The 72,089-nt window shown below is 45.4% G+C and overlaps 1 protein-coding gene across 3 annotated transcripts; it reads right to left on the bottom strand.

The window, feature by feature from the left end:
* Nucleotides 1–13,517: 13,517 nt before the first annotated feature.
* TMIGD1 (transmembrane and immunoglobulin domain containing 1) lies at nt 13,518–65,141 on the bottom strand. Of its 3 annotated transcripts, XM_086955077.1 has the most exons (7): nt 65,060–65,141; nt 38,463–38,546; nt 37,052–37,324; nt 35,335–35,613; nt 23,175–23,278; nt 14,688–14,716; nt 13,518–13,822 (listed from the first exon to the last, which is right to left on the bottom strand). In XM_086955077.1, exons 2-7 carry the CDS (start codon nt 38,539–38,541, stop codon nt 13,819–13,821), a joined length of 768 nt encoding a protein of 255 aa, XP_086811203.1. In that variant the 5' UTR covers nt 38,542–38,546; nt 65,060–65,141; the 3' UTR covers nt 13,518–13,818. The 3 variants fall into 3 exon arrangements, with proteins under 3 accessions (XP_086811203.1, XP_086811205.1, XP_086811204.1); XM_086955078.1 differs by lacking the exon at nt 13,518–13,822 and having other exon boundaries at nt 14,684–14,716; nt 65,060–65,131; XM_086955079.1 differs by lacking the exons at nt 38,463–38,546; nt 65,060–65,141 and having other exon boundaries at nt 13,681–13,822; nt 37,052–37,319.
* Between the last annotated feature and the right edge of the window lie 6,948 nt (nt 65,142–72,089).

The raw sequence follows: 72,089 nt of genomic DNA, 5'->3' as shown, positions 1-72,089 counted from the left end.
CTTTTTCTTTGAATTTTTCAGCCTAATCAAATCAGTTTTTGAAGTTTTATATATGGAAGATAGCCACTCCGAGTACGTGGGAGGTGCTGCTTCAACCCATTTCTTGCAAATTTCCCTTCTGGCCAGAAGCATTGCGTAGAATAGGAAGTCTCTATCTGGGCCACTGATGTCCCTCCAGATGCCAAAAATGATATTCCCTAGGGAGACCTGTATCGAGTAACCCAGAATCAATGCCAACGAGGCTTCAATTTTACTCCAAAATTCCCTCAATAGGGGACAGGTCCAAAACATGTGTGTCTGGAGTGCTCTCTAAGTTAATTTTTTGCACTTGGCCGAGGCGCCTTTGGACATTTTAGAGAGCCTTGCCGGGGAGAAGTATGCCCTATGTGATGTAAAAAAGTGGTTTCTCCTCAACCATGCTGTCTTTACGGTCGAAAAGAGGATGTTATATGAGGAACGCCAGAGGGACTCACAATCAGACCTCCCCCCATAATTGGTCAGCTAACTTAAATTCACCATCAATAGCCACTTCCATTACCCAATAGAACAAGCATTTGCAATGCAATAGGTCTCGCATTAGGAAGGTTTGAGGTATTGGTATTGTAAATGACGATTTTTTTAATTAATGTGTTTGTTTTGAAAATAGTCAAATTAATAGCTTTGTCATTTACAATGCCAATAGTTTTAACTTTTGCAAACGTGACAGCTATAGCACTTGTAATGCAATATGTGTTGTATTTACACGACTTAGATGTATTATTATTACAAATAACAATGGCTTTTATTTTTTTAAATAATTAATACAGAGTGGCAAAGCGTGCCCAGGGGCGGCACAGACCTGATCTTCGTCCCGGGGGGCGGCGCCCCCGCTCGCCTCGGACAGTCGGGCCGCCCCTGGGCACGCTTTGCCACCCGGCATCTCTGCCCGGAGCCCGCGCGCTCCGTGGATCAGACACACACAGCGCCTGGCCTGCAACACAAGCACATGGCAGGCAGCGCAGGGGCCGCTGGAAAGGGAGTGGCAGAGCAGCAATGGGGCAGGAGGAAACCCACAGAGAACGGACAGCGAAAGACCACTGCCCCCTCCCACGTCTGTCCTAGGCAATAACAAGGACAAATCTATTTAATACATCAGCCTTACTCCAACGTGGAAACAGCCTGCACCAACAATGAGGGGTAAATATACCACAATGTGGGGGAAAAGATGAGGACTAAATAATAAAAGACAGAACCACGCTGCTTAACCTACTAAAAAGACCTACAAAACGCTGTCAATGAATGTAGAAAAGGCGGTCAAATAAATTACTAGTGAAAGTAAACGATGTAAATATTTATCAATTAATAGCACGATTCTCCATAAAAACAGGGTAACAAAAATACTTTCAATATGTTTCTCTTGCAAAGAAACGGGTTCACAAAGCCAGCAGTGTGTCTGCGGTGCAAAGTGGGCTCAGCTCACCACAAGGCATCACTTCTGCAGCGACGTTCACGGTGACACATAAGGTCAGGCTTGAGGAAATGCCAGAGCCAGCAGTTTAGGAACTATAAAATATTACTCATGATGCTGCGAGAACAACTGATAGTTAAGAGGAGGCATTCATTTGAATAATGTATGTTGGGTGGAGGGGGGGGGGGCGGGGCAGTGGGGTTCAAATACCCTGTAAACCAGAGGCTGGACCAGTTATTAGCAGCTGACCCGGTTTCCTCTTTGCTAATTAGCACAACGGGATGAGTGACAGGGAGGGAAGAAACCATGGGAGGGACCCCCAGGGGTGAGGAGGAAAGCTTGTGATGCAAGGCAGGGGGTTGGGCCAGGGAAGTGATGTAATCAAGGGGTGGAGGGCTGTGACAAGCCTTGAACAAGTATTCTTCAGCTGGCCAAATAACAATGACCTTCAAGTCCTAGTCATTGAACCTGCACTACACCCGCCACGTAGAGAACCTTCCATCTGTTTACTACAACCATTAAACCGGTTACATACAGCACCGCCTCTCCAGTGACCCACTGTCAACACAACATGGGAAGGTATCACCGATTCGGGGCCTGGCATCCCACAGCGCTACGGTGCCTGGGAGTGGCCAAGAGTAGCCCAAGTGGACGAAAATCACCCCACACCCAATGGATCTCCAAACGTCAACTGCTGACCAGCGCCCAATCGCCCCTCAAAGCCTGCCCGGTACCCAGACCTTCATGCTGCGCTTCTCTCGACAGCCAGCCCCCCTAAAGCAGCGACCAACAGCTGGGTAGAATAGATGTCTAAAGGAGGCAGTGGGCGCAGTCTGTAACAGATCTTCGGTCATGAAGCCTGCCACTCCAGGACCAGAGAGATGGGCATGTATCTTCTAGAGCACACGTTAGTGGTCAGCCCCCAGAACCCTGAAAGGTCACTATTCTCTGTCCTTTCCTCGAGCAGCCATTAGAGGTGTCGCCCATGTAAAGTACAAACTCTGCAGTTTACCTGTGCGGTCGGTATGGACTAGAACCAGGAAAAATCGGTGCTGAACATCCCTGGTAAAAAGAACGCTTGCACGCCATTTCAGAGTACATCGAAAACACTACCAGAACTGCGGCGGGGAGCAATAATCACACGGAAAGGTGCCAGAAGCGTGGCAGGGGTTTAGTTTCACTTCCCAACAAAGCTTTAAAACGTCACGTTGAGAAGTCAATGGAAAGTAGGTGCACGCCGATTTAAACGAGTCATCATCTTGAAAATAAATAAAACACATCTACGCCTACGGAGCAGTGGATGAATCATTAAAGCGCTCTCCTTCAAACGTAGTTATTATGTCCCGGGCGGAAGTCAGGCAGGCCGGGGGTGGGACGTGAAGACACACCGGAAGCCCGGGCGGGCTCCCGTGAGGTGAGAGCCTCGCACGCACAGAAGGATGAGACCGCCGCCGCCTGCAACGAGCCCTCGCCTGGAGACGAGTACCGGTGAGTGGGGGCCTTTGCTGAGCTGCGAGGGCGGGGGGCATGTGTGTGTGCGTGGGGCGGCGGGGGGCTCTGTATGTGTGTGAGCGTGCGTGTGTGTATGTGTCTTGGAGTCTGTGTGTATGCGTGTGTGTATGCGTGTGTGGTGACTGCGGGGGGGGCGAGAGTGTGTGTGTGTGTGAGCGAGCGAGTGTCTGTCTGTGTGTATGCGCATGCATGTGTGTATGTGTGGTGATGTGCACGGTGAATGTGGACGGAGCCGACGTGCGCGTGCACGAGGTCAAATCCACAGGCTAAAGCGCGTGGCACCCTCTTGTCCTAATCCCCCCGAAGTCGATCACTATAGTTGTCGAACTGGACTGGAGCATCCTACGGATGCTAGTCCAGCTCGACCTAAAAAGGAGATTTCTTTCTTCTCTACTGGTTTAGTAACTAGATGGTCTTCCAGGGGGTCCCCTTTCCCTAATGGAACCTTCAAATTCTGCGACCAGCTCAGTAGCTGCAAGTATTTGAACCATGACTAACCCCCCACCAGCTTATTATTTAAAGTTGCCCAGGGCAATAGCGAACCACTAACCGCAAGGTCCCCCCAGACTACTACACCCGATGCTTTTAAAGGGGCTGCCAACTGGTCTTTCAAGCAGGTAGCTGTCCCACATAGATGCGAGCCTAGAGTAGTAATCGAGGCCTATTAGATGTTTTATCTTCGCCCAATTTTGGGCCATACCCCTTAGGACCTTCAGTCTGACCTTCTTTAAAAATTTCTTGTCTCCATATTTAAACATAAATCCTTCTCGAGGAAGCCCTGATTTTTCCAACATTGCCATAAACATTTTGCCTCTTCCTGATGCATCGGGAGTTTTTAGCAGCATTCTGGAGTATGTTATGTTATGTTATGTTATTTTAGTTTGTATAGCGCACAGATGCCGCAGCCAAGAGGCGTCCCGGCGCTTACCAGAGATGGTAGAACACAACACAACAGAAATAAACCATAACAAGTGAAACTAAACTGTGGAGAATAAGAAGGTTTTTAGTGCCTTCCTAAAAGGGAGCAGATCGGGGATGGAGCGGAGAGTAGCAGGTAAAGAATTCCAGAGAGCTGCCGCCAACACTGAGAAAGAGCGTCCACCCATTCTAGCTCTTTTAAAGCGTGGCACAATGGCAAGATTTAAGCCTGAGGATCGAAGGGCTCTGGAAGGGACATAGTGCTGGATTGTCTGCGATAAGATAGGAGGGGAGGCAGACTTAAGAATTTTAAAAGTTAAGCAAAGAGCTTTAAACTTAATTCTTTGCCCCACAGGCAACCAGTGGAGGTCTTGGATAGTACGACGGGCAGAAACAAACTTCGGGAGGCCGACCAGCATCCTGGCCGCCGCGTTTTGCACCCTCTGAAGGCGAGCTAATTCTGCCTGATTCACACCCGGGAACAGAGAGCTGGCATAGTCCAATCTGGTAAGAACCAGTGCTTGGACTATGATCTGTCTGGTATCCGCATCAAAAAACTTGAAAATGGGTCGGAGGCACTGCAGGGCACCAAAACATGTACCAGCTACACGTTTAGTGTGGGAGGTGAAAGAGAGTTTGTCGTCGAGCCACACCCCAAGATTTCTAACTTCGGCAACGGGGGTGGGAACAGGGCCCAATTCAGATGGCCACCATTGATCTCCCCAGAGTCCACTTTCCCTACCAAAAATAATGACCTCGGTCTTAGAGGCATTAAGTTGGAGTCGGTTATTCGCCATCCAGCCTGCCAGAGCTTTAAGGGCTGACTGAAAGGTAGGGGCATCCATATTGGAATCACCATTAAGTGCCACCGCCAGCTGCGTGTCATCGGCGTATGACACCATGGTGAGACCAAAACTATGGGCTACCTCCGCCAGCGGCTGAACATACAAATTGAAAAGGGTAGGGCTGAGGGCCGATCCCTGCGGGACACCCTGATGAATGGAGCGAGGGGCCGAGACAAAAGTAGGTGTGGATACTTTGAAGGTTCGATCCGTAAGAAAGGATCGGAACCACTCAAGTGCTAACTCTCCAACTCCGGCCTCCATGAGACGGTGCAGGAGGATCTGGTGGGAAACCGTATCAAAGGCGGCCCAATAGGATCAGTGCCGCCGTCTGACCCTGGTCCAACATCTTCCTGATATGTTCCACCAAGAGCGCAGTCTAGGTGCTGTGGCCCGCACGGAACCCATTCTGGGAATTGTCCAGAATATTAGCTTCCTGCAGATGAGAAGATAAAATATGATTAGCATGTGATTCTGCTAATTTAGCTAGCCAGGGAAGAAGGGAGATAGGCCGATAGTGTTCAGATTTGGTAGGGTCAAGGGCAGGCTTTTTGAGGATAGGAATGACAGTCGCCTGCTTCCATGCCCTGGGAACCCTGCCGGTATTAAAGGACAAATCCATCAAACTGTGCATGCAGGGTAGCAGCACTGGGCGAGTTCCCGGAATTGAATGGGTCTCATAGGATCATCCGGGGAGCCGGATTTGACTTTTGTCGTCAAAGCTTTGAACTCCTCCAGAGTAGGACTGGGGATGATAAGCAGTGGTTTAGAGACCGTAGATGCAATGATATTCTCCCTGATAGGGGACTGAGAGAATGACCTGTAAATGGCTTCCACCTTTTCAACAAAAAACGAGGCCAAATCCTCACAGTGAGCCAGCGAGGCTTCAAGAGTAGTGGTATCGGTCTTTTTACTTGTGAGGTCATTGCATACCCTGAAGATAACCTTGGTGGGATTAGTGCTGTTCTTAATCTCCAGAGAATAGAAGGCAGCCCTAGCTGAACAAATGGCCCGATGGTAGACTCTGGTGCAGGCCCTATAGGCCGACTTAAGGTCAGCATCATAATTTTTGCGCCATGCACGTTCCGCTTTTTTGCAGGAAGATTTGAGCTTTTTGAGGGATTCGTCGTACCAAGGACTAGAGGGACTTGATCTAGTCTTACTCCACCTGGCCGGTATAAGAATATCTAATGAGTGATTTAACCACTCACAAAAATTGTCATAGCCAAGGGAAACTTCTATAGGGGGTTGGGGATGATGTTTCATCAAAAGCTGGTGAAAATGCTCAAGATCTAAATTTCTCCAAGTATGATAACTGAAAGGTCCAAGCATAGTATTGAATATCTGGAAGAGCCAGACCTCCTTTTTCCCTCCTCCGTCTCAACTTTTTCCAAGATATTCTCACAGCCTTGGATGCCCAAACAAAAGAATTTATGGATTTCTGGAATTTATCAATTAATATTTTTTCAAACTTCATATGAATGGTATTAAATAAAAATTTAACTTTCGGCAAGATGGACATCTTTATAAGATTTACTCTGCCTAATATAGACAGAGGTAGATGTAGCCAAGTATTCATGAGATGTTGAGATTCCTTCAGGATTTTATTAGGGTTAATTTTAGGTATTTGTTCTATCTCTGGGACTATCCTTATTCCTAAATAACGTAGCTCCTTCCTGGTTTGTGTATCGGACCATGGCAGGTTCAACGACATCAACTCGGTCTTATCTTTGTTGACCTCATATCCCGATACCCGGCCAAACTCCCTAGCAAGTTCAATGACCCTGGGGAAAGAGGAATCCAGATCGGATGCCAAAATCAGGATGTCATCGGCATACAGGGCTACCTTCCTCTCCCATAAACCACACTTAAATGGTACGATAGCTGGCTCCTCTATAAGTCGCTGGGCAAATGGCTCTATATAGAGACCAGAGGGGGCAGCTCTGTCTCGTGCCCCTTTCGATTTTAAATGGTCTGATGGTTTTACCATTTAGCACCAGTCTGGCAGATGGTTCGCTATAGATAAGGCAGAAATGTGGCCCAAATTTTAGCTTTTCCGAAACTGTCCCCAAATACCTCCAATCCACTCTATCAAAAGCTTTAGTTGCATCTAATGTCATTGCTGCTGGGGGGAGCGAAAAGGTTGATGCAAAATCTATCGCTCCAATAAAGTCATGTGTGAGGTCGAAAAGATTTTGCCCCCTTATAAATCCCTTCTGGTCCGAATGAAGGACTTCCCCTGCTATATTCCCTAGTCTACCTGCCAAAATTTTTGAGAAAATTTTGTCGTCGGAATTTAGCAGGGATATCGGCCTGTATGAATTGCATTTTATGGAGGATTTCCCTGGTTTGAGAATTAAGATGATATTTGCTTCTCTCCAGATTGCCGGTGGATGGGCTCCTTCTAACAGGATTTTATTAAAAATTAACTACTTCACTCAAATCCTTATATAACTCAGCAGGAAGGCCATCCGGCCCTGCAGCCTTTCCCTTCCTACTATCCTGAAGAGCCTCCATTTACCTCTTGATGCGAAATTCCTGCCTCCATACTTTCCTGATGGATTACACTCAGTACGGGTAAGTTGATGGAAATTAACCAGTCTTGAGCCGATCTTAGATCTAAATCCCTATCATCTTTATACAACTTCTCAAAATAGGCATGAAATATCTCTCCCATCTCCTCTTCACTACTTGTTAGTACCTTGGAAGCTTCATCCTCAAGTTCTTTAATATGATTCTTAACTCTGTCCGTTCTGGCTTTCCAGGCTAATAACTTTCCTGCCCCCTCTCCATATTCAAAGTGGGCCAGCTTACTAACCTCCCATCTATCAGAGTTTCTTGTTTGAATTCTGTTTTCCAATTCAGCCTTTAGGGTCTCTAATTCTACACTTAAGTCTCTTGGAGTTCTTGTTCCTGCTCAGATACCCGATTAATATTTTCCTCCAATACCTTCATTTGGGACTTCACAGAGGTAATCTCTTGTCTATATGGTCTATTTTTATAGACCGTTTTGTTTGTAATCAGACCTCTCAAGAAAGAATTTAACCCCTTTACTGCTAAGGCATTACTCTTCTTTGTTATTTACTTTCCATTGAAATCAATGGAAAGTCCATGACGAGTTACCCTTGTCATTAGCGGCGAAGAGGTTATGGCATCCCATACCCCCATGATGTCAGTTGAGCCAATGTTAATATCTAAAAAGGCTTTTGCCTCTTGGATAAGAAAGCCAGTAACTGCTGCGTCTATTAGAAGTGTACGGTCAAACGTCCATACCCTTGGTTGTTGACGTCCATCTAGATTCAAGTCTATCCAGACAGCCGCGTCTGACAAGTGAGGAGTTATATAGTCAAAGTTCAATGTGCGGTCTCTCAAATCGTTACTAATCAGAATATAGTCTATTCGAGACCTATGACTATATTTTTTATTATAGAAAGATACCCCCAGCTTTGAACCTGATCTCTCTCTCCATATATCACTGAGATCATATTGTTCCATCATTCGTTTTAGGAAAACTCTACATTTTGAGGGGTCTATTGCCCTTCTCTTTGTTGATTTATCTAATTTTGGATTTAGAACAATATTAAAATCTCCAGCTAGAATAGTTGAATCTGGAAACTCCAAAAGATTCAAAAAAATGGTTTTAAGAGTTGATGGGTTGTCCTGATTGGGCCCGTAGTACCCAATAATTGTCAGGGGAACATCTTCTATCCGAATTTTCACTATGACCCACCTGCCACTCGAATCTGTTCTAGTTTCCTGAAGAATTACGTTGGCTTGGTTTTTTTTATAATAATGGCCACACCCCTAATATTAGCTGTCTGGCATGAACATACGCAGTGTTCCACCCACCTAAGCTTCCCACAAATATCCTCCATTTCCTTTTTTACTAGATGGGTTTCTTGAAGAATAAATATCTGTGCTGATGAGTCTTTTAAATATTGTAGAATTTTTTTCCCTCCTACTTTTGACTCGTAAACCGTTAATATTCCAAGATAGACATTTTAATGTTTTCATGGTAGATACATAAAGGGGTTGATGCCCCAGAACCCATTCGGACCTATCCTGATCCGACACCAAACCAAAAATGAACCATTAGACACTTTGACTAAATTGTGAGGCGAATGCTTTTTTTGAATATTTTTTCCCTTCTGCTCCCTCACCCATGTGTTCCCCCCTCTGCACCCTCCCCCCTCCCTGGAGAACCCCCCCTCATTTCCCTGGTAAAAAACAGGTTTGCCTGACTGCTGCTTTACTCGGGCTGCTCCATATATCAATCACTATCTCTACGTATCTCTAAATTTTAACCTACTCTTTTACTAGATTCCTCATTTTCCTGGTCTGCAAACTACTATCACTAGTATCATGAGCGGTAAATCAGATACAGTATAAATGAGCACAAAAAAAAAGGAAAAAGGAACTTGCTCCACCGGGGGAATAGAGGGCTATAGAGCTAGAGAGTTTTTTATACAAAAGCAATAAACTTAATATTTTAGATTCCCTAACATCTCGTCAGCTTCTTGCGGTGTTTTGATGAAGTGCATTTCATTATTTAACATAACTTTCAATTGAGCAGGGAACTTTAGTTGCACTGTTGCCCCCAGCTTTCTAAACTCATCCATTTTTTTTCCCCAGGTCCCATTACCTGTCTAAGGTCGAGCGAGAGAGGTCGGATCTGATTTCATACGAGAAGGAGGCGTCTCTTGCCTTCAAAGATTTCAGCTTGAGAGCCGCTGTTAAGATTTCTTCTTTAATAGAGAAGGTCAAAAAAATTAACCAGGACTTTCCTGGGCTTCGTTCTGTTAGGCTGTCTTCTAAACGGATCTCGATGGATTCTCTGAATATCTTTTTTGAGCTCTTCTTCTGTTACATCAATCTGTATTGAATCCTTAATGAGAGAGATAACATAGGATTTAAGTTCACCCCCTTCTCTTCCTTCCGGTATGTTTAGGAAACGAAGATTATTGCGTCTGGAGTGATTTTCCAATATTTCCATTCTCTCGCCAAGGGCGGCTTCTCCTCTCTTAAGTACCGAGATGTCCGATCTAACTTCACGCAGATCATCTTTTAGAGAACAGACCTCGCTTTCCAATGTGGTTGTTCTTCAGCTTATATTGTCAAGCTTTTTCTCCAGAGATTCACAAAAAACTCGAATCTCCCTCTGATTTACTTCTGAGATCGCGAAACCCTTTTTGATATCCATGGCAATTGTGGTAAAAAGACTTTCCCAGGAGGACCCTGATAGACCAGCTTCTTCCGGAGGTACCATTGAGCCCAGAGCATCCCTGCCAACTTTGAGCCTTTCTTCTCCTCCTATCTCCAACTCCCCGCTCCCTTTCTCACCCGTCACCTCCAAGTTAGAGGCTATTTGGTTGACTGCCGAGCTGGCCAATATGATTTTGGGTATAGTAGTATGTTCATCCCCTATATTTCCTTGATTAACTTGCACCTCACTGGTCTGTAACTCGGGTCCAACCGGATCTAAAGTCACCCCTGAAGGGAAATCTGCCCCTAAAGGGGGATCTGAAGTAGGGTTCAGCTGAGAAGGGACAAGAGGAGATGCTATTGTAGATAAAGATAGAGGAAGGCTTAACTCTATAGTAGAAGGTGCAGGCAAGTTTATTAGACCGGAGGACTCCATAACTGCTTCCAGACCCCTCTGCTTCTCTCCTCGCTTTCCAACCTCCAAAACCTGAGGGAGAACCTTAAAATAAGATCTCAATGAAGGAGTAATCCGAACTTTTAAATCTGCTAGGTTGCCTTTTTTCGCCTGCTTTTTTGTACCCTTCATTTTATATTCTCGTATAGGAGATTGGTCTTCCTTCGAACCTTTAGGCTCGGGGGGGGGGGGGGGGTCTTACCTCTATTTGCCACTGAATCGTCGTTAGTACCTTGAGGAATCTGTGTGACCAGATTGGAGTTTTTACCTGCCCCCCTTTTCCCAGTTTTCTTCCTAATACTCTTGCTGCCCAGTGATTTAACTAGTGCAATCTCTCGCTCACCCTCCCTACTACCTTTTTTCTGAGCTTCCCGAGAGCACTGAGACGGAAAGGCAAGCAGAGAGGGGGTCACAGAGCAAACAGGGCTAGCCGGGCCAGCAGGGCCAGGAACAGTTGAGGCCAAATTTCTATCTCCCTTCAAATTGCACACTGAATAGGGAAAATAAGGCTTACCTAGCCTGAGGGCCCTCTGCCCCCCTGATACCTCGTTACTAGGATCAGCCTCTGCAGCCTCTGCCACGGGGTCCGGAGTCACCTCCTCACTGACCCTTGCTTCTTTAATTTCTGCCTCTAAAGCTGCCATTACTCCGTCAGTTGCAGCATGCGACTTCACCTTCCGGTCTAACTCTCCAGTGGGTGGGGGTGTAAACCAGGTATGGTTTCGCTGTGGGGTGAGCGAGCCTCCATCACAAGTAAAAAGAGCAGGGATTTACATAGGAACGATTGTTCCTTTACCTCTCTAGGATAGGACCTTGGAATGCCCAGAAAGGTCAGAAGGACTAGGACAAAGGGCAAACCACGAGTTGACAAAAACTGATTGTTTATACATAATACATGGGACGGTATGGGGGTTGTAGGTAATCTGATATTTAGCTCATGATGTATGCGGAAAGAATTTGTTACAACCTTGTAATGATAAGTGACGTATTTTTATAACAAATTGCAAGTTTTTGTTACTGTAATCGATTTTGGTATGTCTCACCAAACGACAACACTGGGTCTCGGGCTGTCTTTTTTGAGTTTAGCAAGTTATGGCTTAAGGGGGTTGTGTCAGAGGGAGGTCATCGATGTGTACCCTCTATATGACATTTACACCTTACTATATAACGTCCCTTTTTTTTTCTTCAGTGAATTTCAAAGTAAGATATGATTACAATTGTAAATATATCATCCCTTTAACAATTGTTTTTTCTGTGAAGATATATTTATATATACACATACATATATACATTTACATACATACCAACATATATATGTAATCTATTTACAACATTAATGTTCTTTATATTCTTTACTGTAAACAGAGTTCCTGTCTTCAACAGAAATGTTCAGAACTTCTTGGAAGGAGGAAGCATCTCAGTGGACGAGATTATGGTCTCACCACAAGTGCAGGAAGTCTGGTAGTTACCAGTAAGTTGGGACCGACTGGGTAAATAGAGGTCAGATCTGCTTTCATCTCAATTGAGAGCCCCCTGTTGATGATTAATTCAGACACACCTCTTCCTCGTTCCATACTGACGTAGTTTGAAATCAGTTTATTGCCCCTGTAAATACTGCAGGTGATGGTCACCTAAGAGCCTAAATGCTGCAGCATAAATGAAAACGAATGTAATTACATTTGTTTTTCAAAGGGGCTGTTCCTCTCCAGTCTTTTCACTTTTTAGATTTCTTTGAAACTTCAACCGTGACAACGTTTCCTTCATCTCCGCTCAGACCAGGGAGTCTGTGGGGTTTCTCCAGCCTGCTGGTCATTGCAGCTGGACTGGAGAAACCTAAGTGCGCATATGAATGAATGAATGAATGAATTAAGTTATATTTGTATAGCGCGTTTCTACCCTGAGGCCTCGTAGCGTGTGTGTTTGACTGGCCTAAGACGGCCGGCCAACACACATCTGCGCACTTAGGGGGTACACATAGCAGTCATCCTCCTCCCTCCCATGCCTCAGCCCGCCCCTGCCTAGAGCACTGGATCGGAGCCGGCAAATGAAAAATAAAATGATGCTAGAACATAGTTTTGTTTTTGATTTGCTGGCTCTGGGTCAGGAAATGGGGCGTCGCTCCTCCATTATTGTAACTGTGGGCTCTCCGGCCATGGTGGATTTGTATAATATGCCCAAAGCAACTGGAGTGCCCTGCAGTGACACTGAACAGCGTCTGATGTCGCCATTCCAGGCTCTACCTAAGACAGCACACAGAGAATGGTGTCTTCCTACGTCCTGATTTGAAAAAGTACAATATAAGCATGGCCTTTGAGGTTAGATATATGTGGGATGCAGCAGAAGCATCCAAGCTCTACAGGGTGAGGCTGGAGGTACCTGGAGGTGCCCCTTCAGACACTTCTAGTAAGGTCCCTGTCAGCGACAGACCCCGAGGTTCTAGTGCTACCAAAACCCTGATGTTACACAGTGCAACAGTAAGTGTCTCAAAGTGATACTCTGTTGTTTTTTTTTTGATAAACCTGTCTTGGAAATAGACTTAGCACTGAGCGGAGGAGCGTCGCCCCGCAAGCCCCAAAACTGAAAAATAAAAGGGTAATAAACTTTGTTTATTACCCTTTCATTTTTCAGCAACCCAGGACAGGACAGGACAGGGCAGAGCCAGCACTGCTGAGTGGCAGCAGCGGGAAGCTGTGCGCTTTAAAATGTGCATGTCTGTTTGGCTGAACGTCTTGTGACAGCCAGCCAGACGTGCATTTTAAAGTTCTCTAACCTAGCTGTCTTAGACAGCTGGCTTAGAGGAAGCGCAGGCCTCGAGTACTCTTAGGAGCGTTGAGAGAGGTTACTCTATCCAATCCTGGTGCTGATTGCATGCTATGAAAGCAGCGCCAGGATTGGGTAGTGCATTTTCCTGCATCGGGAGCTTCCTGAACGACACCCGTGGGAGGAGGACGTCGATCTACGAAGGTAAGCTAATTTTGTTTTTTGTGCTCCCGCCCAACCACCCTCTGTACAAACCAGCCGCTACTGCTTAGCAGCAAAGAAATGCAACTTGTCAGTTAAGGATTCTCTGTCAGTGGGTAAGGAAGCTTTCACCACCCTCAAAGCTGCTAAATCGGACCAACCCACTAACTTGGAGTAAAACCTATTGGAATTTTGGTTATAACATTAACAAAATCAACAAGATAGTTTGGATTCAGGTAATTGTTTCTTCCTTTCCTTGAAGTTTGGAGTAGAAGTTATGGCTACAGTCTAATTTGCTCAGCATTGTTGGGCACAAGTTATCTTAAGTAAATCATAAGTCATTAGTAGAAGTACAATCTTTAATAGCAGTAGGATGAACTATGTAGTAAAGTTCACATGGTCATATGTTCTGAAAAGACACCAGCCACATGTCTCGCCTGGCCAGGGTAGCAACATTGACGTGATGGCCGCCAGTCCTGGTATCACCTGGAAAAAACATAAGCTACAAGTAAAAATACGTCTTCATCTTTGTTAAAGAAACAATGGTGGTAATTAATGGTTGGTGCAGGTGTGAGATTAAGGAGTGAGGCTATTGGGAACACATATTCATAGGAACCCCCATCTCTGGGTTTGGATGTTTAAGACTAGACTTCATGGACCCTGGACCACAGATGTATCCTGAGGATGAAACTCTATGCAATCGGAGACGCACTGCACAAACCAGACGTGCTCTGTCTCTGATGAACCATGTGATGAGGAACAGGTTTGATAGACCTGTGTCCTGTTACACCACGTGATGGGGCAGACTATATAGACAAGTGTCTTTTACACCATGTGACAGGACAGGACAGGACATGATGGATGGACTGGAAATCCCTTCTCTGTTACACTTTGTGAGGGGGACAGACTTGGTAGACCAGGATTCCGCCTGTACCTTTTACACCATGGGATAAGACAGACCGGAAGTAATATAAGTCCCTTTTATGTCTGTTGCATCATGTGATGCGCACAGGCCAAGGCGTCCTTTGTCCGAGTTACACCACACTGTGTCACAAGTGGTGAATTGGGTATTGTATGCTGACCTCTAAAGAATGTCTGACAGACGGGGCATTAAAGAACATTTAATGCCCCCTCTGGCAGGGGTGGTGGGAAATACTTGAGATCATACTAATGGCTCTCTCGTTTCTTTAAGTTTGATGAACCGATAGCCAGAGTCTTTCAAACCCCTAGTTTTCGGTATTGACACACCCACCTGACTGCAATTTGCTAATGGGATGGACATGCTTGTACCCTCTGTTCTGAAAATGGATTTGAATACTGTAGAATTTTGTTTGGAAGAGGACATACTTACAGTGCTGTTGAAACTGGCTTTTTGAAGCACTGTACAAAAAACAGAAGAAACAAATTTAAAGTCCGAAATGTCATTTACGCATTAACGACAACTTGTAACTTTGATGCTTAGACATGTGCTTCAGTGACTGAATCTCACATAAGGCGTAGACATACAGCTAAACGTTTGCAACACTTGTCTTGTCGCAGGATGACTAAACAACTTTTTGCATCGAAAACTCAAACCTTTCATGAAGCAATTGATTGAACTATATGGTCCTGAGTCACAAAGGTAAACTTACACTTTTGTGTAAGTTTATGATTGTTTGCTATTCACAAAGGTATTTACCAGTAGTACCTTTACGAGTACGGAGTCTCAGCACATAAAAAGACCTATCTTTTTTTGTGCGGAGACTACGCACAGGTAGAGATAGTACTCGGAAATCCCTTTGTGAATAGAAAATTATCATAATATTATAAGTAAGTGTAAGTTTACCTTTGGGAATCAGGCCTTATGAAATATTGCGCCAAAGTGAATGCATTGTAACTGGACTTTTGCGATGGATTTTAACCCGCCCATGCTATCCGCTGACATTGCTGTTGCACCCCTAAAGACTGCTTGCCCACACTAAAGCATCCCACCATTAGCCTCACTGATATCTCATAAATAAATAGGACTGTTTGAGGTGGGTTTTTTTTAAGACTTCAAAACGCAGATGCGAATCATATTTCAAATCTGCACCAATTCTGGCTACGGTGGGCTAATCAGCATTGCCAAAGCCAATCGGTTTGGTGGTGACTGCCAGCCTTTTGGCTTTAATAATGCTTGTTTTAGTTGTAAAACGTTATTGTTGGAGAAGTTGCTGGTGCCTCCTCCATCAAAAAAAGAAACGGCTAAATGCCAAAATATGTTTTGGTCTCAAAAAAGCACATATAGTCAAATAATCCCTATCAGTGAAAGGAACTACTTTGTGTGTAGATGTGCTCATAGTGAAAGGGCAGAATGCCATCAATCACAATGAAGTTAGCCAATGACTGAAGCGCACGGACCCATTGTCCCATGTTGTATAAAAAATAGTATGAATAACACAATAACAGTGGATGAAGAGAGCTGGATGAAAGCCCCTATAAATATATTGTACATACAATTTTACTAAAATAAAAAGGTATTGGCTAATGAGAGCCATAGTAAAGGAGGTGGATAATAGTTGGTAATTTCACAACTGTCCATGGATGGCTACAAAAATTATTCATGCGGCAATTTGCAAAGTTCCCTATATGAGTAAGTACCCCTACCAACTAAAAACCTGTGACTATCCAGTGGTGTTGGGGGGTTGGGGGTGGGGGGGAGCTGAGTGGCCGGTCTGCCCCGGGCGGCAATGCCCCTCCGCTCCTACCTGCGGCTGTGCTAGAGGCACCAGTCGCGGGACTTGCCACTTGCCAGACCCCCACCCCACCCACCACCCCACCGCTCTTCATGCGGCAAAACTAGTGCCAACACAAGACATCGTGGATGGCCTTTCTACATAATACCAGTCACCTAGCAGACATTTGACCACAGTTTAGCCTCTCACGAGGCGCTACTCACTGGGACTGTGCCAAGTGCTGTGACACAATGTCTGAGCCTCAGTAGCTCTGTTTACTGTACATCAATCAAGTCTTTTGTGTAATCTTGCCTTTGGCACTCTATGCACTTTTTGGACTTTACTTGGAGTTTTGTTCTAGTTTGGATGGTGGTGGCCGGGGATATTGACAAATCCTTCGCATAGGCTCTAGTCTACTGAGTTGCCCACCTTTGCACCAAGGGCCACTAGGAAAGTGCAGCAGGGGTCATCATTTCTGTCTGGCACCTCTGCTGCAATGCTGTCTTGTGGTAAGCAGACTGTGGTAAAACCGAGAACCCACAAAGTCTACCAATAAGTTGTGAAGTTTGGCCACTAAGATAACATGCCTACTGCCCACTGCTATACAAAATGTAGTACATGATTGCTACAGATTTCAGAGCACTGTACCGTAGCCCCAGAATTTGCTAGAATGTACTGTGGTTTTGTTTTCATATTTATTTATACTGCTCTATTTTACCTACTTGTAAATTAAGACGCTTCGTGGAGATGTAATGGATCTGACTGTATATTGAATGTTTGGTGTTATTTACTACATGTGCACCATCTGGGTTAGTTACTTCTCTCCAGCTGTTTGCCCTCTTGGCTTGAATGCCCTTCTGTGGGACCTCAAAGCCTCCTGTCAGAAGTGAGCTTACCCCTCCCCCTCAAGCCCACTGTCTGAAGTGGTTGTTTGTGGCAGGGAACTTTACTAGTGGCTGAGGTGGCTTGATGAACGAAACTTGTCGGGATGCTCAGGACTGCCGGTCTCATGGTGTATTGAATTTAGAAAGGTTGGGATTGTCCATATATCATTCTGAGGGTAGTTTGTAGCCCAGACAGATCCTTGGATCTGAAGAACTTCAGATCCCGGTATTAGTGCCTGCCTATTAGTGTCAGATCACAGAAACAGTGCTATGCATGAAAACTCATTTTCAGTGGTTTCCCTTACCCTTCTGCAGCCTCCAGCTTTGAACTGAGACTTGTTCCAGAACTGCATTCTTTTGCAGAGAAAATTAAACTTGGTTGTTTTTCAATTTTGTATAATTATATTTTTTGTGTCTGTCTGTAAATGTTGTTATGCATATTCTGTACAGCGCTCCTATACCCTCGGGTCAAGTTTGCGCTATGTAAAACATGAAAAAGAAATAATTAAGGAAATGCAGCTCCTGGGGCTGTCACCCACCAGGATTGTGCAGAATAAGTTTCCATTGCTCAACTTCGTTAACCATGGAGAGTCAGGCGCCCTAAGTGAGTCATTTTCTTACCAGAAGGAGTGGACCCATACTAGTGAATTCCACACAAGAGCGATAAATGCCAGTACCCACCATTAACATTACCCAGTACCTCGTGATAGCTCAAGGCTCAATATTAGGCCTCATACTTGGCCGTTACACATTTTTCACATGACATCAATGTACATACAAAGAATCCCTGGCACTAAATTGTAATCATTCACTCAGTCAGTGATATGCTGGCTTTGGCCCTTGTGGGCCGTCGTAGGACACTCCATGTCTAAATAGGAGTCTTTGAATGAGTGGACTTGTCACTACACTGACAACTCTCAGCCCATCTATAAGGCAAAGGAGGCCACTGCCAGATAAAGAGACCTCTTAGAGCCTCTTCATACATTGAGAATACATTCAAACTCCACCTCATCTCACATCTCCATGCACCCACTCCTCAGCCAGGGAGTGTCTTGAGGTTAAGAAGTTCACAGAGCCATACCATGCGCATCTGTTCAACCATTCATTCATACAGTAATTCAAAGTTCCAGGCAGCCGCCTGATTAAAGCAGACAAGCTCCAGGAAATTCCAGGCCACCCAAATGTCACTCAAAAGCCCTGGGCTGATACGGAATGTATGTTTTGCAAAACAAGAGGGTTTAGAATGGATTGCTTGCTTATATCTGAGCCACAGGCATTACACTGGGTTCGCATTCCAATTAATTGTTTTTTAGGTCTCGCCTTGTGAAAGCAGCGCATGGGCTGCTCTCATCAGAGAGGACCTTTTTGCAATCGATTCTGCCAAAGCTTACATGCATGCGTAGGGATGGACAAAGATTGCTGCTCTCACTATTTGTACAAACCTAACAGCATGCGCGTGCATGTAAGGACAGTGGACAGTCCACCGCCATCTTGTGCGTGCTTTCAAAGTGATAGAATGCTGCCATGCGCGCACGCGCATGCACCCTGCGCCAACCCGGCCGACCTCCCTTGTTCTATTTCTATCTCCTCCCCTTCCAACCGACCGCCCACCTGCATTTAAAAAAAAATGACAAGAGGGATGTGCGTTTAAATATGGACTATGTTTCATTTCCCTTCCTTGCTTTTACGTATTGCCGGGTCTGCCTTTCTCACGTTAGTAGAGGGGCTGCTGTGACTCGGCTCACCACCGCTCCTTCGGAGCTTCCCCTCTCCGCTGCCGTTCCCGGAAAACCCCTCTGCAAAGCCATGGCTTTTTTGCGGGCAGGTGTTTGACTAGTCTGTCATTGGAGAGGGTTCCTGGAGCAGAGCCAGATGTTGGGCAGGGAAGTAACCAGCCGCCTAGAGTCATGTGTTTCACACAACTTAAGATAGAGTTTGTCATGAGGCAGCTTGCACCGCAGCCTAAGTTGACTTGACGTCCATCCTGCGCATCCGCAGTTTCCACCATTTGTCGAATGATTGGCAAACGCCTTGATTTTAAATAGCACATTACCCCGAACTACACTCTTTGCACAGAGAGGCATCTTGTGCACACGCTAAGTGACTTGCACTGGGCTAGTTAGGGAATGAGGGCGCTCTTTGGGGAAGTAAAAAGCAGGACAAGACAGTCCCAGTCTGCCCCAGGGCAGTGTTTGAGGAACCTGGGACGTTCAGGCTGCATAGCAGTGTTTACTTGAACCCCTTCCCACAGACATGACCAACGGGGAATTACAAGGTGGGGGAGCTACTGTACTCAACCAGGAAATTACTGGATTGTGTGACAATTCAACGTATTCTGATGTCAATAGCAAGTGGGCCATTTACTGGTTCCCATGTGAAGTGCTCTGATTCCTTCGGGTCTAGTTCGCACTGTATAACTCCCCTCCCCACCCCCAATAATAATAAGAAAAAGAACACAGGCATGGTATAAGAGAACAGATATAGGGATATTTTCAGCAGGTCACCCACAATGTGTGTCTTGCCCATTTCATTTTCTGCCACTCTTAACCTGAGTGAACTCACCCATGTGACCTTCTTCAGCAACTGTATGCCCCCTTCGCCCACTCTTGTGGCTCTCGCATATAAATGTTATAACAAGTGTCTTCATCAACTCACTTCTCATGCTGGACATACTGTACGGGCTTTTTTTTTTTACTTTTACAATATGCGACTTGCATGTGGTCCTTTGTAACCTGTTAGAAATTCGTGAGTAAAAGTGCCAAAATTTAAAAAAGAAAACCCTGGACTGGCGGAACTGTTCACATTTAAGTGTGGATAATCCAGAGCGCCTTACTGGGTGACTATTGTGGTGGTCCGAAAAAAAAACCAAAGCCGTAATTCGGACATAAACGAGAGATGAGCCCTTCACCATACTTTTAGATCGTCCTTGAAAACGCTGCTTCCTGTAACGTGTCTCTACTAATGCTTTAAAAGACATATAGGGTGGGCCTTGGTTCCACCGAAAGAAATCTTACATTGTGACCTCATGCTATTTGTTTCACCATTTCACCGTCCAGGAAATACTTACATTTGAATGAATTAATGAGGAATTATACATCTGAAAAGTAGACTCTATTGTCATATTGTTTGTCACATTCAGTTCTTTGTCTTCTATATGCGTCCTAGACACAAATAACTCCCTCTCCCTTCCCACTCCCCCTCTCTCCTCTGTCTTAACGACCAGGTAATGTCCAGGGCCAGCTTCTTGATTTAGTTTCTGTTATTCCAGTGATTATAATTCTTTTATATCTGGTTCAAAGTACTTGTGTCAAGAGGTAATGCTCCTGTGAACAGAAAAAGGGCACCAAGCAAAAAAAGCATTTGCAATGCAATAGGTCTCGCATTTACGTAAGTTTAAGCAATTGGCATTGTAAATTACAATGCCTTTTATTTATGTTTTAAATATGAAAACAAAAATAAAAGGCATTGTTATTTGCAATGTCAATAGCTCAAACACACGTAAATGCGAGAAATATAGCATTGCAAATGCTTGTTACTTCTTTTGCTCACTGTGCCCTTGCAGAGAGGGACTAAAAAATGCTAATCAGTTTGGACTTTCTCCTACTGGAGCAGTCCAGCCAGAACTGCTCAACACCCCCCACTCTGGGCGGGCGCAGAAGCAGCCCAAAGCCAGTTGAAGGCTGGCCATGCCTTTTCACTTAGTTGAAGATTAGATCTTAGGAAGCAGAGAAGACAGGACCCTCGCCTCTGCATACTTCTTGCACTTCCAGCTTCTCACTGAGTAAAACAAAAGGGCGACTCGTGGAGAGGTTGCATTCATCTCAGCCAGGACAAAGTTTATTAACAATAAAAAAAAAGCAATCTTTATTGATTGGTAAATCCCTCAATGGTGCTGCGAGGTGTTGCCTGCCCCCTCCACTGCCCCCACGGACTCAGACTCAAGGGCTCTGGGTCTTGGCCATACCAGAGCAGAGGAGGAAGGCATCTCAGGAGCTATGTGCCTGTCAGCGGCAGGCCTTGGCTTGTGGCGATATAGGACATAACATATACTTTGCTATGCATGGGTGTTTTTGAACCCAGAAAAGTATCTGCACTTTTTCCCCGCGCAGAAGGGCAGGGCAGGCGCATTTTGCACCACAGAGAGGGCCATTACATAAGAGGGCAGTGTGGGTTTGGCACTGAGACCACAGAAGCGCCGTGGAAAAGAGTGAAGCTTGGAAAAACCTATACACTGTGGGAGGCTGCCTCTGTAGAGTGAAAGGAGGAGAGGGGGAGTAGCTGCAAGGACCATCCACGCACCCAACCGTCGAACCAACGCACCCCACCGCCACCCTCCACACCTGGACCACGGTAACCACCGAAGACACAGCGCACACGATGAACACCATCCACTCCGGATCTCCAACCGACCCATGCCCCCACCACGTCTTCAACAAGGCTGACTCCACCATCGCACCCCAACTCCGAGACGTCATCAACACCTCCTTCAACACCGCCAACTTCCCAGAGAGCTGGAAGCATGCCGAGCTCAGCGCACTACTGAAGAAACCTACTGCGGACCCCACCGACCTCAAAAACTTCCGCCCCATCTCGCTCCTTCCTTTTCCTGCCAAAGTCATCGAGAAGATCGTCAACAGACAGCTTGCCGCCTTCCTCGAGACGAACGGCTCCCTCGACCCCTCGCAATCCGGTTTCAGAGCTAACCACAGCACTGAGACCGCCCTCATCGCAGCCACCGACGACATCCGAGCCCTGCTCGACAACGGCGAAACAGCGGCACTCATCCTCCTGGACCTCTCTGCAGCATTCAACACTGTCTGCCACCACACCCTAATCCAACGCCTCAGCAACACCGGCATCCAAGAGAAGGCACTGGAGTGGATCATCTCGTTCCTCGCCGGAAGAACACAGAGAGCCCGCCTCCCCCCGTTTCGTTCCGAGGCCGCCGAAGTCATCTGCGGCGTCCCGCAAGGATCGTCACTCAGCCCCACCCTCTTCAACGTCTACAGGAGACCCCTTGCTGCCATCGCACGCCAACACAACCTCAACATCATCTCTTACGCCGACGACACCCAGCTGATCCTCTCCCTCACCAGAGACCCCAACACAGCCAGAACCAGCCTACACGCATGAAAGACGTCGCCGAATGGATGAAGAACAGCCGTCTGAAACTGAACTCAGACAAGATGGAAGTCCTCATCCTGGGACCATCGCCCTCTGCATGGGACGACTCCTGGTGGCCCCCAGCCCTGGGCACCGCTCCCAAGCCAACAGACCACGCACGCAACCTGGGCTTCATCCTGGACTCCTCCATCTCGATGACCAGACAAGTCAACGCCGTCTCCTCATCATGCTTTCACAACCTTCGCATGCTTCGCAAGATCTTCCGATGGATCCCGACCGAAACCAGGAAGACGGTCACCCAGGCCCTCGTCACCAGCCGTCTGGACTACGGAAACACCCTCTACGCCGGGACCACAGCCAAGCTACAGAAAAGACTCCAACGAATCCAGAACGCCTCCGCCCGACTCATCCTGGACATCCCCCGACGCAGCCACATCTCCAGTGACCTGAGGGACCTGCACTGGCTCCCCGTCAACAAGAGGATCACAGTTCAGGCTCCTCACCCACGCACACAAGTCTCTCCACGACCTGGGCCCCAAGTACCTCAACGACCGCCTGACCTTCTACACGCCCATCCGCCAGCTACAATCTACTAGCCTCGCCCTTCTCCTACCTGGCAGCCAAGACATGGAACTCCCTACCCATCCACCTTCGGCTGACCCAGGACCACCTCGCCTTCAGGAGACAACTCAAGACCTGGCTGTTCGAGCAGTAGCGGACCCCCTCCCCCAAGCGCCTTGAGACCCTTCCGGGTGAGTAGCGCGCTATACAAGTATTATGATTAATTGATTGATTGATTGATTGAAGGAGTATAGTTACTGGGTGAGGGTCACATCTGGCTCCTCTCTAGACCACTGGGGAGGCTGATGACAGCAACTGTTGTGTACCCTCTTTGCAAACCCTTTACACCTTTTATCTGACTCTTTCCCCCCTGCTTAAGCCTCGCTCCAATTGTTTTCTGAACTTGTCCCTGGTTCCCCGTGGGGCTTTGTTCCACACCCCACCCTCAACTGCCCCAGGGGGCTTCTCTGCTTTCTCCTTTGCCCCCATACCCCCTCCCTCACGCTAGTTTGATACCTTATTGATCATTGACGAGGCGTACTGTATCCCAAACTCATTGCTTTTTTTTTAACTTACTTTAAATATTTTCTCTCTCCGTGCGAATATCCCAAAGGCAATGGTCAGCACCACGACCACCACAGCGGCGATGATGGCTTCAAAGGGGAAGCCCGGCTTCTTATCTGCGGAGAAAGAGGGAGCCAAGCAGAGGTTAGACTGGAAGATGACTGCAGAAGATAGATATCTGCTACCTCTCCAGCTCATGGAGAGAGGGGGAGATGAGGCGACAACCAAGGCCAAGAGAGAACGGTTACGGAGACAGGAAGTAAATAACAAAGACACCGTGGCATAGCAATGGGAGATGGGTGGGAGGGTCTGCCACGGGCGGTGGACACCCCTACTTTCCCCCGCCCTTACCTGAGGCTGTCGCGGGGCGGCAAACGCAGGGACCGCCCCAACCCACTTCACCTGCGGCCCCAATCCGCCACGGACGTCAAAGGGTCTAGCTACGCCCCTGGCTCAGAGACAAGAGGTAGGTAGTACCAGAGAAGTAGAGCGAAAGGTAGGGTTTTAGAGTGAGTTGGAGAAATTTGGAGGCAGGGAGGAGAAAATATAGGAAGAGCGCAAGGGATGGGGTGCACAGAGGGGTGACGCGTAGAGAGAGATAAGGTAGAAAGAAAGGTGTGTTAGTGAGAGGTAGAGATATACAGCTAGAGAGATCAGAGAGTGTAAGAAGTATAGAGAGATGCCAGCAATAGAGTGGTGAGGTATAAAGGGGCAAAGACAGTCAGGTATAAAGTGTAGTGAGGCAGGGCAAAAGGAAAAAAGAAGCTGGTGATGGCAAAAAGAGAAGCATAGAGGTGAGCTAGAGAAAGGTGAGGCAGATACAGAGTGAGAGAGAGTGAAGCAGTGTGAGTGAGAGAGAGAGAGAGAGAGAGAGAGAGAGAGAGAGAGAAAGAGAGAGAGAGAGAGAGAGAGACAGCTGATGTATAAAGGGAGGGATATGTAGAGAGACAAGGTAGAGGATGAGCTTAATAAACAGAAGGAGGCACAGTGAAATATGAGAGAGATAAAGGAGGTAATAAGAGAAAAAGAGGTAAAGGTAAAATGCAGAAAGGAAGGAGTATGTTAGTCAGAGAAGAGAGATAGGAGCAACATAGGCAGAAAGAGACAGTGGATGTGGAGGGGTGAGGCCGAGAACACATGGTGAGGTAAAACGATAGGTTATGTAGAGAGAGAGATGGGGGTTAGGGTGACCAACCGTCCGTAAATTTCACGGACAGTCCGTAATTTCGGCCGTCTGTCCGTTGTCCGTGAAGGAATCTTTAACGGACGCCATTTGTTCGTCATTTTAACAGGGCACCGGTTGCTCCACCCTAAAGCCGGCACAGCTTGCCCCCACCTCTTTTCTTCACTCCGATGCTGCACCAAAGCTCCTCAGATGCCCCGCAGCATTGGAGAGGCACAGCGGGATGGCAACCCTCACACCTCCAGCCCTTGATGACCTGTTAAGAGGTGCTCGAAGGTGACCGAGAGGGAGGGGCTGCCGGTTCAGGAGCAGCGACATCTATTCACATGCAAACAGCCCTGAATGTGTCATGTGTCTGCTATTTAGAGGGGGGATCACACATTCCATTTCTACCCAGGGCCCCAAACATCCGAGACTCGGCCAGATTACACCCCTGATTACACCAAGGCAGCACGTGGTTCTCTTCACAGAGCTTAATTACTGTCACTAAATTGTAAGTAAACCTCGGTTCTTCAAACATGCAGTCTATAATGTAAGAAAATAAAGAAATGGCACAATCGCACCCACACTGATTAACAAAGTATGGAGGACAATCAGTTCAATCAGTTCTCTTAGAGTATCTCCTGTAAGTACAGTACATCACAGTGGGGGATGGCATTTTGGACAGAGAGCCTGTCTTCTCGTTGTCTTGTGCAGGAGAGGAGCCCAAGATGATACTAAAATACTGCATGCCCACCCCTGTGTTCCCTCTCCTGTGATGGCTCCTGCCCTCCCCTCAGTGATGGCACCTGTCCCCCCATGTGGTGGCTCCAGTCCACCCCACTCCTGGGATGGCTCCTGTTCCCCCATTTTGTGGCTCCAGTCCACCCCCACCTGTGGTGGCTATTTCCCCCCCCTGTGGTGGATCCTGTCTCCTCCCTGGGTGGCTTCTGTCCCAGTCCTGGAACGGCCCCTGCAGCGAGGGTGAAGTTCTTGATGGGCCTCTTCTCAAAAGGGCTCAGCTCAAAATTAATATGGAAAGGTCGGCGAGTAAGTAAGTGAAGGGATGGGTGAATGGCTGGATGAATTAGTGAAAGGGTGAATGGATGAATGAAAGATTGAATAAATGGCTAATGAGAGAGGATGGATGGATTGATGAGTGAGGGGAAGGATGGAGAGAAAATGTAAATGGCTGGATGTATGGGTGGAAGGGTAGCTGGATGAAGGATGAGGGGATAGATGGATGAGGGGAAGGATGATGGATGAGGAGAAGGATGGATGGAGGGGAAGGATGGATGGATGGAGGGGAAGGATGGATGGATGAGGGGAAGGATGGATGGATGGATGGAGTGGATGGATGGAGGGGAAGGATGGATGGATCAGAAGATGGATGGATGGATAAGGGGAAGGATAAATGGGTGGGATGGGTGGATGCGTGAGGGGAAGGATGGATGGATGATGGATGAAAGGAAGGATGGATGAGGGGAAGGAAGGATGGATGAGGGGAAGGATGGATGGATGAGGGGAAGGACGGATGGATGAGGGGAAGGACGGATGGATGAGGGGAAGGATGGATGGATGAGGGGAAGGATGGATGGATGAGGGGAAGGATGGATGAATGAGGGGATGGATGGATGAGGGGAAGGATGGATGGGTGAGGGGATGGATGGATGGATGAGGGGATGGATGAGGGGATGGATGGATGAGGGGATGGATGGATGAGGGGATGGATGGATGGAGGAGGGGATGGATAGAGGGGAAGGATGGATGGATGGGTGGGTGAAAGGATGGATGGATGGATGGATGATGAGGGGAAGGATGGATGATGAGGGGAAGGGTGGATGGATGATGAGGGGAAGGGTGGATGGATGGATGATGAGGGGGTGCGTGAAAGGATGGATGGATGGATGATGAGGGGGTGCGTGAAAGGATGGATGGATGGATGATTAGGGAATGGATGGATGATGAGGGGGGGTAAAAGGACGGATGGATGATGAGGGGAAGGATGGATGGATGATGAGGGGAAGGATGGATGGATAATGAGTGGGTGGGTAGAAGGGTAGAAGGATGGATGGTTGGATGATGAGGGAAAAGGATGGATGGATGATGAGGTGAAGGATGGATGATGAGGGGAAGGACGGATGGATGAATGGATGATGGGTGGGTGAAAGGATGGATGGATGGAGAGTCGGTGGGTGAAAGGATGGATGGATGATGAGTGGGTGGGTGAAAGGATGGATGGATGATGAGTGGGTGGGTGAAAGGATGGATGGATGGATGAGTGGGTGGGTGAAAGGATGAATGGATGGATGAGTGGGTGGGTGGATAGTGGGTGGGTGAAAGGATGGATCAGTGGATTGGATGGTGGGTGGGTGAAAGGATGGATGAGTGGGTGGGTGGATGGTGGGTGGGTGGATGGTTGGGTGGATGATGGGTGGGTAGGTGGATGAGTGAAATGATGGATGGATTGATGGATTGATAAGTGCAAGGGTGAATGAATGGACGTATGAGTGAAAGGGTGGATGTAAGGATGGATGAGTGAGTGAAAGGGAGGGTAGATGGACAAAAGGATGAATAGATGTGTGAAGGAGTGAAATGATAGATGGATGAGTGATAGGATCAATGGATGGATTCATGACTGGATGAGTGGATGGATGGATGGATGGGCGGGTGGATGGATGGATGGAAGGAAGGATGGCTAAGTGAAAGGGTCGATGGAGAGAGAAAGGGAGGATGGATGGATGACTAAAATAGTGGATGGGTGGAAGGATTAGTAAGTGAAAGGATGGCTGGATTGGTGAAAGGGTAAATGGCTGAATGGATGAGTGAATGGATGGATGGGATAAAGAGTGGATGGATAAGTGTACAGGAAGGATACATGATGGATAGGTTTGCAAACGGTTGAATATGTTTGGAAATGGCTGGGCTTACTTATATACTATTGCGCGACCTCTGATGTGTCTGTAAAACGTACATATTGTCCTGAAGTTTTGTCCTGAATTTTGACCTCCTGTCCTGAATTTGTGTCCTGAATTTTGACCCTTTGTCCTGAATTTTTACACTCACCGTCCTGAATTTGCACCAATGCCAGTTGGTCACCCTAATGGGGGTGGGGGTAGAGAGAGACGGTTTAGAAATAGATTAGAGGCACAGAAATTAAAGGTGCGCGGTAGAGAGAAGTTCAGTAACAAGGAGCCATAGAGAGATGAGGTGAAAAAAGGGTGAGGGGGAAAGAGAAGTGATGTGGATGGAAGTGCGATTCATGGAGATGTGCAAAGGGCGTTGATTTGCAGAGAGAGGGGAGAGGTAAAGAGAAAGCGAAGGCAGAGAGAGGAGGATAGACTCAGAGGACAGCGATTTCAGACAAGTCTCTGTAAGTGCATTAACCATGTGAGCTATGTTACCAACATGCAAACCTGAGGACTGCTGAGTCACTGCAGCAGACACTTAACCAAATGAACCACCTGCCACAGATACAGATGGTAGAACAGCCGAGTGAGTTAATATTGTCACTGCCCTGGTCTACAAACATCCAAAAGGTCACAAGCTCCATCTGATTGTGTCTAGTTCAGCCTTTCATCCTTCTAAGGCTGATAAACGTATTGCTGAGAAGGTTGGTAACACCAATCATGTACAGTACTAGAGAAGAGCACGAGACAGAGCCACAGAGAATGGAAGCAGGAGAAGTGAGGTAGTGGGAGGAAAGGCAAGTGAGTTGTAATGAGAGACAGCGGAGAGACAGACATAAGGGAGGCAGAGAGAGTTGATGGTGAGAGGAGGAGGAACATAGAAATGGTGGGCTAAGTGGTGAGAGAGGGAGGTAGAAAGAGAGTTATGAGTGAGAAGAAGTGTGGTGAGAAAGACATATTCTTTTTTTTTTAAGTCAACTTTCACTAACTACCTCAGACAGTGCCAGGGTTAATGCTGGCTCGGCCAGACATGATTATAAAGCTTCTGTGGCGGTGCACACCCCGCTAATACATTTAAAAAAGAGTGTGTTTGTTAAGCATACATTTGTCTGTGACTGCCCCATTCACTTTCCCAGAGGTGCCCTTGAAAGGTGGAGGCCCTAGGCAATTGCCAACTTTGCCTTAACCCGCCTCTGTCTCCGGCTCGTGGTTGCATCCCAGGGGGCACCAGCTCTCTGCAGCCTGGAGCAGAACTGTAAGTGCCATGTAAACCGACAGGGGGCCCAAAAGTGTGACAATTAAATATGTATTGGGGTGTAGCCTAAAGTGAGCTGGAGGGCCTCAAAGGAATATATGACTAAGGAGTCACTATAATACAATGTGTATTCATGCCCAGGACATATTTTCGTATATCTACAAGGGCTGGCTCAAGATTTTATTCTACTGAGGGTGATAAGATGATAGATAATTCAGTGACATTAAGAGGGTTAGTAAAATTTTGATGCAATTATCAACCATGATAGTTGGAACAGGGCATTTCAGGGTATGTTTTATTATTGCTGAGGGTGTTCTGGTGGAAATTAACTTTGACCTCACCCATTTTATAAATAGATAAAATGAGTACCATGAGCTGGGTAGTAATTATATGTGTATCAATATAGTTTGTGTTGTGTGTATATGTACTATCATTGTGAATAGTATAATTTTTCACCTATATCTACAGTACACTATGCATTGAGAAGACTTTATGAGCTTTGCCTATCCCAACCATAGGATGAATCACATTTTCAACCATTTCTGCTATTTCTGTTTGCACTATACACATGTTTATTTTAATGTGAGGAATCGTTTCCCCTTTCAGAGAGCTAAAAAAAAGTATATTGCTTTTATAATACATGGGGTACTGCAATCCCTGTATAAAACCCTGTCCCTAATTTCTTTATTGCATGTAATTTGTTACACAACTACTCGCCTGTAATAAAAAAAAAAATAGAGCTGCTCAACTGTAGTAAACTATTACAATTCAGTTCTGACATCACAAAGCCTGCTTCCAGAGCTAGCAGCCAAGACTATGATTAAAACTGCAGTTTAAAAAAAAAGAAAACATAAAGAAATGTGGCATTATCTTTTGCTGCTCGGTAGTTCTAGTTGATCAGTGATAACCAGGAAGGATATATTTATGTCACCATGTAAATGTTTCCATGCTTTAGGTAATTACAGAAAATATAGGATCTTACTGCATGTTTCTACACATTATGAGCTGCCTATTTTTTATTTGTTATTTTTAAATCTAACCTCTGATAAACTGAATCTAATAACTTCTTTGCTACAAATATCTAGCTGTTTTTTGGTGTATTTACTTTTGCATTAGAAATTGTACTTTTATTCTTCATATTTACAAACATGCTATTTCTAGCAAATGAAGGAACAACACATCAATGATTTAAGTGGTTTGTGGGAAAGGTGAAAGTGTGACCATGTATTATAAGGAATAAAGTATTATGTCCATACATTATAAGGATATTGCAAGTCTCCTCTGAATTCCATGACAATATAAAGGAACTCGGCGTTCTTCTTCCGCTATATGGTCATGACCCGCTGAAGTGACTTGCAATATTCCTATAATGTATGGCAGGGGGTACTTTATTCCATATATATCTCTGTTCGTCTATTAATCAACTTGTAAACTAAGACAGTGTATCGTGAGTGCAGTGTAACAGCATCCAGCTATGTTCCAGTGTCTCTGACCTCCCACGGCTATGCCCCACCTGAAAAGTTAAATTGGCAAATGTTGCTAATTAACTCATCCACTAGGAATCTAACCAGAGGCTGTAAAGCTTCAGCGGTTAATCCGTGAGCCGTGCCCCAAACACATGGGAAAAGGTGCACAACGTCTGTGCATTTCTCTGCGTCCCATTCGCCTTTTCCACACCTTGTGTCCTTCAAATCAAAATTAAGAGGAAGAATATTAATAGTCTGATTTAACATGTAGAACCTTCTAGAAATGTCTTTTAATCCACTCCAAGCGTTTGCCTTTTGGAGAGTAGCTAAAAAGAATACTTTCTTATATGATTTTCACACGCCTGTAGCCGCTTAGTTCTTTCTATCTCTCTGCTTCTAGGTTATGACCCTAGGAGTTGCTAGCTTGTTGCTTGCTCTTGGAATTCCAACCTTATTTATGTCCAGCAGTTTCTGCTTGGAATCAGATACCTGGTCCAGGACCTACTGTTATTCTACAGTTCATATCCCGCTCCTGAATTATTGGCTGATTTACTTCCACTAAAGTTTTTTTCTGGGATCCAGTGTTTTGTCCACTAAAGGTTCTGGGTTTTCTCAATTTGAATCTCACTCCTGCCCTACCTCCTTAACAATCTGCTGCCAGGAGTAGGAGAAAGAAGTTGGCAATGGGGATGTATTCCCAAATTACTGGTGCATTCAGGGCGCTAAAAAAGCCTTTTGCAATGGAGTATGCTTGTTCCCTAGCACTGTCAGAATTACCATTTCCAAATTGTAGGCTACTGTTTTATCTCGCTTTGCAAATACCCTGAGTGTTAGGACTGTCTGCTGCCGTGCAAGCTACATCACATTCCAACCCCCTCACCACTGCGCACTCGCCAATATCTGTGAGGTCTAAGAGCCCTGCTTGTGGATGGTGAATGAGGCTATGGCCTCAGTGGCAGGCAACTACTGACATGACCATCGAGGGCAGAGGAGGCCGCCATGACAGAGAAGGCTAGACCAAGGTCGCCTCAGGAAACAGCATCATGGTTGACACCTACAACTAGGAGAGAATTGCCTGAGCTCTCCTAGACCTGCCTGCTGTCAGGCCCCACCTCCTGTCAGGCTCTACCTCCAGTCAGACCCCACCTTCAGTCAGGCCCTACCTCCAGTCAGGCCCTACCTCCAGCCAGGCCCTACCTCCAGTTAGGTCCCACCTCCAAGCAGGCCCTACCTTCAGTCAGGCCCTACCTCCAGTCAGGCCATACCTCCAGTCAGGCCCCACCTTCAGTCAGCCCTACCTCCAGTCAGGCCATATCTCCTGTCAGGCCCTACCTCCAGTCAGGCCCTACCTCCAGTTAGGTCCCACCTCCAAGCAGGCCCTACCTTCAGTCAGGCCCTACCTCCAATCAGGCCCTACCTCCAGTCAGGCCCCACCTCCAGTCAGCCCTACCTCCAGTCAGCCCTACCTCCAGTCAGGCCCAACCTTCAGTCAGCCCTACCTCCAGTCAGGCCCTACCTCCAGTCAGGCCCTACCTCCAGTCAGGCCCCACCTCCTGTCAGGCCCTACCTCCAGTCAGGCCCTACCTCCAGTCAGGCCCCACCTCCAGTCAGTACTACCTGCAGTCAGGCCATACCTCCTGTCAGGCCCTACCTCCAGTCAGGCCCTACCTCCAGTCAGGCTCTACCTCCAGTCAGGCCCTACCTCCAGTCAGGCCCCACCTCCAATCAGCTCTACCTCCAGTTAGTCCCTACCTCCAGTCAGGCCCCACCTCCAGTCAGCCCTACCTCCAGTCAGGCCCCACCTCCAGTCAGCCCTACCTTTAGTCAGGCCATACCTCCTGTCAGGCTCTACCTCCAGTCAGGCCCTACCTCCAGTCAGGCCCTACCTCCCATCAGACCCTACCTCCCATCAGGCCCTACCTCCCGCCAGGCCCTACCTCCAGTCAGCCCTACCTCTGGACAGGCCCTACGTCCTGTCAGGGGAAACAGCGTTTATAACGTGCTCAATACCACGCGGGTAGGTAACAACGCGGACATTACATCGTCTGCATTGTTACAATGCATGGCATTACATCGCAAGTTGTTTCTACGACTTGCGCTAGATGAGAATCGACTTGCCCTAGATGGTGCTCAACACCAAGGAATGTGTTGGATTTTAAATCCAACACATTCCCTACTGTTGCGCTAACTGGAGTAGGAATAGTAATTTATACTATTCCTAAGTCCAGCGCACCATCTAGTGCAAGTCGTAAAAACGAATTGCGATGCAAAGCCATGCGTGGTAACAACGCGTACGATGTAACGTCCGCGTTGTAACCCACTGCGTGGTAATGTATGTCATAGTAACGTCATACATTCTCCTGTCAGGCCCTACCTCCTTAACAATCTGCTGACAGGAGTAGGAGAAAGAAGCGGCAGACCTTATCTTTGTCAGAAGAAATTACGCCCAAAGGTGTCCAGAAAATATGCCATTGCCACTCAAAGAGAGTGATTTTCGGCTGAGTTTTGGATGGCGTCTCTCCCACAAGCAGGAGGGGTGCTAATTATATAAGAACCTCTGCTGTATGCTTCATTTCATTTTGTCCGCCGAAATGCATCAGAAATGGTAGAGATATAATAAGGCACACATTTTTTGACGAGAAATCATGGACCTAACTTTGGACTTCAACAATTTCCATTAGATAGATTTGTCAGTCTAGTGTATGACATGATAATAATAATGCTTATGTGTTGAATTCCTCCAGTAGCACATCAATACCTTCTGATTGTGTCAATATTTACTTAAATGGAATTATCCATAGAAGCTTTTAAATTTGACCAAAACCTCTACTTCTCGGGAAGAGTAAACCATGTCATTCCAAGACAAAATGCACACATATTTCAAGCGATGATCCCACGTCCTGGAATAAGTAGCAACATGAGCTATAAGGAACTTTTTGATGTGTGCTGAATTGATCTTCACACATTGCGTTAAAGATTGTGATGTAGCATTGTTAAAGATTGTGATGTAGCATTGTATCGATTAAAATATTTTTCAAATAGATGCGTAAATAACTAACCCTGGGTGTAGTTTCACATAGTATACTTTGAACTTCACGTAGTACATGTAGTCTGCGTAGCATAGCTGATGACACTGTGAAAAAATTGCAAAACAATTGCAAATGGCATCCTGCATAATGCCAGTTATGATAAAATAAGTATCTCTATCTTTATATGTTAAAGTGCATATAGTACTTTCACAAAAATGTAACTTAAAAATTAGCAAGAAGTGAGAGAGGTGATGATTTTGGGATCCTCCCTAACCTAGTGGGAGTACCAAACAGATGCCTTGAAAACAAATTGAATGATTTGGTGGTGGTCCCATCCTCTTAGAACCACCCCAAGCACAGTTATTGGCAAAACAATATTCCCAACCAAAGGCCCTGCAAAGCATTTTGGGATGAGATTAGCAGTGGGCAGTGAATATTATATAGTATCCAATATCAAAATAATTCTACAAAGAGCTGCAGTTCAACTGGTGGTTACTAGATTTCTCTCACAAGTCAAATGCAAATGCTTGATGAAAGGGTTTCAATGGTTTTGCAATTGACTCGTGAGGGACATCTAGTAACGACTAGTGGAACTACAGCTTGATGTAAGAATAATTTCAATGCTTTGCATTTGACTCGTGAGGGACATCTAGTTACGACTAGGTGAACTGCAGCTCTTTGTAGAATTATTTTGATATTGGATACTATAATATTCACTGCCCACTGCTAATCTTGTCCCATAATGCTTTGCAGGGCCTTTGGTTGGGATTGTTTCTTTGCCAATAACTGTGCTTTGGGGTGGTCCTAAGAGGATGGGACCACCACTGAAGTTCAACAAAATGTGCTTTTTGTTTATGCTCTTTGTGTTCAAGGCATCTGCTTGGTCCTCCCCTAGGTTAGGGGGGACCCTAAAATCATCAGCTCTCTCATTGCCAAGTGTTTTCATTGTAAAAGTTAACTTTTGTTGATTGTTAATATGCATTTAAGCAGTAAAATTGCTTACTCAAAGCTTCTGAAGATGATGTTGATTTAGCTGCTACACTGTACGAATTTTTCAAAGGGGCATTAAAGAAAAGGTTTCCTGTGGTTATCCATGCAATCAGCTATCTTTTAACTCAAGAGCAAGAACATGCAGGATACAGTCATTTTGACTTGTTTGAGACTGAAAATCCACTGTAGAACTTTGGTGAATAAAACTAAAAACTAAGAATAAAGGTATATGGCTTTTTATACGGCAGAAGATGGGTGTTTTTCCAGCAACAGCTAGAACCAGCATTTAGACTACCAGACTGCAGAACCAGTGGTGACCAAAAAATAAATAAAGGCAAGTGGGATATGTGCCCATGTGACCGTGTGTCCGTTACTAAATAATCCTTAAAAGTCTAGGCTTTTAAGATGTACACATGAGATATATTTAGATACAGCGATCATACAAATACTTAATATTACACAATCTTATACGCAGCTCCAGGAGTTGTGTACACTTCTCCCTGCACGGTGGTATTTACAAGTGAAAATGGGTTTAGGAAATAAGTAGTCATTTGAGAATTAAATGTGTTAGCAGAAAAGTTTATTTAATTTGAGTATAGACTTCATTTATTGTGTGGTTGATTTAAGGGTTATGCTGTCAGTTACAAGGCCAGGACACCCAATTTCTAGTTGTTACTCTCTCACTTCTCACAGCTTTGTAATCCTGGGCAAATCATTTCACCTACTCGTATTCAAATTTCATCAAGGTTTGAACATTTGTTGTGCGCAGAAACAGGCGGACTAATGTACATTGTTGCTTATAAATCGCTTCAAATGGAATGTATTTATAGAAGTATTTTTTAATCTACTTTATATCTGAATCAGGGTATTCTGTTTCACTATGTTTCCTCTTCTTTTTACTGTTTACCAACCCTCCATCAAATGAAGCAGCTAAACCTTATGACTCATCTTTCCATAGCAGCATGTACTGCTACACAAAACACTCTAAATATTAAATCATGAAATTAATATGCGCTAATACTGCAGTTTCTTGTCCTTCCTAAAGTGGACACCTAGATGCCTTCTGACAGATGACCACATGGAAATGGGCACAATACAGAGTTAATTGAATTTTTTCTCTTCTTATGGATTCTGGTAAGGACAAACCCACCTCCCATTCCACAGTGTCATTTCACATCTGTATCAAGGTTAGTATTGGAAAAGAGCAGAGTGGATGGCTGAATGTGTCTACAAGATCATATCACTACATTTTGCATGTCTACCTTTTGTTTGGAAAATCTGTTAGAAATCGGTCCATCTCCCTATATCATTCAAGTGATCCTGTGTGCGATGTTCTGTACATATTGCCTGCATTGCGTTACCTTCTACCACCAAGTAAAAGTCCCTCGTCGTGATATTGTTGCTGATGTAGGCCTCACAAACGTACGTCCCACTGTCAGACTTTTCTGCTTTGCTGATCGACAGTTGGAAGATCTCGCTGGTTCGGCGTTGGGTGAATCGATTTTTCTTGAGTACCAGCATCCCGTTTGCCTGGCGCCAGGTCATCTCAGGCTGGGGGTTGGCCTGGACGTTGCAGGTGATGTCCACGTTGCCTTCTTCCTCCACAACAAGGCTGGTTGTACCGCTCAGAATTGGTGGGACTGTCAAAGAATGAAAGAGTCCTATAAACTGATGTCAATGCACAATCATAACCAGCCTGCTCTCTGTCCATCTCTCTCCTCATATTTATGATTCATACCTATGGGTAGGGAGCCGTGGGGCATTTTCAAGGAAAGGGTGGACAGTGATCTCTTTATTTGGTCAGTGCCATCAGTTTTCAATATTTAATGTATGTCAATATTTCCAGCTTGAAAGGAGAGAGATATTCAGAGCACAAACTTTGCACCATGTAATAGAGTGATCTGGCAAATCTAAACCTTCACTCAAGGTTTGCAAGGTAACATCCCATAGTGCACAGGTCTTGCAGCCTTCCACAGAACAATACTGCATTGTTCCCACATCTCGTAGCTAATGCCTCAGACATCAGCAGAGACATCATGGACATGCACACATTTTTTATTTATTTTATTTTATGTGCTTCTATAGCGCCTGAATAGACCCCCGAAGGGGTATCTCCGCGCTTTTGCTAGTAGAAGGAGAGTATTACCGTGCCGGGTCACTTCAGAAGTAGCAGGGCATGAAGGTTAACTAATGGTGAAAAGGTGGGTTTTGAGGGTTTTACGGAAGGATAGGTGGTTTGTAATGAGTTTAAGTTTAGGGGGAAGAGAATTCCAGAGAGCGGGTCCAGTGTGCGCCAGAGCACGACCTCCCTGACGAGACTTTTTTATTTTAGGGACCTGTAGTAGGTGGAGATTACTCGATCGTAAGGATCGGCCTGGGACATAGGGTTGGAAGGCCTTAGTGAGATATTTGGGGCCCTTTCCTGTCAGGCATTTGTGGATAGTGCACAGAATTTTAAACTTAGTGCGTTGCCGCACTGGCAGCCAGTGGAGTTTAGCCAGTAGAGGACGGGAGGGAGTTCTAGATGGAACATTAAGGACTAACCTCGCCGCCGTGTTTTGGACTACTTGCAGTTTGTTTAATTGGCCTTCATTGGTTGACAAAAGAAGGCCATTGCAGTAGTCCAATCTACTGATAACTAGTGCCTGGATTAGGGTTTTCCTGTGGTTATCAGGTATATAGGGGAACACCCTTTTCAACAGTCCAATGGCCCTGAAACATGTGCCAGCAACTTGATTGACATGATGTTTAAAAGTCAAGGCTTGATCGAATAACACACCTAAGTTTTGACATGAACCTACAACCACAGCGAAAACTTCTGAGGATACATATCTCTCACAGCTCAGAGCATAGCAGGCTAGCGAGACACTCTGGCACCTCAACTGTTGCTTCAAAGAGCAGCTACACTAACTCCTGAGTTGTCATGTGTCGCAGACCAGCACAGACATCTATTCACAACATGTTGTAGGTGGTGTCTCAAGCAGAATTGCTGACTCTCATTCTTGTAAGTATGCAGTAAACCTCCAGCTATGTTTCCATATAGCAAACCAGTAGATGGGAGAAATACACCCTACTCACACTGCACGTCCAGGACCACGGTGACCTTGGCGGATGAGTTGCTCTTCAGCAGGCAGGTGAAGGGCACCTCGTTGTCGCTTGTGCTCACATTGGGGATACAGACCTCACTGTGGTTGATTTTGTTTCCCGCTTTCAGGTCTATGAGTCCATCCTTGCGGTACCAGACAAGTTCCTCATCCACAGTATTGCCTTCAGCGGAGCAGCGGAGGGAAACACTAGCGCCAGTGGTCAGAGGCAGCGCGGCGTCCACCATGTGACCATTTATTGAGATCTCTGCAAAGAGGATAAAAGAGCAAAGCACTGCTAAAAGATGCAATATATGCGTTCTGTTTCTTTATATAGGTTAATACTGCAGCAGGTTCTCTGTGGCTATGCTGCTCAAATACATGTTGAAACATCCATGTTTGGCTTTGAAGCCACCATGGATCTGGTGGTATTTGATATCACCTTGATTCAAAAGTAGATCAACTAACACTCTCTGCAGAATCCTGAGGGGAGCTCACCAACAGAACTTAAGGGATAAATCAATCATGTGCGTGCAGATGTAAGTTAAAGGAAAGGCGGGAAGTAGGATGTGGCCACTAGATTTAACAGTGTCAGAAATTGGACAGATCAAGAGAATCGAATCCGGTAAATCGCTGTGGGATTGAGTCACAAGAGACTTTGTTGATTTTAGCAGTACTTAAGAAAAGTTTGGGATGCCTCTGTTAAATGGTGGTGTAAGTATCTTACAGCCAGGAAACTCCAGCTGACATGTGGTAGGGTTGGAAAAGAGCCAAAGAAATGCCCATTGGTTTAGGGAAGAAGGAACAATCTCATGGATCTCTGGTAACCATCCCCCACCCCCATTGGCTACCAAAGGGAGTAGGAAAAAGTTGAGGATTCTCAGTTTATGCATAATACGGATAGCATAGAGGGGACGACTACTTTCGATAACTGAAAGAAAATATGCCACAGCCAATTAGAAGTTTGGTGGATAAGTATACTTGGGAGGAATATGATTAGTTAAGGACCAACAACATGACTCCTGTTTTAGGACGGAAAGACGCAAATGTAGAAATAGTTAGAAAGGAAGGAATTAGATAATTTGGTGTTCAACCTCAGTCTATGAAATCCCAATTCCTGCCAGTTTTTGCAGATATCTACTTATTAAACATTTACCTCACAATCTGACATGGATTCAGCCCTCCTGGACTATGATGGACACTGCACTTTATGGACAGAGATGTCAAAACAGTGAGCTGGAAGATGTAGGCAAAAAGCTGATGATCATTAAACCGAAGGCATCTAATGTGTGTCTGAGGCGGTAAAAATTTGTGTCTAACTTTGAGCCCAATAGCAAACTATCAAGAAATAAGCCCATATAAGGAAGTCTTTAATTACGCCTGAGAGTCTTTCACGCCCTCCTTACCTGAGGCCTCACACATTGAAAGCAGAATGGCCAGGGTATAAGCAACCTGAAACACTGCCCTGGAAGTTTGAGTATCCATGGTTGCTGTTAGGGAAAAAGGAGAGGGGATTAGTCAGAACATCTCGAGCAATTACTCTCGCATCTTCTGTTTCTTGATTTTTGGATGCTCAGCTTATTGTGGCATCTGACCCTTCCCAGTTGCATTCCCATGGCCTGCTTTCCAGGCAAGAGAGGCTGTCTATTGAAGTACAGCTTGACATATCACAATAGCCATCGACTGGATCTGCGTTCTTTATCTAAGTTTAGATCCATCTAGGGCATGTGCACACAAGCACCCACACCCACTCCCCCAAGCATCTACCCCTCTCAAACCACCTAATGGCATGTCGGTGGTTACGGTTAAGTCGGTTAGTCCATATGATCACGATATTATTGTTGATAACGTTGTATTGATTTGTTCAGTCTGCACACAACTTTCCCAAACTAATATAAATGCACTTCAGAGGGATCCTTTAGGTTTTATGTATATATTTATATAGAAAGTATCCCAAAAGTTGCATTTCCCCATCAAACTCTTCTTTGAACATGTGCCCTTTGCTACATGAAAAACCTCCGGACAGAATAACAGAACATGTATCATAGCTAGAGCTTGGTCCAATTTAGCCCAGATTAACCTGTTCATTACAAATCTTAGAAATGTAAATATGAAAGCTTTGCGGAAATCTTGCCAGCTGGATCCATTTTTCATTTCACGCAGTTCTGCAATATGCAGAAAATGGTGTGAGCATATATGTCAACTTTAAAAAGCACAGCTTTGTATTTAAATGTCTTATTGTGTACATTTTGCCTATTTTGAATAAGCAGGTTTTCCATTACAATAGCGATTTAAGGCATGACAAGGAACAATCCTCCTGTGTGCCCCATAATAAGTAATAGATTGGGACATCCTATTGTCCAAAACAATGTTGGACGAGAGAGTAACAAGAATGAACATAAAGAAGAAAGAGAGAGTTTGGAAGTTTCAGTCAACGTAGGCTTTTCAGTTTCCAATGTAAGAAGTACTTGGGAGATCGTCTTCTGGAGCGCTCTATCTACCTTGATAACAATCTTCTGGCTTCTATGCTCTTGGCTCTTTTGATCTGGCTGAGCCCACTAAGTGCTCTCAGGAAATAGCTATACATCTGATTTTATTGACAGACAAATGTTCCACGACATATTTATACGGCCCCAGGACAGGACTGGGTCACTGCTGTATTCCATAATTATTGGTGCATTGGGGGCACTAAAAATAGCTTTTTGCAATGGAGTATGCTTGTGCCCTAGCAATGTCAGAATTACCCTTTCCAAATTGAAGGTTACCATTTTATCTCGTTTTGCAAATACCTTGAGTGTTAGGACTGTGTGCTGCCGTGCACGGCCCAACACAGCCCAACCCCCTCACCGCTGAACTGCGCACTCGCCCATGCCTGTGGGGTCTGAGTGCTCTGCTTGTGGATGGTGGATGAGGCACTGGCCCCACTGGCAGGCAGCCGCTGACATGACTTTCGAGGGCAGTGGAGGCTGCCCTAACAGAGAAGGCGAGAACCCGGCCCCCTCAGGAAACAGCGTCATGGTTGACAACTGCATCTATAAGAGAATTGCCTGACCTCTCATAGACCTGCCTGCAGTCAGGCAAAGGCCTGTTCTACACATCTGAAGGTTCCTAGCAGGCTTACAAAGGCCTGATGTGCAGAGGAATAATTGTCTTAGCCGCCTCCTAGATGTCTGGGAATGTTGTGAAAATCTTTACTTTATACTTGTTCCTGAAAGCCTTCTGGGTCCTCATCTCTTAGATATTTCGTGTTTCTTTTTCCCAACAATGCTGTATCTGCTCTGATGCTGATTATTGGCAGACTTTCCTTTTTGGAAAAGGCAGTGAAATGCCCCAACCGACCGCACAATTGCATGGCGCCTCTCTGGCTCACATTTTCTTCATCTTATTTATTTTTGTCCATAATTTTACTGCTTCAATCATGTTACATAATGTGCACTTTAAATGTAGTTAATAAATGTGTAATTTTTGTATTATTTCCAGCGCACCCTGATGAAGAGCACTTGATGCTCGAAATGCATTGGTTTTTAATAAACGCTGTTTCTGAAGAACCCCTGCATCTGTCGTGATTTTGCAAGAGGTCCGGATGGGCACAGCATTCTCACTAGAAACTTGTAAAATGGCATTAACACCTGTAGTGTGGATGATAGTATCGGATGACTATTGCAGATAAAGAGATTTAAAATGGTTGAAGCAGTAAAATGATGGACAAAAAGAAATAAGATGAAGAAAATGTGAGCCAGAGAGGCGCCATGCAATTGTGCGGTCGGTTGGGGCATTTCACTGCCCTTTCCAAGGACTTTATCACAGGTGCCATAGGGTTTTGGCACTAATCCGACCAGCACGCAAATGTGGAACTTTTGAATTATCGGAAGAAATGACGTTGAAGAAGTGAAGAAACGGAGTGCTCCCCATACCCCAAATTTCTTAGACTCTCCTTTTTACCTGCACTATTATAGGAAGCTGGCTCCCTATATACTATACTGTACTATATCAGAAAGTGGTACAGTGTGCAGAGTCCAGTGGATCCCCAGAGATTTTACAGAGGCTAAAGTCGATAATACTAATGCTCTCTTTTGTGGTAGTGTGTGTGGGTGAGTGGTTAGGCTTATCAGAGGGAAATGCTAAGCATTTGTTGTACCCACAGTGGTAATAAATTAGGCACACACTAAATTAATAATTCCAAGACCAATTAAAAAAAATAATACTTGGTTATATTTATTTTGTACAACCACAGAAATGTGTCTCAGGTAAATATGTTTTTCAATAGAAATATTTTTCAATATCAATAATGGGCACTTAAAGCAATTTTCAGACTTTGCCATGTAAACCTATAGGAGGAAGAATACATTCAGTATGTGCTGGGTGCAAGGTGCCAACACAGCGTTGGGTGTCCAATGCTAAGCAATGGAGAAAGGCCAAATCAGAAAAGGGTTGCAGGCTAAAGCCAGGAGGCCGTTCAAAGGAAACCAACAGCTGGAGAGGTAAGTTGCGATGCTCAAGGATATTGGGGTACCTTTGGTCCTCTTCAACAAGGCCCAGGGCGGATGGGTGCAGGGGTGTCTTTTGGTGACGGAAACTTCTTACTAGAGCAGGTCGCAGTTGAGGGGGTCCCTGTGCAGAGGCTGCAAGCGACATCGAGGAGTCTGGTAGAGGTCAGCTCACAGTGGACTCAGACTCTTGATCGCTGGGGAACCTCGCTGGAACCAGTGGGCCACTTGGACTCAGCCGGTGGCGTCGGATGCAGAGGTAGGACCGGGTGTCAGGCTTCGCGGTTCTTCAGGTCACAGAGTCTTTGCTTGAAGATTGTGGCCTTTGAACAAGTTCACTGTTCTCGGAAGATCTTGATATTTAATAAAGGCAGGCGTTACAAGGGAGTGACAGGTAGTGGCCATTGGGTCCCTTACCTGGGTTGCCTACTCCCTCTAGTTTGCCCACCTACTGTGGGAGGGGGACATAGTCCTAGCCCTGATTAGATAAGTCCCACCTCCAGCACTTCAGGGGTGGGGTTGGCAAAGGTGGGCACACCTCCTATTCTTGTGAGTTTTCCCACCTGTCTTCCCGCCAAAAAGGGGGTGAGGACAAGAAGGGGGCTTGCTCCTTCTAACAGGAGAGGTTGGGGTCGCCTATCATAGGCGGCAAAGCCTTTGAAGCTCCCTGCCACAGATGGCTCTTACTGACCAGGGGGGAGGTGTGAACACCTCCATCCCAGACAGGCATTGTTCTCGACCTCTGAACATGAAGACGCTCACCCCACGAGGTCAGAACACTGTCTGATGGTGGAGCAGCTTGGCTTAGGCCAGTCGGTGGCCACACTAAGAGTTAGTATGTTTCTGGGGCCCCCTGTAAGGGGTCCTCTGTGTGCAATTCTTATGAATCTGACACTGGAACCAGTGCAGGTTTAATATGAAGAGATGTTTGGTACCAAACATCCCATACTTCAGTAAAACCATCATGTATCTGGGGAACTCGTAATGACGAGTGCCCAGCCCATGTACTTACTGTGGCTTTCCTATTCACTTTTAATATCCAGGAATTGACATGGATATTGCTGGGGCATATTTGCTTAAGCAGATATGCACTAACTGGAGATATAGGGCACCCTACTTCCGGGCTTAGGCCTGCTGTGGGGTGTGTCTTGCCTATATCCCATGCCAAGTCTGTGGGCATGACACACAGGGAGGTGTGCCATGTCAACTCTTCAGTTTGGTCTGCACCAAGGCACTCAGTCTGCAATGGTAGAACCTTGGTGAGGGGACCCTAGGGAGGCACAGTTCGTGCTGCAACCTTTGGGGTCCCTCGTCAGTGCCTATGCCCTGGGTACCATTTATTAGGGACTTACAAGGGATACTGAAGCTGTACCAATTGTGGCATAGAATTAGGGAAAGAACACTGGTACTGGTGGCCTGGTTAGCAGGGACTCAGTACCCTTCTGTCAAAGTTGCATCTAACGGCAGGCAAAAAGTGGTAGTGGTACTGCAACAAAAACCCAGTTTCCTACAACTATGGTGTAGTCACCCTCCCACCCCCTCCCTCTCCCACCCCCCCTCCCTCTCCCCCCTGCGCACACACAATTCTGGGAAATTGAGCCTTCTCGTCTCCTGGAGTTCCTCCAACCCCAACTTTACCTCTGTTACTATATTTAGAGCTAATATCATATGACTAGTTACTATCAGGGATATTCAGATATTAGGCAGCTTCAGACCTTTGATCAGGTACACAGCAGAGGTATTTGTAGAAAAACTAGTAGGGCAGTTCTTAGGTGATTACCCTATACAAGGCTGCCCTATTACTACTCCTATTTTCCTATCTTCTTACATTTCCCGTGGGTTGCAACTCACTGTTTTCATACCACTATATGGGTGAATCTGCTGACAGTTGCCCTTCATTGGTGCATAATTTCCCTTCCAAGCTGTATGGGGGCCAACTCCAGTTCCACTCCTCGGGGTTTCCTGTTTGCAGTCTCACAGAATGGATATTGAATTATACAATATCAAGTTGATTGGATGATATGGCAAACAATCTGTTCCCTTCCTGTTTAGCAATCAATAACTGACTTCATGAAGAGGATTAATAATGTCCACTAATACTTCCCCGTTCTTGGATTTGACAATCATAGTCAAGGCCCTTTGGAAACAAAGGTTTACCATAACCAACAGGTAAGAATAGTTTACTCTATTTTAAATGTTTTCATCCCTTTCATTTCGGGAAAAGGTACCTTTCGGACAGTTTCTGCCTCTTCCCACCAACTGTAACATCAATCACTAACTTTGATACTGAAGCCCGAATCCTATGTGAGAAATTCCAAGACCGACACTATCCCATACAAATATATAAAAAAGCCTACAAAAGAGCTAAAAACAATCATTGTGAGTCACTTCTTGCGACCCATGCAATAACATCAAAAAGCAAACTGATATGTGTCCAATGTGATTATTAAGACGATAAATGAATGCTGGTGGATTTTGAATTCCTACAACCTTGCTCTACAAAAACCATTATTTTACTGTAAAAAGAGTGTAAATTCAAGTGACATCTTGTCACATACTAGACTCCTTGAAAGAAAACCATTTCTAGAAGAAACACTCTGGGCCTTGCCCCACTGTGGTGAAGGGACACATCCCCTGTGGCAACTGCATTTTGTGCCATCTTAAATCAGTTATGAAAAACATTGACATCAGTCTTAACCCCAATTGGATTTTGAACCAACACACCACATGCAATTTGGAAAGATTTGATCTATTTTATCACACACCCTTGTGGCCTCAAATACATGGGTATGACCACTAGAAACGTTAAGATCGCAATCGCTAAACATAGAAGCATCATACGGTGCAAGAAATCAATGACCAAATTAACCACTCACTTCCTAGGGACTAATCATAATATAGAACTACTCCACTGGATAGCTTTACATAAACTATGAATACCACTTTATGATACGAATATAAAATACATCTTCAAATGGGAACAATGTTGGATATACAGGCTAGGCACACACTTCACTGGGTTGAATGATGACATTACACAGCATAATCTCAATGCCCTCTTATCTATCAAGAAGTCATCCTACAACCTCATCTGATTACTCACATTGCAATTGATTCCCCGCTGCATATATATTTATAAACTCATGTAATCTGATCCAGTAATTTCATACACTCAGATAGTCACATTTCCTTACATGCACACCTGCTTTATGATATATATATTGTAAAATAAATGTGCCTGCAGGGATAAGAACCAGTTGTATTACACATGTATTTATGTCACAAGTAACTGACCTTACTGTACCTATGTGTGTTTTTATTCAGTTAAAAATGAACTGTGACTTTTTTAGACTTAGATTTTTTCTATCTGGAGACTATCTAGAATTCGTTAGTGTTTTGACACAGGAAAAAAAATACCTAAATTGTATGAATGAATGAATGGTATTATTTATAGAGCGCAACGTTTACGCCGAGGAGCATCTTCGCGCTATTGAAACTGGAGGTAGGCTGTGCAAAAAGAGATAGTTAGAGCCGTCAGGTAGAAGGTCAGATAAGTGATAGCACTAACTGATCTTCTACCATCTACAGTGCCTGTTTTATTTCCCACGAGAATTATCAATCAACTAGTACACTACAAGGTCTGACAAAACACGATGCAAATTTTTATTTACCATCTTGAGTGTCTTGGTTATTTCCCACTACACTATGGGATATGACATTATCTGACACAAGTTAGAGGATATGTAAACATTTTATAAAGATACATAAATGTTCCAGTTTTTAAAGTTGTTTTTGGTGGATTGTGCCATCCCTTCCGATGCCTATTCACATAATGCATTATAGAGAATACAGCTTCCAGAAGCCATCGATATGTTCACGTCTTAACACAATGATGCTGATAATCAGCGATCACAGTTCAGAAAGATCTTAAAAAAGGATGCAGCAAACTATGACAATTTCTCAGCATTGGGTTTCACATGAATATCAGGGAGACACCCATCCGTTCAAGTGTAGGTAGGTGGAATCTCTTTAACAATTTTCCAATTTAGGTTAACAGAGAGGGTATCATACCTAATGAGTAACTTACTGTTTTTATTACAAAACTATAAACCTAGAGCCAACTTCTTTGTTTTATTTTTCTCTACTATAAAATTCATATTGCTGCTCTGATATTTAGAGATGTCTCCCAGGGATCATGCAGTGTTTTCTGACATGTACCGAGTGTGGGGAGGGGGTGCACAAACAATAAATAAATAAAATAGATTTACCATCCTGGCTTGCAGAGCGACGTCCTCCTCCTTTGGGTGTCTTCTCGAAGCTTTGGCCCAGGAAACTGCACTATCCAATCCTGGCGCTGCTCTCACAGCATAAGAGAAGCACCAGGATTGGAGTGAGCGGCCTCACTCAGCGCTCTCAAGAGGCCTGCACTTTTTCTAAGCTGGCTGTATAAGATAGCTAAGTTAGAGAAGTTTAAAATGGGCATGTCTGACTGTCCATCACAAAACTACCGGCAAAAGAGACATGCACATTTTAAAGCACACAGCTATCTGCTGCCACTTGACAACACTGGCCCGACCCGTCTTGTCAGTCAGTTTGGGATGGGTTGGTTGCTGAAAAATAAAATGGTAATAAATAAACTTTATTGCCATTCTTATTTTGTGGGGCGACGCTCCTACGCTCAAATGGTGGAGCTGCCCCTGGATCATGCATAATAAGTACAAATGCTGATGACACTCAATATGACACATGGCATTTCTGTGACCCACTCCTGGCCACCCTCCTCTATTGATGAAACAAACTGCTATCAAAAATATACCAAAACATGTTTTATTGACAATTGCCTCAGATCCACAAGTAGTTCCCAGTTGAGCTGGTATTCATACTGATCAGCCGAAATCATTACAAAATGGTCATGTTGTGTTCGTTTTTTGAAGAAAAACAACATGTATTCTCCCCTACAGTGTTTAACTACAGGGAGATGTTTCTGTGAAAATAATCTTTTAGCCGCTGAGCAGGACTGACATAAGACTAACAACTGTCTGTATCTGTATCCCACCACAGTTCCTTGATGGAGCTCTCACTTATGTTCAGTTCAGTTCACTTTATATGTCTGGATTTATTGTATGGTACCAGGTGGGCTCGAATGACTCATTTATGTGCAGTGCCACACATTTTGCTGTGTTTCAATATCTATGATTATTATTTCTTCTTGATTATTGTTTAATATTATTTTCTATACCACTGTATCTTATATGTTTTTAAACATTTAGCTAGCGAACACAAGGAGATGATGGATATAGTGCGGTAACTCACCCCCAGTAACAGATCTGGGTTGAATCCATCAGCTCACTTCGCCACCCCAGTTCAGACAGAGCCATATGCAAATCAGTCTTGACCCTGTTCTTCATGGGAACAGGCCAGCCTGAACTACCAAGAAAGGTCTTCCCTGGACCGGAAACAAGCATCCTGGGACGGTATTCGGGGTACCACCCCTCATCAGCCTGGCTAGCCTGAATCCAGTGGCAAAGTGAGCAAGGGACCCACCACTGGGCATATCCTTCCAACTTAGGGCAAACAAAAGGAGGTGATGGACGGAACGCTGAAACCTTTCAGACACTCACCCCCAGTCACAGATCTGTGTTGAATCCATCATCCTTCTTTAGCTCACTTCGCCACCCCAGTTCAGACACAGCCATATGCGAATCAGTCTTGACCCTCTTGCTCATGGGAACAGTTCAGCCCTAACTGCCAAGCCAGGTCTTAACTGGACCAGAAACAAGCATCCTGACACCGGTTTTGGGGTAACACCCCTCATCAGCTAGGCTAGCTTGAGTCCAGTGGCATAGTGAGCAAGGGACCCACAACTGGGCAGCTGGTGTAGGGGTCCTCGGGTTCCAGTAATGATTAAGTGGGGATCCACAGAAGTCAAAATGTTAAGAATTACTGTGATAGATGGTTTCTCCTGCTGACTATCCAGTCAGGCTGCCTCAACCAGCATCACCACTCTCTTCTACCACGGGGTCTCCTGGAAGAATCATTGAGTCATGAACTGAATATCAAATTGATGGATGTCAGGTGTAAATCAAATTGACTATTGTCAGTATAATGCTTCCTTTATTTATCCCTGGTGACGACACTTCTGGGGACCACACTCAGTGAACGTGGAGCGGAAGCAGAGGGAGGGGGCCTTCCCCTGTGTCTGAGCAGACCAAGGCCTACCAGAGTCCAACAGACACCAGTGTAACCAAGGTGATTGTGCTACCTTTATCTCAGCGTCAGTGCTACAGAGACCGCACTAGGACCGCACTAATAAACAGGGCCGGCTTTAGCACTGGTGGCGCTGGGTGCGACAATGTTTTTTAGTGCCCCACCCCCATAACCTCCTCCTCAGATTCCCTCACTACCACCTGGCAAAAGGGCCCCTCATCTCTCCTAAGCCCCTCTCTTGCATACATTTTATTTCTTTTAAAGCGTTGGTAAAGGCTAGCTGTACTAATCCACTCAGCAATCCACTTTAAATACAGATTTGTTCTTTACAGCAGGCATATTAACCCTCTGCGCTACTTTATGGCTAGTCAAAACTGCCCCTAGACAATACTCGGATCTCTCTAGCTAGAAGGAACTATAATCACAAGAGTTATTTTGAAATTTTTTATGCAGCCTGAAATCTGGACACACAAGGAACTCTGCATCAGTTGCTTTTGAATCGTAAGTTATTGCTAAACACAGCGCCCCCACTTGAGGTCAGCGCCCCCACTGCTGTAAAGCCGGCTCTGCTAATGAATCTGGAATTGTGAATTTTAAGGGGATTTCAGCATTTGAGAAATGCTGACATCCACCACGCCTTAGGATTTTCTCTCTTTGGATTTTTCATCAAACTTATAGTCATTAGTCAATGGGGGATCGAACCTTCTAAAAGAATTGCTGTTTAGGCGTTTGTTTTTTAATTTCCCTTTTCTTTTATAAGTACGTGTCATTTGCATCTTCCTGCATAAAATGCATTGGCTTCAAAATAATTTTATTGTGAGTAAAATGTAACAAAGTTACAATAACACATTTGATATATACATTTATTTTCTAGAAAAAAATATCTTGCAATGTATATAATATAAATGACCGCATCCGTAGTACATTAATTCTACAAGTTAACCAAGCATTTACAATGCAATAGGTCTCGTATTATTAAAGTTTGAGCTATTGGCATTGTAAATGACAATGCCTTTTATTTATTTGCATTGGTGCGTAAACAAGCGCTTTGTACTTATAGTCCATGCTTATGAGAAGCAAGGCTGGCAGTCTCTTTTACTGCCAGCCTTGCTCATCGTAAGCAAGGACTATACGTTCAAAGTGCGTGTTTATGCACCGATTGCAGGTTTTAAAAACAAATGAATAAAAGGCATTGTCATTTACAATGCCAATAGCTCAAACTTTAATGCTGCGAGACCTATTGCATTGTAAATGCTTGTTTTACTTTGTACTTGGATTTCTTGCATATAAACTTTCAAAAGGTTAAAAACCTAGCCCGTCCTTGTCTCCGCCCCTAGTCCTGCCCCACACTCCACCCCCACAGTCAACTGCTCCTTGTGGTGAGTACCTGCACTTATTTTTTTCCATTTAAAGCACTGTGTATTACACAATAGAGTTTATCAACACATTCCTATAGTGTTGAAGCACTATAAAGTAGAGGTGTTCCTTTACCCAATTCTATGAACTTTAGTTTCGCAACCGCAAACATAAGGCTTAATTCGTCAGACTCATGCTGCATTGAGCCATGGGGCTATCATGATGGCATCTAAGGGCACACTTTAGGCAACTCACACAATACGGTCCATTCATTGTATTGCTTCGATTTCAGCTTTTCTGTAACTTCGGCTTAGCTTATAAATTGGTAGCCATTTATAGTGCATAGCTCGCTGCTCCTTATGCGTATACGTCAATTTTCAGATATCTAGGTATCAGTTTGTTTAAATAATGTGTGTTCATCTTTTATTTTTTCAAGAATCCTGTCCTTTCAGGAGAGAATCGAAAAGCATACTGCGTACTACTTCTGAACGCAGACAGAGGGCGCTAGAACCCATCACAATACCCTTCTCAGAAAGGGCTGCAGGCTGTTGAGGCTATTGTGTGTTGTTTGTGTCTGCTTCCCAGGAGGGTGGCTTGCTCTTGTCAGTACTCCAGGCTGACAGGTAAGGTCTGACAGAACCCATCAATCACACCATAAACGGCTTGCAATGCTGCCATTTCTCTCCCAGAGATAGCGGCGGGGCCGACACGCGTTACCAGGCTGTCAGCGAGTTGAAGGTCCTTGATGACATGAGGCCTCCTGGGTGTTTCCCTGGGCTGTGTCTGTTTATACAGTGCAGCTGCCCTTTTCACGCCCACTCTATGAGGGTAGCAAATAAAGCGACGGGGTGGGGGTACCAGCAAAACCGCTGCTAATATTCACATTCCTTCATTCGAGAAGGTCATAGCAGCCTAAAGTGTGTTAAACCAAGCTGCGTTGCAAGGTCTTATTTTCAAGAAGTTATTTAACACTTAATGAGAATGAGTTGTTCAAATTACATTGCAATCATTTCACCCTATCTAATCAGGTTGCAGAGGTAGGGAAATATATTTCTGTAAAATACATTTGCCCAGGAAATGTACTGCAAAAATCTTTTCAGGTTAACTTAGTGATGTACTCTAATAATAAAAACCAGGAATACAACTCCCAGAATGCATTTGTTGTTAAAGGAACACCCAGAACTAGGCTACCGCTTCCTTAGCAGCATGGACTCATCTTTTAACCCTTAGCTATGGAAGAAATGCATTATTACTTATATCCACATGTAAGTGCATTGCTAAGACAAGTGTTTAGAATAGAGTCACTTCTTGTTTGCAGGGCACACTATCTATCTACCCGCAGCCTGCTTTCCCCATGTGTGAGCGCCCAGCAAAATCCATTCGAGTAGCTGAACTGACTGCCAATCCTTCGCTTTAATGTGCAGCATGCGTTATCCCACGCATTATATATTTAATTACCAGTCATGAAATCACCACCGAGCACGCGTGCATTCGTCTGGTGATATCGCATCCACCCCGGGGATGCCGTCAGCTCGGTGATTCAGCTGATGCTTTTGTCAGCGGGCTATTTATAACTCAAATTACCTCTGTGGCGGTAAAAGAGTTCAATTTATCTCTTTCCAGAACTCCATCACGGCTCCTTCTGCTTCCTTAGATGTGCTTCAGTGCCGGATAAAAAACATACGAAACAAGCAGCACTGAAAGCGATCGCTTTCGCGATCGGTCAGCGGGCTGTTTATAACTCAAATTACCTCTGTGGCGGTAAAAGAGTTCAATTTATCTCTTTCTAGAACACCATCACGGCTCCTTCTGCTCCCTTTGATGTGCTTAGATGCCGGATAAAAAACATACGAAACAAGCAGCACTGAAAGCGATCGCTTTCGCGATCACTATAGTAACAAAACAAAAAACAGCCACTACAGGCATATGTCTTCAATTATCGTGCCTGTGTCGACACGATAATTGAAGACATATGGGCTTTGGTGCGCATAACAGACACCAATAGGCCATAGGCGGAGCTACGCGACCGCCTATGGCCTATTGCGTGTTCTGTTAAAAAACATTACGAACGCAAAGCCCAATCAAAATGGACCTAGGAAATAACACGCACGAACTGGGTGGAATTTCCAGGTCCATTTTTTAAACCCCTACAAAAGGGTTTTTCGCTTCGCTTCACTTGCGAGCCCTAAAAAAGTAACATTATGGCCCGGTAAGATTAATAGTTAACCACACAGAAGAATGCTGCATGATATGGTGACAGGAAAAATGAACATAACATTGATGAGTTAAAGGCCAGCTTCAGAGCTCGCCTAGTTTGTAAAGCCAAAGAAAAGGCTTCCAAACTTGTCTCTTGCTTTTTAGTACTACATTCCTTTTGCGGGGTATCAGTAATGCTTTACATTTTATTGTATCCCTCCTGTAATACTGTTTCGTACTTTACGAAACACTGCCGAGACATACGGAAGGTGTGGCAGAGGTCTTTGCGAGTCCTGGGTCATTTATGCCAGGTTGCTTAGGGAAAGAGAAGCCCAAGCGACTGGCGCCATCTACTGGTCTATTCATTTTTGAAGCCTCATCATTAAGCAAATGGAAAACACGAGGGTTGTCTCTTCAAATCTATAAATAGATTTTCAGGCAAAGCCGGGGCACTGCAAATAAGTAGGGCCTGACTGATTATCGCCCCTCTTCCCCACCCTTGTGGCGACCCTGACATTGCATGTTGTATACATTTAAACAATTCACATGTTGTTTTCCATGGGTGGTACATTCTAGGCATGATTGTCAGATTAAAAACACTGCAAACACATGGTTTTCAGTTTACGTGCTAGCGCTTTCCCAACCCTTAGCATGTTGAGACCTGTATAGAGAACTACGGATTAATGAAAATAAACAATACATCATCAATTTCGTAAGTTCACAACCTCTTTCCTTATGTGCTTATCTCAACAGTGAGACACGGTGAAAACTGTAATTGATTGTGCAGATGAAAACGATTATTACAGACTGGAAACACTTTAAACCCATAAAGAATAAAGAATGTTTCTGAGACCCATTTAGCTCTAGGAATGTGACAACAGATATTTGTATAGTTTTCATCTACATATTCAGCATGCTGCATAGCAAAGTGAAGGAGATGCATTTGCTAAAACAATGAAAAAAAATACCCCAAAACTGTTTTGTTCATCAAAATGGCTCCCAGTTCTCGAACATTCTGGGGGCTACGGTGGTGTTTTAGGCCTTTATTAGAAGTGTGTGAGCCTCAGAGACAGGTATTATGAAAACAAGGTGTAGAGATGCGTGAGCTGGGACTGTGAACATTCTTGTGTCCGCTCCTGCAATGAATCTCCTTGGTAGATATTGTCCTGCGAGCGGCCAATCAAAATGCAGCTTTCTTTATACAGCTGTTTGATTTACAACACAAAGACTGTTGGGGACTATTTTTGAAAAAGGAACTCAGTACAGCAAGTTATCATGCTGTGCTGTGTGACAGAGGAAGAGCCGGAATGTGCTGTTTTTAAGGCAATATGACACATTCCCGCCTTTTCCTCTGCGCTGGCACCCTTTTGGCAGCCCAGCGCCATTGCAGGTATCCTTGCACATGCATTGCATGCAGGATTGTTTTTAAAGCAATCCTGAGAGGCATTTTCCTCTTTCTTTGTGTGCTGCAGAATGGATCACACATAGAAAGAGGTAGTAACAGGGAAAAATAAGGGGGCATATCATCAAGCGGCAGCAATAATTATCGCTGGCTGCACTCAGCGTGAAAAATGTTATTGACGGCTATCGCTGGTAATTATCGCCATGCTAGCGCTGTATTAATAGCGCAATGGCGATAATTATTTCAGCAATAGCAGTGTTTTCCATGGAACATCGCTGGTTTTTGGAAAACCATGGAAAACGGCGATAACCTTGCTGATACGACCCTGTGGTTGTATCAGCAAAATCCACCCACAATGGTAAGTATGCCTAAGTCAGCATTTTTGCAGACGTTAGTTTTCACCAAAAACTAACGTCTGCAAAAATGCGTAAGCCTCCTTGTAAATATTGCGATGTGCACATCAGTGATAATTTACAAGGAGTACTGCCCAGTGACGCCCACTTTGCATCTCATTAGGGATGCAACGTGAGGCATCTGGAAAACGGGTGCTAACATGCGCTAATGCATGTTAGAATCCCCTTATAGATAGGGCAATGCCATTTTTGCCGCTTTTTTGCCTTTTAAAGCCAAAAAAGCGGCGAAATGGCCCTTGATAATGTGCCCCAAAGTTCTCTCTCCTTGTTACGCATCTCCTGGGAAGGCATATCTTTTTGGTGCATTCCTAGGTTTATCTCAAATATACACAAGACCTGTCACCTCGGGCTTTTAAATTCATAAATGTGGGCGTGGGATTTTTTCCATTTTTCTACACCAGAGTTATTCAAACTGTGGGGCGCGCCCCCCTGGGGGGGCGCGACGCCATCTCAGGGGGGGCACGCATCCACCAGCTCCATAAAACTTTACCTTTCATTGTTTCACACGGCCGCGAGGCAGAGTGGAGCTGCAGGGGCCCTAAGAAGGGGTAAAGACTATCAACACCTCATTAACAGGCCAAAAGGTCTTTAAAAGACCGGAAACACCCATTACATCGATGTCAAAAGATCGCGGTGCGATCACACCACGTTCGTGTATTTTTTTCCTCCTCTTTTACCTTTTCCAGTTTTGTTCTTGCAAAATGAATTCTCCGCATTCCGGTTAGGACGGTCACCTGCAGCCATGGTAATGTACCGAATTATATCTTTGGCCATGAATGTTGTAGACTTGTTTGTTACTGTGGTCTCCATCTTGTAAAGTAGGCTCCTCTTGCAGTGCCACCAATTGTGTCCTTCCCAAAGCTCGCATTATACAACACTTTTTGTAGCAGGTGGTTTGATTGGTCATTCATTCTTGCCAGCATATTTCCCTGAACCCTCTCGCTATCTTTTCTTCAGGCTTGCTAGATTGACCCAGCCAAGGCACTGGGGTTATTTTTGAGGAATGTTGAGTATTGCCGTGGACAGCAGCTGTCATAAATAACACTATTTAAACAGAATCCATTTATCAAACTATTTTCGCTCCCTGTTCATTATTTGTCGTTTTGTTGATTTATGCATATAGATCAAAAGTTATTGGGCAGATCACTTGCAGAGAATATGCAGTTGTTTAAGGTTTCTGACTTGCAGATATTGGGAACTCGTGAAAGTAATGTCCCTATCTGTAAACAAATGCAATTGTATCACATTAAGAAATAATATATTTACTCCAACCATTGTTTTAGAAGACAACTGCAGGGGCTTCTAAATCAATACATTTTATTGCGCAGTAAAAAGAAGCATCATATCAAGAGACAACCAGCCTTTAACATCGCATGCGATTACAACGCTTACCGCGACTGTAAACTTATTGTAATGCGGTAACTTATTGTAATGCGGTGTCAAATGCCAAACACAAGCACGAGGCTAGGTTCCTGCAGTGTCAACTTATTGTAATGCACAAGAGGTTCCTGCTCTAGTCGAGGCTTTGGAAACATGCAAGTACGGCATGAAAAACAAAACACAAGCATGAGGCTTTGTGAAATAACTATAATTATGCATGAAATAAGTATAAACTGCATTACATTATTGTGTGCCAAGAGGTTGGTGGTGGATGTATGGGTGATGGGAAGGATGGCTGGATGGATGCCTGACGGATGGATGGGTGCATGATGGATGGATGGATGCATGGATGGATGAGTGGATGGTGTATGGGGGGATGGATGGATGAATGATGGAATATATGGATGGATGGATGGATGATGGATGAATGAATGATGGGTGGATGGGTGGATGGATGAATGATGGATGGATGGATGCATGATGGATGGATGGGGGCATAATGGATGGGTGGATGGGTGGGTGCATGATGGATGGATGGATGGATGGATGGATGGATGGATGGATGAATGGATGGATGGGTGAGTGAGTGGATGGATGCATGGATGCTGCGATGCCAAACACAAGCACGAGGCTTTGGAAACATGCAAGTACGGCCTGAATAAATGCAGTGAAATAAAAAATGTGGTGAAATAAATGTAACTCTACAGTGCTTCTCAGTGGAGAGCATAGTCTTTGAATGGTACTCATTTTATTGACCACAGAAGTTTCTTTGAGGAGACTTTGCAAGAATTAAGTGGAGAACGTGTTACAATTTACACACATTTTATCTTGAAAAATGTAGTTTTGGACTGTGTAGTAAGCCTCTGTCATTTCACCGCACCAACTCGCAAACCTGCAGTTTTCTAAACACTCTACTGTGTTTAACATTATTAGCCAGATATGGACTGGGAAATGCGGATGACGGTCGATTATGTAGAATATCAGGTTCCAGAATTTTTTGTCAAGTGGTGGGGGGGCCCGACATCTAAATAAATTCAGCTGGGGGGGCTCAACCTAAAAAAGTTTGAAGACCTCTGTTCTACACTAATCACTCCTCACTTTCTTACGAGGTAGTGTCCTTCCACTTTATTTGCTCTTTTTTATGAAATAGTGTTTTTATTAAGTGACAGTCATATATCCCATCTACTATTAAAAAATGGGAAACAATTGTGTATCTACCAAAAACCACACCTGTAGATGTGTTTATATTACAAAAATTGTGAAAAAGTCAAAATTGCACCTCACATGCGCACCACCAGTCGAGCTTGCTGATTGGTACTCACCAGCTATGCTCACTTTTATCATCATCAGCAACCATTTTGCCTAAAAAATATATATATATTGTCCCCAAAAAAATATATATAGTGCTCAAACAATTCAAAAACACCATATGTGCATTGCGACTACCACACAGACAAAACCCCGTGAAATATAAAACTGAAATAAGACGCACAGTTTACGAATTTTATTCTTATCTTGTGCGCTTATTCAAAAATATTAAAACCAGCTGCATATATGCACACCACTACCTTTCTCAGCATACCTAGGTTTACCAGTTCTGGTAAATATGAAAATGCCCCAAAAACAATGGGAGTTGCTTGGGAACACCCACACATCGCCCACAGAACGCCTTCCCTGGGCAGAGTAAGGTAACACAGCGATTTCCTCTCCTCATTTCACTCAACGTAGCACAGCAATTTTGCTTGCTGCCCTGTGTTGCATAAAAGATTGGTAAATATGCCCCTATGTGTCATTGAAATAAGGAGGAAACGAGTACCAGGTATCATAAACTGTTTTGTAAAATGGACCTTGTTGCAGCCTTGGGAAACATTACACAATTATGGAGAGCGTCCCGTCCGCTCTCATTTAAACAACGGAGCAAACATTTGGAGTGATGCGTGGGTGCTCCAAAATCTATATATATGAATTCGTGGCTGTAACCACACATTTGAAAAGATATGTCGATATGTGGTGCATGAATCACTGCTGCCCGGTTGTCCTATACTGTCCACTCTTGCTGTGAACAATGTTGCAGGGAGATGGCGGATTATGCAGTCTGAGCATCAAATGTAACTTGAGAACTGCCTAAAGTGGACGTCCTGATGATATGGTCGAATGCTGGCCAGTTATATGCGGACTGTACGGTTACTGTATGTTTCTTGTACTATTCTATTATTTGGTTTGATAATAAAAAAAAGGTTTTAAAAAAAAGTAAGACAGAAAGAGAGTCAACAAAACACCTGATTCAAGCCTACTACAGAGAGAATTCCCGTTTAGAAGTCAAAGGTTTAGGAAGGAGCTGCTCCTGTATCACAGAGATAAGCTCCTTGTTAGGAACCAGAGGTTTAGGCAGGAAGAGGTGCAGCTCCTGTATCTCTTCGACAGAGCTCCCAGCAAGGAGCCGCAGGGTTCAGGAGAGGAGCTGCTCCTATGTCTCATAGGTAGAGCTCCTGAGGGAAGTTTGAGGGATCTGAAGCGGAGTGGCTCCTGTATCTCTGAGACAGAGCTCCTGGTCAGTAGTCCATGAGTTAGGAACAGGAGCAGCTCCTGTATCCCTGAGACAGAGCTCCTGGTTAGTAGTCCAGGAGTTAGGAAGAGGAGCAGCTCTGTGTCTCTGAGACAGAGCTCCTGGTTAGGAGTCCAGGAGTTAGGAAGAGGAGCAGCTCCTGTATCTCTGAGACAGAGCTCCTGGTTAGGAGTCCAGGAGTTAGGAAGAGGAGCAGCTCTGTGTCTCTGAGACAGAGCTCCTGGTTAGGAGTCCATGAGTTAAAAAAACGAGCAGCTCCAGTATCCCTGAGACAGAGCTCCTAGTTAGGAGTCCATGAGTTAGGAATAGAAGAGGTTCCTGTATCCCTGAGACAGAGCTCCTGGCTAGTAGTCCATGAGTTAGGAAGAGGAGCAGCTCCTGTATCTCTGAGACAGAGCTCCTGGTTAGGCGTCCATGAGTTAAGAAGAGGAGCAGCTCCTGTATCACTGAGACAGAGCTCCTGGTTAGGAGTCCAGGAGTTAGGAAGAGGAGCAGCTCCTGTATCTCTGAGACAGAGCTCCTGGTTAGGAGTCCATGAGTTAAAAAAACGAGCAGCTCCAGTATCCCTGAGACAGAGCTCCTAGTTAGGAGTCCATGAGTTGGGAACAGGAGCAGCTCAAGTATCCCTGAGAGAGAGCTCTTGGTTAGTAGTCCAGGAGTTAGGAAGAGAAGCAGCTCCTGTATCTCTGAGACAGAGCTCCTGGTTAGGAGTCCAGGAGTTAGGAAGAGGAGCAGCTCCTGTATCTCTGAGACAGAGCTCCTGGTTAGGAGTCTGAGGGTGCGGTAAAGGAGCAACTCCTGAATCCCTGAGACAGAGCTCCTGATTAGTAGTCAATAAGTTAAAAAAAAGGAGCAGCTCCAGTATCTCTGAGACAGAGCTCCTGGTTAGGAGCCCATGAGTTAGGAAGAGGAGCAGCTCCAGTATCTCTTAGACAGAGCTCCCAGCAAGGAGCCCCAGGATTCAGAAGAGGAGGAGCTCCTGTGCCTCATAGGTACAGCTCCTGAGGGAAGTCTGAGGGATCAGAAGCGGAGTAACTCCTGTATCTCTGAGGCAGAGCTCCTGGTTGGGAGTCCATAAGTTAGGAACAGGAGCAGCTCCAGTATCACTGAGACAGAGCTCCTGGTTAGTAGTCCATGAGTTAGGAAGAGGAGCAGCTCCTGTATGTCTGAGACAGAGCTCCTGGTTAGTAGTCCATGAGTTAGGAAGAGGAGCAGCTCCTGTATCACTGAGACAGAGCTCCTGGTTAGTAGTCCATGAGTTAGGAAGAGGAGCAGATCCAGTATCTTTGAGACAGAGCTCCTGGTTATTAGTCCATGAGTTAAAAAGAGGAGCCGCTCCTGTATCTCTGAGACAGAGCTCCTGGTTAGGCGTCCATGAGTTAAGAAGAGGAGCAGCTCCAGTATCCCTGAGACAGAGCTCCTGGTTAGGAGTCCATGAGTTAGGAAGAGGAGCAGCTCAAGTATCCCTGAGACAGAGCTCCTGGTTAGGAGTCCATGAGTTAGGAAGAGAAGAGGTTTCTGTATCCCTGAGACAGAGCTCCTGGTTAGGAGTCCATACGTTAGGAAGAGAAGCAGCTCCTGTATCTCGGAGACAGAGCTCCTGGTTAGTAGTACATAAGTTAGGAAGAGGCGCAGCTCCTGTATCTCTGAGAGAGAACTCCTGGTTAGGAGTCCATGAGTTAGGAAGAGAAGAGGTTTCTGTATCCCTGAGACAGAGCTCCTGGTTTGGAGTCCATAAGTTAGGAAGAGAAGCAGCTCCTGTATCTCTGAGACAGAGCTCCTGGTTAGTAGTACATAAGTTAGGAAGAGGAGCAGCTCCTGTATCTCTGAGACAGAGCTCCTGGTTAGGAGTCTGAGGGTGAGGAAAAGGATCAGCTCCTGTATCAATGGGACAGAGCTCCTGGTTAGAAATCTGAGAGATAAGGAAGAGGAGTGGCTCCTGTATCTCTGGATGGAGTTCCTGGGTAAGCGTCTCAGGGATCGGAAGAGGGGCAGCTCCTGAGAGAGTCTAAGGGCCACATGAATCATCCTGGCCTTTTGCGAATTCCAAATTGCGAAAAATAGGGAATCGCAATTTGGAATTCGCAAAATGGGATGCATGTATATTTTCACAAAATATTTGCGAATCGGTAAAAATCGCAATTTTTACCGAATCGCAAATATTATGGGAATTCCAAAGTGCGAATTCGCATTTCCCATTGATTCCTATGGGCCAAAAGGCCCATAGGGATCAATGGGAAGGCTTTTACAAATTGCGATTTTCTTTTTGAAAATCGCAATTTGTTAATGCATTCCAAGGGTGCAGAGGGGGGTCCAAAGGAACCCCCCCTGCACTCCAGAAATTAAATTGAAGTGCATGTTTCACACACACATGTCCTAAGGACATGTGTGTCTGAAACATGAAAGCTTAAAAAATGCATTTTTGAGCTTTTTCACAACTTTTTGCTAATTCGCAATTAGAAAAACTATCATGCATTGCTTTTAAGGAAGCACAAATTTGCGATTCCTTAAAAGCAATCGCATTTTTGGAAATCGCTAAAAATAGCAAATTTAACAAAAATGCATGATGCATCCCAAAAACTTATTTAGTAAGTGCAAACGGCCGATTTTACCGATTCGCACCGTTTGCACTTCCTAAATAGGTTGATGCATGTGCCCCTGAGTGTTAAGAAGAAGATCAGTTCCTGTGTCGATCAGACAGAACTCCTTGTTAGAAGTTTGAGTGTTAGAAAGAGGAGCAGCTCATGTTTATCTGAGATGGAGCTCCTGGTTAGAAGTCTGAGGGAGAGGAAAAGGAGAAGCACCTGAAGTATCAATAAGCAGGAGCTCCAGTTTACGAGTCTGAGAGCTAGGAAGAGGAGTGGCTCCTGTATTACTAAGACGGAGCTCCTCCTGGTTACGAGTCTGAGGGATCAGACAAGAAGCAGCTCCTATTCCGCATAGGCAGAGCTCCTAGGAGAGTCTGAGGGTTAGGAAGAGAAGCAGCTCCTGTGTGGATGAGACGGAGCTCCTGGTTTGGCGTCTGATGGATAGGAAGAGGAGTCGTTCCTGTATCTCTGAGATGGAGCTCCTGGTTAGAAGTATGAGTGACCAGAAGAGGAGAAGCTCCTGTCTCATGGGCAGGGCTCCTGGTTAGAAGTATGAGTGACCAGAAGAGGAGAAGCTCCTGTCTCATGGGCAGAGCTCCTGGTTAGAAGTCTGAGGGATCAATAGAGGAGCAGCTCCTGACTCATGGGCAGAGCTCCTGGTCAGGAGTCTGAGGGATCGGAAGAGGATCAGCACTATATTATCATGGGCAGAGCTCCTGGTCAGAAGTCCGAGGGATCGGAAGAGGAGCAGCTCCTGTCTCATGGGCAGAGTTCCTGGTCAGAAGTCTGAGGAATCGGAAGAGGATCAGCACTATATTATCATGGGCAGAGCTCCTGGTCAGAAGTCCAAGGGATCGGAAGAGGAGCAGCTCCTGTCTCATGGGCAGAGCTCCTGGTCAGAAGTCTGAGGGATCGGAAGAGGATCAGCACTATATTATCATGGGCAGAGCTCCTTGTCAGAAGTCCGAGGGATCGGAAGAGGAGCAGCTCCTGTCTCATGGGCAGAGTTCCTGGTCAGAAGTCTTAGGAATCGGAAGAGGATCAGCACTATATTATCATGGGCAGAGCTCCTGGTCAGAAGTCTGAGGGATCGGAAGAGGATCAGCACTATATTATCATGGGCAGAGCTCCTGGTTAGAAGTCTGAGGGATCAGAAGAGGAGCAGCTCCTGTCTCATGGGCAGAGCTCCTGGTTAGACGTCTGAGGGATCGGAAGAGGAGCATCTCCTGTCTCATGGGCAGAGCTCCTGGTTAGAAGTCCGAGGGATCGGAAGAGGAGCAGCTCCTGTCTCATGGGCAGAGCTCCTGGTCAGAAGTCTGAGGGATCAGAAGAGGAGCAGCTCCTGACTCATGGGCAGAGCTCCTGGTCAGGAGTCTGAGGGATCGGAAGAGGAGCAGCTCCTGTCTCATGGGCAGAGCTCCTGATCAGGAGTCCGAGGGATCGGAAGAGGAGCATCTCCTGTCTCATGGGCAGAGCTCCTGGTTAGAAGTCTGAGGGATCAGAAGAGGAGCAGCTCCCGTCTCATGGGCAGGGCTCCTGGTTAGAAGTATGAGGGAACGGAAGAGGAGCAGCTCCTGTCTCATGGGCAGAGCTCCTGGTCAGAAGTCAGAGGGATCGGAAGAGGACCAGCTTCTGTCTCATGGGCAGAGCTCCTGGTCAGGAGTCCAAGGGATCGGAAGAGGAGCAGCTCTTGTCTCATAGGCAGAGCTCCTGGTCATGAGTCTGAGGGATCGGAAGAGGAGCAGCTCCTGTCTCATGAGCAGAGCTCCTGGTCAGAAGTCTGAGGGATCAGAAGAGGAGCAGCTCCTGACTCATGGGCAGAGCTCCTGGTCAGGAGTCTGAGGGATCGGAAGAGGATCAGCACTATATTATCATGGGCAGAGCTCCTGGTCAGAAGTCCGAGGGATCGGAAGAGGAGCAGCTCCTGTCTCATGGGCAGAGTTCCTGGTCAGAAGTCTGAGGAATCGGAAGAGGATCAGCACTATATTATCATGGGCAGAGCTCCTGGTCAGAAGTCCAAGGGATCGGAAGAGGAGCAGCTCCTGTCTCATGGGCAGAGCTCCTGGTCAGAAGTCTGAGGGATCGGAAGAGGATCAGCACTATATTATCATGGGCAGAGCTCCTTGTCAGAAGTCCGAGGGATCGGAAGAGGAGCAGCTCCTGTCTCATGGGCAGAGTTCCTGGTCAGAAGTCTTAGGAATCGGAAGAGGATCAGCACTATATTATCATGGGCAGAGCTCCTGGTCAGAAGTCTGAGGGATCGGAAGAGGATCAGCACTATATTATCATGGGCAGAGCTCCTGGTTAGAAGTCTGAGGGATCAGAAGAGGAGCAGCTCCTGTCTCATGGGCAGAGCTCCTGGTTAGACGTCTGAGGGATCGGAAGAGGAGCATCTCCTGTCTCATGGGCAGAGCTCCTGGTTAGAAGTCCGAGGGATCGGAAGAGGAGCAGCTCCTGTCTCATGGGCAGAGCTCCTGGTCAGAAGTCTGAGGGATCAGAAGAGGAGCAGCTCCTGACTCATGGGCAGAGCTCCTGGTCAGGAGTCTGAGGGATCGGAAGAGGAGCAGCTCCTGTCTCATGGGCAGAGCTCCTGATCAGGAGTCCGAGGGATCGGAAGAGGAGCATCTCCTGTCTCATGGGCAGAGCTCCTGGTTAGAAGTCTGAGGGATCAGAAGAGGAGCAGCTCCCGTCTCATGGGCAGGGCTCCTGGTTAGAAGTATGAGGGAACGGAAGAGGAGCAGCTCCTGTCTCATGGGCAGAGCTCCTGGTCAGAAGTCAGAGGGATCGGAAGAGGACCAGCTTCTGTCTCATGGGCAGAGCTCCTGGTCAGGAGTCCAAGGGATCGGAAGAGGAGCAGCTCTTGTCTCATAGGCAGAGCTCCTGGTCATGAGTCTGAGGGATCGGAAGAGGAGCAGCTCCTGTCTCATGAGCAGAGCTCCTGGTCAGAAGTCTGAGGGATCAGAAGAGGAGCAGCTCCTGACTCATGGGCAGAGCTCCTGGTCAGGAGTCTGAGGGATCGGAAGAGGATCAGCACTATATTATCATGGGCAGAGCTCCTGGTCAGAAGTCCGAGGGATCGGAAGAGGAGCAGCTCCTGTCTCATGGGCAGAGTTCCTGGTCAGAAGTCTGAGGAATCGGAAGAGGATCAGCACTATATTATCATGGGCAGAGCTCCTGGTCAGAAGTCCAAGGGATCGGAAGAGGAGCAGCTCCTGTCTCATGGGCAGAGCTCCTGGTCAGAAGTCTGAGGGATCGGAAGAGGATCAGCACTATATTATCATGGGCAGAGCTCCTTGTCAGAAGTCCGAGGGATCGGAAGAGGAGCAGCTCCTGTCTCATGGGCAGAGTTCCTGGTCAGAAGTCTTAGGAATCGGAAGAGGATCAGCACTATATTATCATGGGCAGAGCTCCTGGTCAGAAGTCTGAGGGATCGGAAGAGGATCAGCACTATATTATCATGGGCAGAGCTCCTGGTTAGAAGTCTGAGGGATCAGAAGAGGAGCAGCTCCTGTCTCATGGGCAGAGCTCCTGGTTAGACGTCTGAGGGATCAGAAGAGGAGCAGCTCCTGTCTCATGGGCAGAGCTCCTGATCAGGAGTCCGAGGGATCGGAAGAGGAGCATCTCCTGTCTCATGGGCAGAGCTCCTGGTTAGAAGTCCGAGGGATCGGAAGAGGAGCAGCTCCTGTCTCATGGGCAGAGCTCCTGGTCAGAAGTCTGAGGGATCAGAAGAGGAGCAGCTCCTGACTCATGGGCAGAGCTCCTGGTCAGGAGTCTGAGGGATCGGAAGAGGATCAGCACTATATTATCATGGGCAGAGCTCCTGGTTAGAAGTCTGAGGGATCAGAAGAGGAGCAGCTCCTGTCTCATGGGCAGAGCTCCTGGTTAGACGTCTGAGGGATCAGAAGGGGAGCAGCTCCTGTCTCATGGGCAGAGCTCCTGATCAGGAGTCCGAGGGATCGGAAGAGGAGCATCTCCTGTCTCATGGGCAGAGCTCCTGGTTAGAAGTCCGAGGGATCGGAAGAGGAGCAGCTCCTGTCTCATGGACAGAGCTCCTGGTCAGAAGTCCGAGGGATCGGAAGAGGAGCAGCTCCTGTCTCATGGGCGGAGCCCCTGGTCAGAAGTCTGAGGGATCGGAAGAGGAGCAGCTCCTGTCTCATGGGCAGAGCTCCTGGTCAGAAGTCTGAGGGATCGGAAGTGGACCAGTTCCTGTCTCATGGGCAGAGCTCCTGATCAGGAGTCTGAGGGATCGGAAAAGAAGCAGCTCCTGTCTCATGGGCAAAGCTCCTGGTTAGAAGTCCGAAGGATCGGAAGAGGAGCAGTTCTTTAGTCTGGCAGTACATTTTCTTGTGGGGCTCATCTACTCTTTTATTACAGCGGGAGATTTGCTGGGTAGGAGTCTGACAGTAGCACAGAGGAGCTGTTCCTCTACCTCAGAGGCAGAGGGTCTTCCAGGGCAGCATTTCTTGTAACGCAATGGAAGCGCCCCAGGTTGAGAGGCTAAGGGTTACAGAGAGGAGCTGCTTCTCGAACTCGTGGGTAGTTCCTCGATAGGAGCAGGATGGGGCGTCAGAGGAGCCGCTCCACCAGCCCAGTCTCCGAGGTTCCGAGCTAGGGCTGTGGAAGCCGTGGGGTCCTGCGCCTCTTCTGGGAGGAGTCTGGGTCCCTAGGCTGGTCTGTAGATTCCTTCTATGGCAGTGGGGCAACTGGCGAGAAAGATGGCGGTAGGTGAGTGGCTACATCCAACTCTAGGTTCAAGATTTGAGCTGCTGCTCTCAGTGGCTGAGTACAGATTGGGTGGAATTTTCAAATCAGCACTATATTTAAACACAACTACAACTGATGCAGCAACAACACCCCCTCACCCTCCCCCACCCCCACACACACACAAAACAAGCCCCAGTCTACCACTTCTTGTAGGATATTGAGTGTCTAGAAAATTGTGAAATTTGCGTATTTGACCGACGTCCAGTGTCCCCCTGGTGCAGAAAATAGTCCCGGCACCAAAATACAAGTGATACCCATTGCAGTTTTAGATAGACAAAAAAGTGGCCTCCTTGTCCAAATCGGGGCACTTTAGAACTTGTAAGTCTTTTGCAAGGTGTGGGACTCTGCATGCAACGTTTGTGGTAATATGAGGGGAAATACAGCAAGAACAATCCCACCAGATCATAAAACAGACCCACAAGCAGCCACTGAAACGACCCACACACTGTCTCGTAGGACGAGACGAGCCTTCTGGCATTACCAGATTGCCCTACAGGCCTGTACGACCATGTCACCCTACCAACCTATCGGCTGTAGCAGCCAAAGTGACAAGACACAGAAGGTCTCCAAGCCCATGTACAAACTCTTGAAACGCACTGGAAGGCTCATCCCAAGTTAACCCCTTCGCCCGCATCCTTGCTTACCAGGGTCCGTCCTCTCCGTGGCTCTTCTCCCGACTGCAGTGCTCAGACGCGTCCTCGCGCCCTTTCACTGCCTCGTGGCCTTGGCTTTTATTGGTGCCGAATTGTTAAATGAGGGAGATGTTGCGCGCGCTCAAGGCCGCGCCACTTTATGGGCTTCTGTGTAAACAGGAGTGGTAAGGGCCCTCGGTACATTCCTCCGCCAGGTGAATGGCAGCGGGGGCATCTTCCCACACCTGGGATGGGCGGGACGCGGGCAGCTGGCTCAGAGTCAATCACTTTTTGATGACGTGCACAGACAGTCATGTGCATTTTAATCTGGACATTTCTGCACACCGTGGAGTTCGGGGCATTTTGTGACGACGACCCAGTTTATGGACTCTGTCGTGGAATTATTAGATATAATGCTCCAGTGTCCCAAAGACAAGTCAAACGTAGATTGTATTTTTGAAGGGCTTGCACAGGGCGATTGAGACAGCACTTGCCCTCGATTTATTTTCTGAATCCGGGTAAGTTGAAATCATAGGCGAACATTCAGGTCTTGTGTTGTCTTTTGAGGGCTGGTAGTTTGAGCCAAGGCTAAGGTGGTTTGCTGACGGGCGGTACGCTGAACTGTGACATAGACATAAGGGTTTGAGTGGTCTTCTGAAGGCTAGTAGGTTGGGGACTGTTCAGGAATGGGTAAGGCATGCGTGGGATGCATTGTGAAGGTTAGTAGGTTGGGTTGTGTTGTTCCAGATGCATGGGGTTTGAGTTCTCTGTGAAAGGCGGTAGAGGGTGGGTTTTGGGAGATCTGGCGACTCTTTAGTAGTTTTGTGAAGGTTGTTTAGTTGGATTGTTGCATGGCATTTGAGCTCTTCTGTGACGGCTGGTAGGTAGCACATCGGTTTTGAGAGATCTAGTGAGTCTTTCATTGTTTTGTGAAGATTGTTCGGTTAGGTTGTTGGATAAATATGGAGTATGAGTTGTTTCGTGAAGGTTTGATGGGGTTTATGGAAGAATTAGTGGGGCTTGCATTGTTTCGTGGAGTCTGGCACATTGTACTGTTGCATAATCAGATGGGGTTTAATTTGCTTTCTGAAGTGTAGGAGGGTCACGGTTTTGGGAGAACTACTCAGTTTTGGGCTCTCGTTAATACCCGTTGGTTGTGTTGTCGCATGAAAAGAGGTGGTTTGATTTGTTTTCTGTATGCTGATACAATCAGGCGTCTTTAAGAACTGGTGAGCCTTGTGCTGTTTTCTGAAGGTTGGTAGATTGCTTCTTTAATTCCTGCCTACCCTGTCTGTATTGCTGGGGTTGACTGCTTTGTGATAGATTTATTTCAGTGTATGATGTACGTCACCTTATGATGGGCATCAGACTGTGAACTATATGATCTAGTAAAAACCCACAGTGTAAAAAACGATAACAAGTACAGGCGGAGATGTCAGCACAATTTACTAATCACATGGTATCTGGGTTGATTACCGTCAGGAAAAAGGTGTTACTGCTTTTGCAGTGATGTGAGACCAAGGAACAAACAAATTGCCATACTTCCTACATCCTTTTTGTGGAAAGGACACTCATACAAATAAGGTGTTTGTTCCATGTCTGAGAATACACAGAGCAAACCAGTTACAATACAGGTAGAACAGAAATACAGAAGCAGCACTATTGATGGTCACAGTTCATTCAGCGCTGACACAACATAACAGAATTATGAATGAGTTGAGTGGATAGTCAACAGGGACAAGAACTTGAAATTAATTTCTTGTGTATCTAATTCAGTAGAAGAAGTGCCTAAGATAACCATATGTAAACCAATATTGGCAAAGCCAAAAGATATCACCTTTGGGTCCTATTGGCTTTGCCAATGCTTTTTGGCAATGCTATAGATCATCAGTTAAAATCCAGTGCTTTTTGTCGATGCTGAGCAGCATTGGCAAAAAAAGAAAAAGAAAAAATGTGTTTTGATGTGAAATGCATATAGCGGATTGCATCATGGCGGTTGTATGATGGAACAAGTACCACATACACAACTCAGTCTAACAACAACAACCACTAAAGTGTTAACAACTCCTATTTTTTTTACAACTAATATATATATATATATATATATATATATATATATATATATATATATATATATATATATATATATATATTCCAAATGAGTTTGCTCCCACAAATGGAGACACCCACTCAACGTTCGTTTTCACCTTATTTATTCTGGCCAGCAGCAGCAGACGATGAATAGCTTTCATCAACGTAAGTTTCTTTGCCAAATTGCCATACGCGTTGCGGGGACAGATTCCCCTTGATCACCGGCTTGGCTTGGGGAAAGCAGCAGCTTCATGTTTGCACTCAGGTGTTTATGTGCTTGAAGGGCTTCTCAAGACCGCCCATCCGGGCGTGTCAGCACTAAGCATTCTGGTTTATGTAGTCCCAGCTATAATCCATATTGGAAATTGCCGCGTCTTCTCCTCCACTTGTATTCTCCGTCGGGTCGCTGGTTCATGCTGGACCCGCTTGTTGCTGTATTTCTTCTCGCCAAAACAGGTACGTCGTTCCTGATGCGTGTCTCATGGGTAATGAGGCACGCTGACTCACCTAACTGGCAGTGGGGTGTCTCCGTGGCCGGAGCAGGCCACTATACATTCCAAATGAGTTTGCTCGCACAAATGGAGACACCCACCAAATATATATATATATGTGGGTGTGTGTGTGTGTGTGTGTGTGTGTGTAATGGATTTGTATGTACCTGTAAAAATCGTACATTTCGTGGTAAAGGTATGCATGCTAAAGACATTTGTTGCAAAATTAATATTGAGAAGTATTAACACTATATACACACATTTATGTTGGTGAACAAGCCTGCTGGTCCAGGCGAAACGCATCCGACATAGCCTTCTGAAATAAACTGAGGCTGGATTGTCAAGACATTGCGTCGTGTTCCTTTCTTGCACAGGAGTGTGGTGGTGGTGTGTATATATATATATATATATATATATATATTCACTGAAAAAACCATAGGTTATAGGCCATATATAGTTAGGAATTTGCATTTACAAAACCTTGAAAATTCACTGAAAAAAACATTGGTTATAGACCATATATAGTTAGGGATTAGCCTTTTCAAAACCTTATTTTACTCACACAAAACCATTGAAATTTCATATATAGTTAGTTCCACTAACTATATATCGCGCACCCGCAATCCACTGCTGATGATGTCACATATTACATCATTCATGACATGGTTAGTGACATCACTGATGACATCACTGATGACATCTCAAATGACATCACTGATGACATCACTGATGACAACATCCAGTGACTGTATGTTTCTGTAAAGTTAAAATATGTCTTACATATTGAAGAATGAGTGGATGTATAAGTGTCTGGATGAAGGATTTAGTAGGTGCATGACTGACTGTATGAGTGAGTGATTAAATGTGTCTCACTGAGTGCATGGGTTAGTGACTAAACTGTTTTAATTTGTGCATCATTATATCTGTTGTTCTACAAACTGCTGCATATGTTGATCAGTAGCTATATGAGTAACTGTATGGGTTATTCATTGGTTGTCCAAGTATTTGTATGGGAAACTGTGTGTGTGTGTATGGGTGGCTGGGAGGTGTGTGACTCTGTACATAGATGTGTGAGTAGTTGATTCACTATATGTATGGGTTCAAAAGTGCATGTGGAAACAGCTGTATGGGCGGTTGACTGTGCATGAGTGTATTAGTGAGTGAATGGATATCTCAGTGCTACATGTCAAAGTAAGTACATATGTAAAACACAGTACATGTGAGAGTTGACATATATAAATAACTGTGCATAAGAGCCAGTGAATGTGTGAGTGGCTGTATGGATCATTGTGAACATGTATCAGGGATTGTATAAGAGAGTAAAGTAAATATGTGTTAGTATATGTTTGAATAAGTAAGGTGTGTATAACTGTATAGTTGAGAAAATGGAGGTGTGATTGATTTTTTGCATAACTGACTAGGTGTGTGAGTAACTCCATGGATGAGTGACAGTCTGTGACTGTCTGTTTACACTGATTGTATCTAAGGTTATATTAGAGTCTGAAGAGGTTCATGGTATTATCACATGAATGATATCATCAGTGATGTGATCAGTCATGTCAAATGAGATGTTATCAGTGATTTTATCAGTGATGTCATTTGAGATGTCATCAGTGATGTCATTTGAGATGTCATCAGTGATGTCATTTGAGATGTCATCAGTGATGTCATCAGTGATGTCACTAACCATGTCATGAATGATGTAATATGTGACATCATCAGCAGTGGATTGCGGGTGCGCGATATATAGTCAGTGGAACTAACTATATATGAAATTTCAATGGTTTTGTGTGAGTAAAATAAGGTTTTGAAAAGGCTAATCCCTAACTATATATGGTCTATAACCAATGGTTTTTTCAGTGAATTTTCAAGGTTTTGTAAATGCAAATTCCTAACTATATATGGCCTATAACCTATGGTTTTTTCAGTGAATTTCATTGGTTTTTTAATAGCAAATATCAAAAGCTGTAAAATGTCAAGTACGTGATAGGTAAAAAGTTTTTCGTGTTTATGCACGCTGATGTGCTTTGAACGCTGCCCCCCTCCCCTCTTTTCTCTTAGTAGTACTCTCTCTTTGCAGATAGTGAAGAGTAGTTAACGCAGGCCTTTACCCCCGTTGTAATCCGTCGTGCCTGCTTGTCTCTCCATTTGATTGATTGTTATCCAAGCATTTACTGTTTTACAATTGATTCTCTTTGGTTGATTCTCTATTTACAAACAAGCACAAAGTCGCAATACTCTGTTTAGTCTTTGCAGATAGTGAAAAATCGTGAAAAATCGTGTAAAAAAATAAAAGTAATCGAGCAAAATCAGTAGGCCACTAATTGGATCTCTTTTTGACCTCGCTAAAATAGAAACATTAGGAACAACCCTTCATGAGAAATACGAAAATAGTGAGATGAACTGAGCTCCACACCATGAGGGCTGCAAGACAGCTCGGCTCCGTCACCCACCCCGCCCAAAATAACGACAAACCCTATGCAAATATTAACAATATAGACAACACACCAGCAAAGTAACAGGGTAAAACATTTGATTAAATAACTATTTACATTACGTTGGTTTATGAGATGATGTCAGTAGTGGACCGATGTGTGAATAGGTCGGAAGCAGCACAAGGCGCCAAGATCCGGATGGCAAGTCCTGGATGTTGGGTGCCATAGTTCAGAGTTCTGAGTTTGAGCCTTTTTCAATGCCTGTTTTTTGTTGTTTCCCCTCCATCAAAAACAAAAAAAAATATAAAACTGTGCAAAAATACAAAAAAATCAAAACATGTTTAGAAAAGCAGTGCTTGTAAGACTGTCTGAAGCTTATTTCCACCTACTGCAGCTTCACTATTCTCAAAGTAAGTGAGGGTCATTTGTGGACCTGACTGCATTTGAAAACAATGTTATATGGTACCTCCCTAAATCGCTTGACGGAGGCCCCCGAGGGGCGGTGTGATGGCACGGACTCGGAGAAGATGCTTTGCTCCGACCCCCTCCCCAAGTCTTATAGCACTGGTGTAGCCTGAGATCGCCCCGACATAGGCGGCCGGCTCCCGGGGTCCGGCGGAACTTTTTGCCTTTTGATGACTCTTCTATTCTGGACTTTGTCCTACAATCCGTTTGACCTGAAGACACGCTGTAGTGGGGCACCCCTTTACCGTTTTAGTTGCCATTCCGCCCGCTTTTGCTACACTGTGCCTCTTCCGCCATTCAGCTGTTTACCGCCCGCTCTTGCGACTACAGCGTCTCGCTCACCATGTAGTTGAGTTGCTCCCGCTCTTGCGGTGCAGCGATAGGCGACTGCCACAGGACTCTCAAAATGGCGGCCGGCTCTTCGGTTTTGGGCCTGGTCCACTAAAATGGCCCTGGGACACCTTGGAACTCGGACGCTTCCCTGATAGGGCTTGGGTCCCATTCTCGAAAGCGTCCCCTCAGCCGTGAAGATTCTACAAAAGTCTTGGGGGCCCCCGACTCCCGCAGGCTTCTGGTGGGGAGCGGTTGCCATGTCTGCTCGTGGAATGGCCACGACGGAGCTACGAGATGGTAGTGCTCTCATGCTGACGCCAGCTTTAGTCTGAAACATCCAGAAACACTGTAGACTACCAATTCGATCAGTTCCGGTAGCGCCCCAACATGACCCGGTAGAGAAGAACTTGCCCTCCCCTCTTTGACTGATGGTTCTTGTTGCCTGTCCCCTCTGTTGTCATTTAACAGAACTTTTTGGACTGCTGAAAGGGGTTGTGTTCCGAACGCTGGTTGGTGGAGACATTTTGACTATATTCTTGACCTACGTTGTCGCGTAATGCGTTATATGACACGCCGCGTTAGTGCACCCGGAAGTGATCCGGGGCGCGGCGCGCAGCGCGTAACGTAAGCATAACAGGTCATGTGACTTGTTAATAAAACTTTTCATTGGTTAATTTTACTTTTGTTATTTTAATGATGAAAAGCTTGGTCATATGACCTAAAAATTACGCTTTTTATTGGTTTCGAACATTATTTTTTTTTAAACATATATGTTATAATATTCCAGGCTAATGTACTTTCCCGGAAAATTTACAACTGTCCTGCAAGTAAAATATATTCCTTTTTCGAGAAAAAGGGCGTTTCTTCGTTCCATGACGGAGCCGTTGAGTAAAAGAGACTCGGCCTGCTGTCTTAGTCGCCGATACGCCTGATTATCAGATTCTTATCGATCACTTTATGTTGCAGGAGTGGAAAACACAACTGCCCTTGACCATTTATCTTTACTGCGTTCCTACATATTATACCTTTTATCCGTCATGTAATTGGACTGCTTTATTTCACTTGCCTTTTACTGATTCGAAAACAGTGACTAAAAGTAAAAACTTTACCAATGTAAATACTACTACCATGTTTTGTTTTAAAAACCTTTATTGTGAAAATGTCAGTATACAAATACGGGCCTATAACTACGTGGGCCGGCCACGGAGCAAACTGAAATCGTATATG

The sequence above is a fragment of the Lissotriton vulgaris genome, chromosome 2_1, assembly GCF_964263255.1.
Source record: "Lissotriton vulgaris chromosome 2_1, aLisVul1.2, whole genome shotgun sequence".
NCBI classification, from domain to species: Eukaryota; Metazoa; Chordata; class Amphibia; order Caudata; family Salamandridae; genus Lissotriton; species Lissotriton vulgaris.
The sequence above is the reverse complement of the archived record's forward strand: the minus strand, read 5'-3'. Positions and strand labels throughout refer to the sequence as shown.

Coding starts and splice junctions, on each gene's coding strand:
- TMIGD1 (XM_086955077.1), bottom strand. CDS start 38,541: ATGGATACTCAAACTTCCAGGGCAGTGTTTCAGGTTGCTTATACCCTG. Junction 23,279..35,334: donor CTTTTACTTGGTGGTAGAAG/GTAACGCAATGC, acceptor CTTTCTCCGCAG/ATAAGAAGCCGGGCTTCCCC. Junction 14,717..23,174: donor GGAGAGAGAAAATATTTAAA/GTAAGTTAAAAA, acceptor TTTTTTGTACAG/TGCTTCAAAAAGCCAGTTTC.